The sequence below is a fragment of the Colius striatus genome, unplaced genomic scaffold, assembly GCF_028858725.1.
Source record: "Colius striatus isolate bColStr4 unplaced genomic scaffold, bColStr4.1.hap1 scaffold_54, whole genome shotgun sequence".
In the NCBI taxonomy this organism is placed as follows: domain Eukaryota; kingdom Metazoa; phylum Chordata; class Aves; order Coliiformes; family Coliidae; genus Colius; species Colius striatus.
The window spans coordinates 129,210-199,238 of record NW_026908530.1 but is presented as its reverse complement, the minus strand read 5'-3'; the positions used below and the strand labels follow the sequence as shown (position 1 = coordinate 199,238).

Below are 70,029 nucleotides of genomic sequence, written 5' to 3'. Positions count from 1 at the left end.
GTGTGCTGTGATATCCCCATGTAGTCTATCAGCCAGCACTGTGTCACATTTGCAGCTGCTTTCCTGAGGGAACTATCTCCATTCCCACTCACTGGGACTCCTCAGCTCCCATTGAAATAACACACGTTGTCGGTGAAGCTCTACCACTGAGTATGGGAGCTACAAGAAAGCAGGAAGGCAGACTCCACCTATAGTGGTAAATAGGTCCCATTGTAGTCTATCAGCCAGCACGCTGTCACATTTGCAGCTGCTTTCCTGTGGGACTTATCTCCAATCCCCTGCACTTGGGCTGCTCAGTTCCCATTGAAAACACACAGGCTGCCAGTAGAAGTTATGCCACTGCGTGTGGACACTACAAGAAAGCAGGTACACAGACCCCAACTACAGTGGTAAGTAGGTGTGGTAGTTTGAGCCTGGCTGGATGCCAGGTGCCCACACCACTCTATCCCCCACCTTCTCAGCAAGCCAGGGAAGGGGAGAAAATAAGATGGGAGTCTCATGGGTTGAGATAAAAGCAGTTTAATAAATAAGCAGGAAAGCCGCGCGCGGGAAGCAAAGCAGAAGCAGATAAAGCTGTTCCTCTCCACTTCCCATCAGCAGCGATGTCTGGCCACCTCCCGAGAAGCAGGGCTGCGGTACGCGTAGCGGTTGCTTTGGGAAGGCCAGAGATGAATCTCGCCTCCCCTTCCTGCTCCTCTCCCGCAGTTTATATTACTGAGCTGATGTCATAGGGTATGGAATATCTCCTTGGTCAGCCTGGGTCAGCTGTCCTGGCCATGGCCCGTGCCAAGATCATGCCCACCCACAGCTATTGGTGAAGGTGGGGGAAGGAATGCTGGAGGGACAGCCCTGATGCTGTGCGAGCGGTGGTCATAATATTGATATCAACAGTAAGCACAGCACTGCAGGAGCTGCTATGGAAAATCACTACCATCCCAGACCCACTACAGACAGTCACAGGAATGCAGACATATTACAAATACTATTGTTGCTGTGTTCAAACGAAACACACAGTCAGTAATATCAATCATGAAAACATCTCCTTAATTGTAGCATTCTTTTTTCATAAAGTGTATGCTCAAAAAACCTTGTAAACTCTTACAAGGGCTCCAAGTTTGCTGCATGTCCAATATGTTCATGTGGCTGCACAGCTTCTGAAGTTGTGTTCTATGTTCTGCATTGTCAGTTCCCAGACCTGTAGGCAAAACCTCAGATTGAACGTTGTATTCGCTAACTGACATCTTCAAGTCTGGAAGCCTGGTAACCCGGACCTTGGATGACAAAACACACCAAGTTGAAACCATAACTCATCAGTAGTCTAACTCTAAGCTACTCTAAGTGAAGCTTTAAACATGTACCCATTTATTGATACCTGTAAGTAATTGGTTTTCTCCCAATGTCCCAACAGGCACGTTCCCATGTTTAATTCTTCTCCAGATATTGCCATCTTTTTCATCATAATAGTGTCGTAAGGAACTTGTAGTCAACTCCATGTAACACAACCAAGAGAGCAACCAAGTAAACAATCCGAGCCCTGATTACACAGGTTACATCTGAAATACACACCACACAGAATAACTTCCCAGACCAAAATAGAAGAAGAAAACTGCTGGGGGGATACAGTTAGAAAAACTCTAAACAAGAACAAAAGCATGGCAATCAGAATGTGCCATATAGAAAAGATAATTACTGCTAAAGAGAATTACTTCCAGGAATTCCCCGTTTCCACTGTATTTTTCATCTGAAATGGACTGAATGCTCAGATGGAAAACAGCATCACACATTCCAAAACACTAACTAACTGTACTCTTGGACAGGACCAAGCAGCCACAAGAGGCACGTCATGATCCTGAGATGGAGGGGTGGACTTCTGATGAACTTGTCCAGACAATTAAAAAATAACCAGCTCTTTAAGCAAAACTCACCTCTAAGTCAATCTCCTACCCACAAGGTTTTGGGAGAATAGGAGAATGCTGAGAGGAAACACTCATTGCATGGAGGGCTGTTACCTTCTAGTCAGTCTTACCCAGAAGAATATTTGCCAGTGCCTTTATTACAGGCCAGGGAACTGACAGAACAATACAAACATGGCACTGACTAATATTTTCTTTTCAGGAAAACCTGAAGAGTTGACTCTGAGAAAACCAATAATTAAAACAATTTCATCCCATGCCTGAGATTATTGCCATGAGAAGTTATCTCAGTTTACCACAGAATGGCTGTGGCTGGAATGGCCCTCTGGAGATAATTTCATCCAAACTCCCTGCTCAAGCAGGGACACCTAGAATCATGTGCCCAGGACCACATGCTGGTTGCTTCTGCTTATTTCCAAGGACAGAGACTCTACAGTCTCTGAGAAACCTGTTCCAGGGGTCAGACGCCACCACAGTAAATTATCCAACAGTACTACCTGAATACCGTGTGGAATCAAATTGAACTTGGAACGGACAGAAGCAAAGAAAAGAACAGGTGCTCTTGGTAAAGGAGTTTAGATACAAATATTTTGTAATGCTGCAATTCTATACCTCCCATTGGGTCAATCCCAGTTGTGTTTCCCAAGGTCAGTACTACTTTCGCTTTGTGTAGTTCTCCTTTAACTTTTTGATGAATAGAATTAGTTACCTAAGGAAAAAAAGTCACTGCACTTGAGGTGAATTCCAACATAACTTTACAATAATTGTAATGAAACAAATCTTCCAAGCTAAAACATGACACGAGTATTAAACAAATAAAACCAGATTTTGTTACTCATTAAGGAAGGAGCTTCCTGAATGGGACAGTACTCAAACACAGTTTCATTTACAGAGGCTACCCTTCCCCTGTTCAATCCCCACAGATGCAAAAGCAGCAGTAACGTTTTCTGGAAGAAGATACTGAATTCAGAAGAATTGAAGAAAAAAAATCGCATAAATCTCACTTGATTTTGCAGGAAAACAAACCAAGAAAGCTGACTTCTCAGAATCTGGCCCAATAGTAGATATTTCTTGTTAATACTAATGAGGAGTTAAATTTGAAAACCAAGTTTGCAGTTCATTACTGCTTTCTTACAGAAAATAACACACAAAGAGAAATAAAAGAACATACCATTGAAAATCTGATAAATATTACCTTTGGGTTCCACTCCAGTTCATTACCAATGGGTGCCACTCTACAAATTCCCCAGCCTGAGGTGGCAGACACTGAAACTTGGCAGGTGAGTGAAGCAGCTGGTAACTTTGGACTTGACATGTTCTGCCTTCATCTATATAGTTAATTTTGACACTACAGAACATATTTTCCTTCTCTTTTGGGGAAATATCTAGCACCTGAGCCCTTCAGAGTTGGAGAAGAAACAAAGAATTATTATAGTTGTAAAGTTTCTTCACCTCCTTGTGTCTAAAAAAGATTAAACTTTCACAGCACAATGTTCAGTGGTGTGTATGTGGAGCCATTCTGGCTTCCCTTCAGTACAGGCAGCATGGGAGAGCTTTTTAAAAACAATTTGTACAGCAGAGATGTTTTTGCTAGTTTTCATGGTGGGTTAACTTTAACTTAGCAGTAAAAGTTCTAAACTACTTTGTATTAAAAAGTGCACATGAATAATTTAAACCAAAAAAAATCCACATTTTTACCTGTGAACAACTGTTTTCTGACATAAACCATGAAATGCCAGCTTCTCCACATTTTTAACAGCAATCTTATTACCAGGTTCCTTAAAATACCCATTAATTCCTTCAGCAAGAATTGTATATTGGTCCTTCTGCTGATCTACTATTTGACCAAAGTAGTTTGTTGCATTTACAACGTGGAGAGGCAGAATCTGAAAGCATAAAATACGTTATAAAAACAACTGAAAGTTAATGAGACGTTTTCATGTTGAAGGTGACCTACCTCTTTCCAGCCTAAAGAGATGACAAATACTGCTGTACACATGCATTTCAGAAGATGATGACCTCTTATTACTCCAAAGATTAGGAATAATCCTGAATGAATGGATCCTTATGAATGGTAACTGTCCATAGCCCAGTCCAGACTGGACACAAGTTTATAGAGCAAGATCTATTAGGTCTTGGTGGTATTCCACTTAAATGAACACTAGTGAACTACAGTATTACCTGTCAAGCTACTAACCACTAAGGCATTTCACATCATCCAAGCTTAATTGTAAGTGGTCTCCAACCTTACAATGAGATTTAGAAGAACTGACTGGGGAAGCGTGACGCCTTCCCTCTTTTTGCACGGAAAATGCTTGACATAAGCTATCAAGAACACCAATTCACAAAATGCTGGGTGCATTTCATTCAAAGGCTCATGCTAGGCACAAGTACTGAGATACAGCTGAGTGTATGAGGCCAGACAGAAAAGACCACCAGAAAGGTAATTTCCACTTACTAAAACCCTAAAACTCTCACAGTGCAACTAGAGATTCTTAAAGGAAAGCAACATGATACCGAGTTCTAAACAAAAGAGACAGTGAACACTTATCCAATTGACAACTGATTTGTAAGGCATATATCCAGGCTCTGCAGTCAGCAGAAGCAGGACTAGATGAGGAAAGAGGCCACAACTGCTGTCTTGAGTGCACAAAAGGGAAGTACAAGTTTATAACAGGAGTATTATGAAATCTGTCCAGGTTTCAAGCACTCAAACTATATCTATAGGTTATCAACGAGTTTGAACTACCAGCTGCCAACAAAAGCTTATTTATTAGGCAGAAATGGAGTAACACCAAGGAATCCGCCCCGTTTTTATTGTCTATTCTCACAACCTATGATTTTTGGGAATGGGGAACACCCATTGATTGCATGACTTGAGCACACCTGAATTCTAGCTAAAGACAGGACAGGAAGAAAGTGTAAGCAGCTCATCCAAAAAGGAAAGCACCCAGCAGTTCTCAGATCCAAGTACTAACCTTGAAAGGAAGCACCAGTGTCTACACACCTGCCCTCAGCAATCATTATCCAAGGTGGAGATGAGACAGACTCTACAGTACTGCTGTACAGGAAGACTATCTAGTAAAGTCGGGACTGAAAAGCCAAGTGAAGGGAGTTTTGATGTACAAACTGTTACTGAGATGTGAAGAGCCACTATAGCAAAGTCAAACCAGTAACCAGGAAGGTTTCATGACTATTTAACTACTAAAAATGGCAGTCTGAATGTAACAGGATTCTATCAAAACTGTTTTCAAAACCACAATGACACCTTAGTAGGAAGCAACTGCTCCATCTAGAAGAGAGAATTTATATCCCATGTCTATGGACAGTGCAAACAGAGAAAATATTTGGTTCAATTGACAAGGCCAGAATATACTCATTTTTCAGGAAGTCTGCATCAACGTGACAGAGAAGGAAAAATCCTCCCTTCAACTCTTGTTAAACAGGCATGATCTTCCACTGCAACGTTTCTTCACTCCAGAGGATTGTGTTTGCTCTACTACAAAAATAATGACATTTACAGGACCTTTAATCTTTGCCTATTTTGGTTTATGTTCTAAATAGATAGAGGAAAGGAATAAACAGAACAAATGCCCTCTTCCCATAGAACACAAGCCTCCAATGCAGGAGAAAACCTAAGGTAAACTCTGAACCACCTACAAAACAATTTTAGGTCAAGCTAAAGAGTAAGGGAAAATCTGACACACACTTAAGCAACGGAGAAACTAAAAAAGCTAAAATCTCCCAAATACCCAAGAGATGTGGGATATGTACTACATTAACATGAAGGTAATATGCTAAGGAGGTATTTAAGATGTGTTCTTGGTACACCAAACCAAGGGAAAAGCAATAACTGTAACTTACCATCAGATATCCAGGTGTTTGTGTCATTGTATCTGGGATATGCTGGGGCATGTCTGTTTGTAAATTAACTTGATGACGATCCAGACACACTGTTCTGTTTCTACATATTTAAAAACTGGTTTTAGAACAAAGCCCTTTTACTTATAAACTATTTTTGATGTGGCTTACAACATCTTTTCACACTAACATTTCATTAGCCCTCAGTATTCAATTTCTGTTTCAAGTAGCACCAATGACTGGAGATTAGACAGAAGTGCCCAAAAAGCTCTTGTTGTAAAAGTTTATACAATAAAACCAAAACCACCAGGAAACTAGTTTCAGAATAAAACAAAGACTAACACTGAATTTTGTGTTACTTGCAACAAGGGTCATCCACACTAGAAGGAATATCTGAGGGCTTCATCCAAGGCCCTGATAGAATCCAGTTAGACACAGCTCAGAGAAGTCATCTACTTAGCTAATCTGGAGGGACAGAAGACAACAGAGGAGAGAGCAAAGCATAAGCCTTGGGCAATTATGGGCTAGAATACTAATCAAAAAAGAGCCTGAAGTTCCCTCAAGAACACTTGGGCAGGAGTGATAATGAATTATGATATCCTGTCAGGCTACATGAGATTGGTCTCCAGAAAATGTTGGTATTTTGATTTTCGTAGCAGTATCTAAGAAGAGTGAAACTGATGCAAAAGTAACCACAAGAAAAAGTGTCATGAGCAAAAAGTGGTTTCATGAAAGTATCCAACAGGAAAATTGAGCAAGAAAACAGAAGCAGCCATGATTGAGGCATATACCACCTTCCTACACCAGTATGGGTGGTAAGAAAGCTTGGCAATTCCTTACCTGCAAGCCCCAAATGTTTTAAGATGGGTACACAGTGGCCTTGACAATTTCTGGTATTCTTCATCTTTTAGCACCTTGGCAGTCAAACCAGGCAGTTCTGGGGGAACTTCAGCTTCTGCCTGCTGCAAATAGCGGAGGATCCCAAGTGCATCACACTCGTTGTTTTCTCTTAACAGAACGACTGACTTTGCCTTTGTGTTCTCTTGGTCTACAGAAGAATCCTAAAACAAATACACACGTATTTTTAACAGCTTCTGTGTATCCACTACTTTGTGATCAAATGCACTATTAACCTGGCAACGGTTTGTCAAACCTTCGCATTACAGAAGTTGTCAGGCATGCTGTGTACACGATGAGCAAAGATTCTTGGAGAAGGAAAACTGAAATGTGTCACACAAGTGGCATCTGTAGCTTCCAAAGACTGCATGCATTCATCTGTTAAAGCTAAGCACACGGTTTATACACACTTGTAAGTGTACTACTCGAAGCATGTGAAGTGTGACATCACTTTAACAGTGTCTGTTTCCATCTCTCCATCCACTGATTTCAGAAGCAAGAAAAAAGGTCCTTCCCAAACCACTTTGTCATGGTTTGCCATGACAGCCTTTTCTGGTGACGGGGAACGGGCTGTAAAGATGACTCCTGGAAGAAGCTGCTCGCAGCTCTCCCCAGCTCTGAGCCAGACCCACTGCTGGGGCTGAGCCAATGAGCCTCCACCATCACTTTTTAAGAGAAGCCTGAAGAGGAGGTTTCTTCCTCCATTCTTCTTTCTTCTGCCCTTTCTTCTTCTGGCTGGTGGTGGTGCAAGGAGTAGGAACAGCGAGAGAAACAACCACGCGGACTCCAAGGTCAGTGAGGAAAGAGAGGAGGAGGTGTGCTGGAGCAGAGACTCCCCTGCATTCTATGGAGAGAACTGGGGAAGCTGAGGTTTGTTTGCATTTGCTCATTTACAGCAGCGGTAGAGGCTCATTTTGCTAAAGCTGGCCCCAGTCCAGGGGCAGCGATTCACTTCATTAATGGCCCCGAGCCAGGGGCAGTGATTTCCTTCTTTATCACTATGGCCAGAGCAGGCCGTGTCCCGAAGGAGGGACCAATATCCACAGCTGTAACTGTGGGGAGGAACCATATTGGGATTTATCAAAATGAGACAGAACATAGTTAAAAATGTCATCATGAATGCATTCTGTGTCAGACATTCCTGTCAGCCTTTCTTCTAGCTGGCAGAAGGGCAGGGTTTGGGCTATTTTTAGCAGAAGTAGTTAAATTACAAATTCCCAACCTCCTTTATTCTTAGAAGTCAAGATATTTTAGTTTGTTATATCTTAATAATTAAAAGCCCCACTTACCTGTGTAAAATGATGCTCACCCGATGAACCATTTCTGCCTCATCTCCTGAATTAGTGAATGTCAGCACCTTCTGAAGATGACTGTGGGTAAAAGCCAGTATTTTGAGTAACACAGCGGTTCTTTCACTGTCCATACAAGGCTGTACAACCTAAAGGTGGATACAAACCAGAGGGCTGGTAATTCATGTAATCTAGACATGCTTTACTGTGTATTTCTTCTTTTAAGAAGCACAAAGCATTGTTATATGCCAAAGAACATTGGTAAATCCTAAATCTTCTGTTAAACTTATAACGTACAATATACAACTCTCACAAAGGGTGTGAATTTCTGACAGCTTCCAGAAGCAAAATTAAAACCCATCACAATCAAAATCTCACATCGGTATTTTCTTATGCGTGTGATTTTTGATGATTTGTCAATGTTGAAGTTTCTCACTGAAGTACCACTGAAGAAGTTTCACACTCCATAAGCACAGTGCACTACCTCAGATAGTCTTAAAAAAAGCCCCAAAACATGGACATTTGCAGTGCTGCCAAATCACTAGACTTTTCACAAAAAGTGATGTTTTTCCAGTTTCATGTCATGCTCAGAATGTCTGGTCTTAGAGACTTCCCAACATTTTCAATCCCCAAATGATTATGTTTTGAGTCACAGAAGAATTCAGATCATACTTGTAACATTTTATACAATTCTTCAGCTCTATACCACACTGACTGGAAGTTCCATGAGAAGACACCTCAGGATATACAGTAGCTTTCTCAAAATATTAGGTCAAATTAATTTCTGCACTGTGTGGCACAGAGCAGTCAAACAAGCATTTTACTAGCTCTGTCTTTGGAAAACTTACTTGTAGTTCTGCCACTCAATCAACAACCACAAAAACATTCTGAACATTCTGGTCACAAACAACTAAGACAGCCTACATTGCATTCAAGTGTCATTCAGATGACAGAAGTATTCTTACTTCCTCAGTTTTTCACACTTTTAGCTGCTTCTTTGTTCTGCCCAAGTATTAACAACATTGGATGAAGCTGTCTGGAGCATCTCTGGTATGTTTTCAGTAGCTCAAAAACAAGTTGTGCCTTCTTCCACCCAGGACACAAGATAAGTGCTAGAGGCTAGGTGTGTATGTACAAAAGAGTTACAGTAGAGCATGAGACAACTGTTTAGAATCTTAGTCATTGTACTATTTCAGAATTTAGGGCAAAACTAAAATCTGCAAAACAGGCCTTTCAATGCTTCAAACAGAAGCTTTTAACACCATATCACCTCTTCAATGCAGATGGTACAGGCCCGAGGAACCGTGCACCAAGCTGGAGACAAATGGATGTGCAGCAACACACGGTGAAAGGTCCAAAAGTTTCATAGAAGCAGAAACATCTTGTCTTACTTGGAGCTGTGTGAGCCATTTTCAGTGGTCCCTTACAGCCTCAGTGAGTCTATGTTTCTGTGATCTAATGCAGTAGAAAATGAATGACAATGTTTTAAAAATCAAACCAGACATTTCCATTTCACTATGTAACAGCCCCTTAAAAATCAAGCTTCATCGAGTATCAAAGTGATATGACATTAACCACTTGTTAGATATGACTTGATAAATAAGTTACAGACTCCCACACTCATGCAGTCCATCTCTGTCAATGTCTAAGCAGATGGCCTAAATAACCTGGGAAGCATCATGAAGATACTCTAAGATGACATCAGATGCACCCATTCTCAACATGCACTACCTTTTGGATCATTCACTGACATTTGCACCTTAGAACACAAAACCTGCAGTACTCTAATATATACATCCTCCACTCCTGTTTCTCAAGGTTTGTAGCAACTGCTCGACTGCAAAAGTATAAGAATTAGCGGAATATACAAGAAAGGATTATTTCCCTGATATGAGATGGCAACTACATCACATCCTTGAGCTATTGGTGGCCAACAGTAAGATTCAGTGGAGTTAGGGCCTACAACTTTTTTCCAAGTAAGTTCCTACAGAAAGAGAAATAAAGAGTTCTACCTGAAAATCGTGTGCTTGAAACACCAACAAGGCAACACAAAGCACTGAGCAATTTAAAAGCCTTTGACCCACTGCATAATACATTTCCTTAACACACAATATGATAAGAGTTCTTCTGGGATGAGGAGTTAAATTCTTACATCTAATTCAAATGCCATCATTTGTAGCAGTGGTTGATAGATCAGATGAAACTGTACAATTCTACAGTCTCTCTGAAGCATAATTTACTCAACCGTATGAACAACCTCCTACACATTCCTCAATCAAAATTGGCTACTATAGTATTTAGTATCTGAAAGTTAAGGTATGATACTAGTCTTAAAAATACTAAATGTAATGTATTACATTAGCATTACCCTTTCCAGATCTTCAAGAAGTGGTGCTGTTTCCAGAATTGATGGTGGCTTCATTTTCTTGCCAAGAAAGACAAAGTTTCTTTCTTCAAGATTTTGAAAACTCTGAAACCATACGAAATAGATGACAAAGGCAATACTTAGTAAATGGGTTTGAGCTTACATCCAACTTAAAAACTATTTTTTTTGAGAAGAATTAGCCAAAGAAATGATAAACAGAAATGAAGTACAACTCACACACACGTCACACAGAACAGAGCTGAGACTCCTACTGTCCCCTGACTTGGCCATTGCCTCTGTTTCTTGCTTTTTTTCCTTTTGTCTCTTCCCCTGCATTTTTTTTTGCCCTTCATATTTTCACAGAGGCACCACCAACTTTGCTGGCTTGCTGACCTTTGGTCTGCTCTTGTTGCTGATGTGGCTGGATTCAGTCCCTGATGTCCCTCCACAGAGTCCCTCCACAAAGACCACTCTTGTAGCCTCAACACTACCCACACCTCCACATATATGACACACGTTTGCAGAGGTTTAAATGGAAGCTATATCCTGGAATTACCCGTTGCTCATTTTCAGTTCTATGTGTGTTCAAAGGATCAGAATTTAAGCACTGCTGAAGCCTGAGAAATATACAAATATTAAATTCAATGGAAATGCAAAAGGAAAGCGTAATCGATAAATATCACCAATATTTCTAAAATGGCACGAAACAGTTCACCTACAAAATATCTCTGATGTATTACCTGTGCCAACAAAAACCCTCAAATATGAAAGAAGAAATCAAAAAGGACCATTTTGGATGTAAAATTTACTATTAGGTTTTAGGTATCTGAAAATAACCCAAAGGTTTTTTTAACCAAGATAATTGGTGGGTTCCTCAACTTCAGAAGAAAATCAGATGGGACTGCAGGAAAAAAGTGTCTTAAAGTTGCAAAACCATGAAACAATGTATCTTTGCAACAGTTAAAACTTGAATTAAAAACACTCCTCAGGTTGTTTACATATGCAGCAAGTGATCTGCAGCATAACAAAAGCCTTGCACAAGTCAACTCAGTCAGATTTCATTCAGCTTGAAAACTTTATAAATCACACTAAGAATAAAAGAAGGCAACTGAATATGCTGAGTGTGCAGAAATGTACTGCCTCATCACAGCCTTGTTTTCAAGCTACTGTTTAGAAAGAATTGCTATTTTTACTGTGGTCTGGATAAGTATCAGCAGCTTCTAATTGCCTCCTTCCCCAATACCATGTGCACACATCTTGTCTTACCCTCTGCCCTTTTAGCTGTCTAAGAAGAGTAACTGGAAACATACTACAGCTCCTAATTATCTGACTACACAATTGGTTCAAATATGTAACATACTGTACCATACCTGTCTGTGTGAACTGCTGGATTTTCCTTGAAAGGCAATCCTGGGATTGTTTTGACAATCTATCAAGAAAAGACAAACCCTTTTCTGGCAGTAAAATACTGTTTAAGAGCAATATTTTAGAAAAAAATGATTACTGAGCTCAAGGTGGTTTTCTTACCTAACCGAATTTTCTTCATTAAGAATCAAGCATGCAACAAGAACATCAACCACACAGGAGAATCAGTTCATGTTCACAGCTCAAGCTATAGCTTCTGGCAGCTCTTTCTCTGAAGAATTCCCCCCTGTATTCCCCCAACAACTACCAAAAGCTGGCCACACAAAACCACTACACATCTTCACAGCACTAGAGCAAGTGAGTACAAAAGGAGACACAACCTGTTCAAAGTCCATCATTGCAATCTAAAAACCCAAAACCACCAGAACCACAAACTTGAAGGACAACGTTCTCTTTTAACTAGATCAAGAGTTAGTCCCAGATTTGTTACAGAAAAGGACGTGATAGCTGACTACAGTATTCCTAATCTGCCTTACAGATGCTGCACTTAATTCATTCTGACATTTGAATAGAAAATCTAACACTTACAGATGTGGTAGTTTCACTGTCATCTGTGTTGGAGCTTTGTCATGTCTTTTCAAGAACAGAACCAGATACAGCAAGATCTAGAAAGACGATTTTAAAAGATGCAGAAACACGTTTGGGATTATCTGAATCTATGAAAGGCCAGTGTTTTTACAGTTGGTTGCAACTGACTTCTTTCTCTGCTTGTCTCATTTTCTAATGGCAAAAAGAACAACCAAAAGACAGTTGTATTTACATAAAGATATGCAAATGAACCGAGTGAACAAGGACAGAGGATATTTATAGTGATTCAAGTCTGTTTTAAACAAGACAACTCACAGAAAACATTCAAGTTACCTCTGTGTAGAGAAATCCCTCTAAACTCAAATCAAACAGTAAGGTATCACTGATCAATGCTACAAGTTATTTCAACAGTATCTAATGCTTTTCAGCATATCAACAAATGACCCTGCAACTCACCCTTTGTCTTATCAAGTACAAAATGCTTTAGAATATTCCTGCATCTGCTGATTTGATTGCTCTTTGTAAAGTCTGATACATAGGCAGTGTTTGTTAGGATACCTTTTGTTCCACTTGTTGGATTCCAACTGATACAGTAGTTCAATACATCCAGTTAAAGACAAATGATGCACTGCATGAATGATTGCTGCCAACACACACGGTTCCCACTTGTTTCAGGATCTGTTGACACCTTCTGCTGGAGCAGCACTGTCCTCAAATCAAGTGCAGGATTAACAACTCTCATTGGAAGAGAGTCAAGATTTAATGATGTTTGGGTCTCCTGATAATCTGCTGAACTCACTGCATTCTCTTCAGCTTGCTCAAAATGAGCAAAGCTGCTTAAGACGAGATCATCATTAATGCATACCTAAAAAACCCAAGTATTTGACTGACCAGAATCAACAAGCAAGTCACCATCACATACTGCTTTAGAATTTACTTGAAGCTGGAGACAACAGGAAGACATATGCAGTATGTACAAATGCTTTCTGAAGAGTACTCATTCCAGGGCAGGAAAGTTGGTCATATCTTCCTCTATGTTCTCCAGACAGGTGTTACTTACCAGTTTCATGCTTTTGCCTAAAATTCTGTGCTCAGTTTTCTATGAGCTTTTAGAAAAACTATCTTAGTTTTATGTCCCTTTGATTCAGAGTGCATCCAAACCTGGCAGGAAAAAACAATATTCAACTTAAAAGTTCTTACTGGCTCAGAGAGAAGTGACACTTGCCAACTGTGATTCTGAACAGAGAAGGTATTCAAATTAAGATGTAATCCAAGTTATTGTCTACAGTGAAGACCACAGCTCTAATGTTAAAAGTCTTGGTAAAATACTCCAAATCGCAGCAGTTTTCAAACACATTTATTTTTGTCTACTACGCAGCTGCTTAAGTCTGACAGTAGCTGCAGCAGAGATTTAGCAGGAGTTACGCACTTTGGTAAGCGCAACGAGCTTTCTTCCTTTCTCCCAACTGTTTGGGAATTCAGCCTTATGCACATATGAACTTGTATTTATTTTCATAACACCATGCAACTGCCTTCTTGAAATATCTTTAAGTGTATCACAAAGAAGGACAAGAGTACAGTAAATTCACATAGTTGTTCATCTGAAGTACTTGGGGGACTTCATTTGCTTGTCAATACCTTCCAAAGCGGTTCACAAGTTTCCACCTCACAGAATTCATTCCAAAGTTCACAAACAACAGATTTAGAAAATAAATCTTCTAGTAAGTTAATGATTGCACTTCTACTGTATATGGCAAATTACAAAATTCACTTGCAAATAACACTTTTCGGTCTTAAATTTGTCACAAAGTTATAACTTCTATAGCAGAGTGCACAAAGAGGTTTATAGAGAGAAAAATATCTTACCTTTTCACCTTTTATTGTCACATAAAGGAAAACATCAGATGTGGTATCTTCTACAGCACATACTTTGGCTGTCGTCTGGGTAGTAGCAAAACTGAGTGATGGTGTTTCAATGACGCAGCTGCCTGTTCTTTCCTGCTCTCCTCCAGCCCAGTGTTTCCTCACTAACCCAGCATCTGGAAGAGCAAACAATGGGTGTTTTAAAAGTCTCCCTCTCACTGCAGTGGTGACAAGTTTCTGTTGATCTCCTGGGGACTTTACTTTGGGTTTGCTTTGACATTTTGGCCACCTGGACTTGAGAATTCTCCCTCCCTTTTCCACCCCCCTTTTCACATTTGTTGCCTGGGATTCTCCCTTTACAGTTCTTGCTGGACATTTATCCAGACTCTGTGCTCTGCACTTGAAACAACCAGCAGATGATTTCTGATGGAACCTGAGGCTCTCTGCACTGGCCTGATGCAAAGGCAATTTGCATCAAAACTCCTCCAAAATCCTTTTTTTTCTCTCTCAGAATTGCACCAAAACCTCATTTTATCCCTCACAACTCCCCCAAACCCCACTTTTTCCCCTCAAAACGCTTCCAAAACTCCACTTTTTCCCTCAAGATGGCACTTTTTGACCCAGCAGTTCCCAAAAATCCCACTTTTCCCCTCAGAATAGCACCCAAAACCCACTTTTCCTCGGAAAATACCCAAAACCTCACTTTTTCATTCAGAACTCCACCAAAACACCACTTTTTCCCCTCAAAACACCACCAAAACATTTGTTTTTCCACAAATCCACACAAACCCCACTTTTCCCCTCAAAACTCCACCCAAATCCCACCTTTTCCCCTCAGAATTGCACCAAAGCCTCATTTTATCCCACAACTCCACTGCTTTTGGCCCACAGAAATCTACTCCATCCCCACTTTTCCTCTCAAAACTCTTCCAAACTACACTTTTCCCTGCAAAGCTGCACCAAAACCCACTTTTTCTCCTAAAACTCCAACAAAACCTCCCTTTTGCTCTCAGAAATAAACAAAAACTCTACTTTTTCCTCAGAATTGCTCAAAAACACCGCTTTTCCTCTATCAAATTCCACCCAAATCCCAACTGTTTTCCTGTAAAATGCCACCCAAACCTCACTTTTCCCCTCAGATTTGCCCCCACACCTCATGTTATCCCTCACAACTCCCACAAACCCTCACTTTTCCCCTCTAAATCCCAACAGAAAACAATTTGCTCCTTAAAACCTCCACCCAAACCCCCACTTTGGACCTCAGATAGTTACCAAAACCTTCCTTTTTTTCTAACAACTCCATGCAGACCTCACACTTTCCCCTCAGGACTTCCCCAAAAGCTCACCTTTCCTCTCAAAACTCTACCAAATCAAACACCTTTCCCCACAGAAATACCCTCAAAACCCCATTTTTGCCGCCTCAGAAAACCACCAAAACCCCCACTTTTCCCCTCAGACATGCCCAAAAACCTCCTTTCATCCCTCACAACTCCACTGAAACCACACTTTTTCTCTCAGAATTGCACCAAAACCTTCCCCTGCAGCCTGAGGGCAGGGGGCAGAAGGGGCTGTGCTGGGAGGAGAGGACACTGTCCCACCCGCCACAGGCCACAGGACGCAGCGCTGGTGCTGCCCGAGGGCTTTTGGCACGGGGCACCCCTCTTTCTGCAGGGCACAAAGGCCTTGTGCAGTGTCTGTGTGTGCAGCTGGCTCTGCTGAAGGCAGTGGCTGCAGCCAGAGATCTCTCAGAGCTTGTGCTCCCATCCACCCGATCCTGCCCGTGTTCTCCTTTTGCTGCCACCACCACACGCTGCTCAGCTCTCAGAACCCCACCAGGTCTCTCTCAAAGCGAGCCAGTGCCCAGGGAAACAGCATTCACACGCTGCCTGCTGTGCACTTGCAGGCAAACCCTTTTTGCTCCATGGCATCTCTCCCCCGTGCACAGGCCATACCTTCAGAGGGAAGGGCTGAACGGCCTCTTTTGCCACGTCGTACGTGAGGGTCCCAAGCTGAGTTTCCTCTTTTCCCGACGCCTCCAGTCCCTCGGGGCAAAGCACAAGGAGAGCAGCTCAGATTCATGTCAACAAAGAGGCAACGTGCAGAATCACCGAACCAGAGCATCTCAAGGGTTGGGAGGGACCTGGAAAGCTCATCCAGTGCTACCCCCCTGCCAGAGCACGACTCCCTAGAGTAGGTCACACAGGAACTCGTCCAGCTGGGTTGGAATCTCTCCAGAGAAAGAGACTCCACAGCCCATCTGGGCAGCCCCTTGCAGTGCTCCCTCACCTCAACAGGGAACAAATTCCTCCTTCTGTCTCTTTGGAACCTCTTCCGTTCCAGTTTGTCCCTATTGCCCCTTGTCCCATCATTGGCCATCCCTGAGCACAGCCTGGCTCCATCCTCCTGACACCCACCCTTGATGCCTTTGTAACATGAATGAGGTCACCTCTCAGTCTCCCCTCCTCCAAGCTACAGTGCCCCAGCTCCCTCAGCCTTTCAGCACAAGAGAAATGCTCCACTCCATCATCTCTGTGGCCCTGTGCTGAACTCTCTCCAGCAGCTCCCTGTCCTTGCACTGAGGGGCCCACAACTGGACACACTGTTCCAGATGTGGTCTCACGAGGGCAGAGGAAAGGGGGAGCAGAAGCTCTCTCCACCTGCTCACCACAGTCCTTCTAATCCACCCCAGGATGCCATTGGTCTTCTGGGCCACGAAAGCACATTGCTGGCTCATGCTCATCCTGCTGCCCACCAAGACCCCCAGGTCCCTTTCCCCTACACTGCTCTCACAGTTCATTTCCCAACCTGTGCTGGTACATGGGGTTGTTCTTTCCCAGGTGCAAGACTCCACACTTGCCCTTGTTGAACTTCCTTAGAGTTCTCTCTGCCCATTCCCAGCCTGTCCACGTCTGGTTGGATGGCAGCACAGCCTCTGGGGTGGCAGCCACCGCCCAAGTTCAGTATCAGCAGCAAACTTGCTGGCAGTGCCTCTGTTCCCACAGCAAGGTCACTAATGAATAGACTGAACAGTACCGGGCCCAGCACCGACCCCTGAGAGACTCCACTAGACACAGGCCTCCAGCTGGACCCTGCCCCATTGGTCACCACTCTGCCTTCTGCCCTTCAGCCACTTTACACTCTACCTCATGGTCTGATCATCCAGCCCACACTGCCTCAGTTTTGCTGCCAGGATGCTGTGGGAGAAGGTGCCAGATGCTTGACCGAAACCCAGATAAACCACATCCGCTGCACTGCCACCATCTATCCACCTGCTTACATCTTCAGCAAAGGCTCTCAGGTTGGTCACACATGACTCCCCCTTGGTCAAGCCACGCTGATTGCTCCCAATGACCCTCTTGTCCTTTAACTGCCTGGAGACAGCGCCCAGGAGAAGTTGTTCCATCCTTCCCAGGGATGGAGCTGAGGCTGAGCGCTCTGGAGTTTCTCAGCTCCTCCTTCTTACCCTTGTTGCAGACTGGAGTGACATTTGCTCTCCTCCAGCCCTCAGGCACCTCTCCTGTCCTCCATGAATTACTGAAGAGGATGGAGGGTGGTTCAGCAATGACTGCCTCCAGCTCCCTCAGCACCCGCGGGTGCATCCCATCGGGGCCCATGGATTGATGCACATCCAGCCTGCTCAGCTGATCCTGATCCCAGTCCTCAGCAACCAAACACAATTCCTCCTTCAACCTGACTTCCTCTGGAGTCTGGGGCTCCTGAGGGCAGTCTCCAGCAATATACACAGAGGCAATGGAGGCACTCAGGAACTCTGCCTTCTCTGTCTCCTCTGTCACAAGGGCACTCACCTCGTTCAGCACTGGGCCTACATTGCCTCTGGTATTAATTCTACCTGCAGTGTATTTGAAGAAGCCCTTCTTGTTGTCCTTGTCCTCCCTTGCAAGGTACAACTCCAATGAGGCTTTAGCTTTCCTACTTGCCTCCCTACATCTTCTGACAACAGCCTTACATTTATCCCAAGTGGCCATCCCTTCCTTCCATCATCTCTAGACTCTCTCCTTCCACTTGAGTTTGCCCAACAGTTCCCTGCTGAACCATGTGGGTCTCCTGGCTCCCTTCCTGGACTTCCTACCTGCTGCATGCTCTGATCCTGAGCCTGGAAAAAGGGATCTTTGAATACAGACCAACTCTCTTGGGCCTCTTTGTCCTCTAATACCCTGTCCCACAAGATGTCCCCTAGCAATTGCTTGAAAAGGCCAAAGTTGGCCCTGCTAAAGCCCAGGGCTGTGGTCCTGCTTGGTATTCTGTTCCTACCACACCAGATCCTGAACTCCACCATCTCATGGCTGCTGCAGCCAAGGCTGCTCTTGACCTTCACCACTTCCACCAGACCCTGCTTGCTCATGAGCACAAGATCCACTAGTGCTCCTCTCCTAGTTGGCACATCCACCACCTGCGTCAAGAAGTGATCATCCATGCACTGAAGGCATCTCCTAGACTGTAAGTGGCAGCCATGTAGGTCTGCCAGCAGGTGTCTGGGTAGTAGGATGTGCTGCACCAGCCCTGGTACCCACCCGCCCTCTCCTGGCCAATAGCCACAGCCTACTGCTCCCTGGGGAGGAGCTCAGTCTCTGCCTTGAGCTTGGTCAAGCCCTGAGGGGCTTTGGTCAGAATAAGTCTTGAGAGGGGTGAAAGCTCTCGAGCCCCTGAAGCACCTGGCTAGGGCATTGCAGTGCTCAGCAGAGAGCAGGGCAGCAGCCTCAGAGGGGCACAAAAGCAAGCGAGTCCCTGCCACGTCCCCCCAGGGCCAGATGCAGCCAGAAGCACCCAGCACACACTTACAGAGACAGCCACGTCTCTGGGAGCACTGCTGACAGCCACGGACAAGGAGCCTTCCTCAGGGACGTGCTGCAGAGCCACGGCAGTCAGCTGGACTCGTGCTGGCAGCCTGATGACAACCTGGCCAGAATGCCCTGGGAAACACCAGCGCCTGCCCCGGGAGACATCCGTCTGCAAAGCAGCACAGGACAGCACTGAGACAGAAGCGAGTGCTGGGGCCAGCGCCGCTGCTCCTCTGGCCTGGAGCACAGGCGCCGTGTGCCTGGGGCTCTGCTCCAGCTGCAGGAGGAGGCACTGCCATGGCCTTGTGTGGAGCTGCTTTTTGCTTGGCAACAGGGGAAGGGAACTGCAGCTCTGTCCTTGTAAGCAGAGCAGCCCCACACGAGAGGCAGAGAGGAGCTGCAGCATTTGGAGCAAATGAGCATCGGAGCAGCCAGTGCAGGGCTGCCCTGTGTGTGAGGGACCCCAGGGGCTTGCAGGGAGGACGGGTGCAGAGCCCACCTGCCCTGAGGAGGGACAAAGGGCAGAAGCTATGGTGAAGAGACTGACTGAAACCCCCACTCACTGGCCCCCAACCCCCCCAAGCCATTCGGGGTGTGGAGGGGGTAAAGACACTGGGATCAGGGCTCTGAACCAGGGAAGAGGAGGGGAGGTGTGGCAAGAAGGTGTTCTTAAAAGGGCTGGTTGGACTCTTCATTGTTGTATTAATCTGAGTTGTTTTATTTTGGCTATGTTTTGGGTTTTGAGGTTATGTTTCAGTTGATGTGGCATTCAATTATTTTCTGTTTCCTTCCCCAAGCCCAGTAGCCTGCTCTGTTTTGTCCTGAACCTTAAGTTGCAATTAAGCTCTCCCTGCCCTTTGGCAGTTCTCAGCCTCTTCAGTACTTGAGGCTAATGGTGGTCTTTTATTCCCTGATGGGCCTAAACCGGGACAGTGACCCACAGTGCTCCCCCTCCCCTGGGATGGCCTCTGCAATCATTCCTGGCAATCATTTAGAACTTCAGCTTCACCTAAAGGCACAGCACTGTTCACACTGTCAGCAAAAGTCTAACACTGAGCAGGGCTGCACGGAGGAGGCAGCTGGGGTGCAAGAAACCCACTCCACAGTGGCTCCCTGGGACAGCAGCACGGAGGCTGGGACAGAGTGGAGACTGCGTGGGCAGCCCTGTGAGCTCTTGCAGAAGAAGGGATCTGCAGGGTACTGTGGAACTCACAAGCTGCATGTTTGTGATGCCAGGAAAGTGCCAATCAGGACTCAGTAGCCAATGTGACTATCAAGCAGGCCTTTCTGGCAGCGCTGGGCACACAGGGGATGGCTCCACCAAGTGTGTGCCCTGCTTAGAGCAAAACTTTCCACATGTCCCAGACCAGATCTGCATGTTCATTGCACCTTTTCATGAGTTCCCCCCATGGCCCTGCCTCAGCCCGCCCAGGTCACAGCTCCCTCACGCCTCCTTCGCTGAGCCACAGGGGCCTCTGAGGATGAAGATCTGAGTCTTCCTCACAGTGTATTTCTCACCTTTGGCTTCCTGGTGTTTGTCCAAACCACAGAACAGGCTTGAGCGGGTGCTGATTCATTTGTCTCACTCTGATGGGTCCAAGATAAGTTCTGCTCTTGCCAGATCACAACAGGAGTGAGATGTGCTGCAGTGACAGCTTCTTGTGACTCTAAGAGATCAGCCATGTCCTGAAGCTGGTACTGCCACAAGGGAACAAGTTCCTAAATGGCAATATTTCAAACGGTTACAGATGTGTGCTTGCAGTTTTCTGGCCAAATGCTGCTTCTGTAACATCTGCAATTCATTGGACACCCTGGGCCAAGAGTCTGTCACTTTTCTAGCAAGCGCTGGGCTTTGGGTGCACCTTGCTCATCAGACTCTCATTATCATGGGGCTGTTTAGTCTGCAAAAGAGGAGACTGAGGGGGTATCTGATGAATAGTGACAAATATCTCAATGCTGGGCGTCATGAGGCTGGGGCAACACTTTGTTGTGTCTAGCAACAGGACAAAGGGTGATGGGATGAAGCTGGAACACAACAAGTTCCACTTAAATAGAAGCAAAGACTCTTTCAGTGTGAGGGGAGGGAGCCCTGGCCCAGGCTGCCCAGGGAGGCTGTGGAGGCTCCTTCCTTGAAGGCCTTCAAGACCCGCCTGGGCATGTTCCTGTGTGACCTGCCCTAGCTTGACCTGCTCTGGAAGGGGCGTCGCACTGGATGATCTCTAAAGGTCCCTTCCAACTCCCACCAATCTGTGATTCTATGATTCTAATACCCAAACACAGCTCCATCCCAAAGCCCACCCACCTCCAAGCTGCCACCAGCCCTCACTGAGCGTGTGCTCTGCATTGTCCTTACCCCACACCTTTAAAAGCAAAGCGAGAGCATTTCCCAGCAATCCCGACGAAGGTCTGTGTGACCAGAGGCACTCCCACTTCCTCAAAGGGAAGAAAAGACTATAAAATGGCTTAAGAAAGGGGCTGTTGGGGAAGGCACCATCGTGAATCAGTCAGGGAAGGTTCCATCTCAGGCTGCCTCTGACTCCTGGGAGCAGCCAATGGCTGCAGCTCCCTCCCCCCACAGGGACACCTCTGGCTCAGAGCTGGTTGTGCCGAGGGCTGGCTGGGGAAGCTCAGAAATCCCTCTGCACAGTCGCTTCTCTCATCTCCTGCTGCACCATTCGCAGTCTCAGCTTCTGCCTGTGCTTTGGCACACGCTGTGTCCACCCCCAGCAGCCCACCAGCACCTGGGGAACCTGTTGCTGCCAGCAACTGCACCGTGGCTTCAGCTGGGTGTCAGAGTCTCAACGCAGCTGGGGAAGGGTCACGAGAACCGGTGTGATGAGGAGAGGCTCAGGGAGCTGGGGATGCTGAGCCTAGAGGAGAGGAGGCTGAGAGGACACAGGATCACTCTCTACAGCTGCCTGAAGGGGGTTGTAGTGACCTGGGGGTCGAGCTCTTCTCATTTTTAGCTAGCAAAGTGGTACCTTTTGGAAGAAATCCTCATTTTCACCATCCAAAGTGAGAGTTTTCTCTTCCAAACCCTCATTTGGGGGCCCATACCCTCCTTTTTAGCTTCCATTGCCTTCTTTGGAGGCCTGAGCCTCCATCTTAAGCTTTCAAACCTCACTTGGTGACCCAAACCCTAATTTTTGCTCCCAAAGCCCGATTTTCAGCTTCCAGACCTTGGGTTTAGATTTCAAATCATCCTTTTCTACATCCAAACCATCATCTTTACTTTCCAAAGTCTCATTTTTGTGTTAAAACCCCCATTTTATGCTTCCTAACCCTCATGTCTTAGCTTCCAAACACTCAATTTTAGCTTCCAAATGCTCGTTTTGTGGCCCAGATGCTCATTTTTAGCTTCCAAAGCCTCTTTTTTGCCTTTTTCAACCTTATTGCTTGGATCCCAGCCCTCAAGGTTTTGATTCCAAAGTCTCACTTTGTGGCCCAAGTTCTTATTTTGGGTTTAAACTGTTCCTTTTCAGCTTTCAATCCCTCATTCTCGGGTCTCAACCTCAGTTTTTAGCATCCAAGGCCTCGTTTTTAGCTTTCCAAAGCATCCTATTGGGTAGATTTAGACCCAAACCCAGGTGTTATACACCTAAAAGAAGGATTTAGACCCTAAAAACTAGGCTTTAGGCCCAAAAAGTCAGGATTAAGACCCTTAAATCGGGAGCTTAGACCCAAAAAAGATGATTTAGACCCTAAAAGCTTGGGGTTAGACCCAAAAATGGGTCTACAACTGGGGGTTTAGATCCCAAAAATGAGGCTTTAGATCCTAAAAGCTAGACTTTAGATCAAAAAAACGAGGGTTTAGACCCCAAAACTAGGGTTTTAGCAATAAAAAAGAGGGTCTAGACCCTAAAACTAGGAGTTTAGACACCAAAAATGCATATTTAGATCCTGAAACCAGGGATTTAGTCCTAAAAATAAGGATACAGACCCTAAAACTGGGAGCTTAGACCTGGAAAACAAGGATTTACACCCTAACAACAGGGTTTAGTCCTAAAACCAAGGATCTAGACCCTAAATCTGGGACTTTACACACCAAAAAAAGGGATTTAGACCCTAAAACTGTGGGTTTAGACTAAAAAATGGGGATTGAGACCCTAAAAGAGGGGGTTTAGGCCGAAAACAAGGATTTAGACCTTAAAAACAAGACTTTAGGCCCAAAAAATGAGGATTTAGACCCTAAAACTGTGGGTTTAGACCCAAAAAATGAGGATTTAGATCCTAAATGTTTGGGGTTAGACCCAAAAATGGGTATACAACTGGGGGTTTTTTAGGTTCAAAAAGACCTGCTCCTTTTTAGCTTCCAAACCCTCATGCTAGGGCCCAGGTTTCTTTTCTTGTCTTCCAAAGCCTTGTATCTAGGTCCAAACTTCTGTTTTTAGCATTGAAAGCCTCGTTTTCAGCTTTCCAAAGCATCCCATTGGGTCAAACCCCCTCCTTTTGAGCTGCCAAGGCCTCCCCTTGGAGGGCACAAGCAGGAGCTGGGCAGATGCTGCCCCTGTGTGTCTCTGTGCCCGTGCGGCCGCTGCGTGCCGCGTCCCCTCACACCCCAGGCTGCACATGGGCAGTGCCTGGGGGTACCCAGGGAGGGCCTTGGGTGGCCGCCCCTGTGTCAGCGTGTGCCCGGCACCCCGTGTCCCGTCCCTGCCCACCACACAGCACACACCGGCCCCAGCCTCTCGCCCCCCGCCCTGCAGGGAGCCCTCAGCGCTGAGAAGGGCCCCTGAGCTCAGCCTTCTCCTCTGCAGGGCCACAGCAGCTCTGGCTGGGATCTCTGTGCTGTGTCAGTGCCCCACAGAGAGCACAGACACACTGAGGCACAGACAGTGCTGCTGGGCGGGGAAATGAGCCCTCAGTGCCCTTGGCTGGCCGTGGGGGGCTGAGAGCTTGAGCAAGGGCGAGACACGGAGTGGTGTGAGGGGGATCCCTCTGCTCTCAGCAGGGGCTGGGGCTGTGCAGGCTCACAGGGGACGGGCACAAAGGGGCAGGAACAGGGCGCTGGGCACCAGGCAGGGGCACAGCCCGGCTGCCCTGGCTCTGGTCTCACCCACAGCCCATCCTCTGGCCTCACAGCCCTCGCTCAGTTCTCCCTGAGGGCAGCAGAAACGCTGAGGGCTCCTGTGCAAATCCATCCCTGCACAGACACTGCTCTCTCCTGCTACACTCAGTGCAACTGAACCCCCCTCAACGTCCCGTTTCTGCTCTGTCGCCGCTTCCTCTCAGAGATGCAGCGAGAGAACAGAGCAGGGCAGGAGCAAGTCCTCAGCTGTTTGGTCTCTGCTGCACAAGTACCACAAAGACAAAGCCTGGACTACACTCCTTCCTTGAACCATCAGCCATCAGCAAAGGAAGACAGCTTCAGCCAGTCGGTGCACCCCTGCTATTACATCTGGGCACCAGAGACAGGACTCCAGTTTGGCAGCAAGAAACAGCTGCATTAGCTTATGGCAAGACCCTCCCCAGAAACGTGACACAGAGATGTCAGGACACACGGCAGGCTACAGGAATGGCAGCCTTGGTGGTGACCTGCTGATCTGTGCTGATCCACCTGCTCATACACAGAGAGAAAGGGAACTGTCCTCAAGAAATAAAACCCCATCTGCCAGAGATCAATGCTGTAACCATGGCTCACAGAAATGCCACCATGAAGTACTCGGGTCACTGGGCCAGTTCAAGGAACGCAGCATTTGCTCTGGCACACCACGCTGGGGAGGGGGCTCAGGATGAGGAGGGAACCCCAAAACACCCCAAAAGTCTTCGACACCCCCCAAGAATCTTCAAGGACTCAAACAACCCCAAAAGGCCTAAAAATGTCACAACTCCCCTCTCCAAAGGCTCCCACATCCTCCCAGTTTATCCCTCAGTAGCCTCCTCTCAGTAGCTCCCAGAAGTCCCAAATCCCTCCCCAGGAACCCCCAGTTCACCCCTAGAGGTCCCCAGTAGCTCCCAGTGACTCCCAGTTCTCCTCACTGCAGCCCCTTGTGCCTCAATGAGCCGTCCAGTAATACCCCGTAGCTCCCAGTTCACACCCAGTAACTCCCAGTACTTCCCAGTGCCTCCCAGTAGCCACACAGTTCACCCCTCAGAAGTCCCAAACAGCTCCTCAGCAACTGCTCCAGCGTGGCTCCTTCCCACGGGCTGCAGCTCCTCACCAACTGCTCCAGCCTGGGGCCTGCCATGGGGGCAGCTCCTCACACCCTGCCCCAGCGGGGGTCACCCACCGCCACAACAGTCCCACGGGGACACACTGCTCCAGCCCGGGGCCCTCCCAGGCTCACAAGCGCTGACACAAACCTGCTCTGCACGGCCACCTCCCCACAGGCTCCCAGCTGCTGCCAGGAGCTCGCTCCACGATGAGCTTCCAGCACAGCCACAGCCTCCTGCAGCCCACGCCAGCGGGGCACGAGCAAGGGCTCCGCGCGGGGCACGCTGGGAAGCCGAGGCCCCGCCCCCTCCGCCGCACGCCGCCTCTCCCCGGGCGCCGCCCCACAACTACAGCTCCCGGCACGCACCGCGGCTCCCGCCCGCGGCTTTGGGCGGCAGCGACGCGCTGGGGGTGATGGGAAATGGAGGCTGCGGGGCGCCAACGAGCCTCCGCACCTCCCGCTTTTAGGGTCTTTATCCCAGTTCTGCAGATTAAACCCCTGGTTTTAGGGTCTAAATCCTTGTATTTGGGGTCTAAACACCCAGTGTTAGAGTCTAAGTCCTGGTTTTTGGTCTGAACTCCCTGTTTTAGGGTCTAAATCTCCTTTTTTTGGGTCTAAACCCACAGTTTTAGGGTCTAAATCCAGATTTTTGTGGCCTAAAGTCTAGTTTTTAGGGTCTGAATCCTTGTTTTGAGGTCTATACCACCTGGTTTTGGGTCTAAATCCTCGTATTTGCTGTCTAAACTCCCAGTTTTAGGATCTGGATCCTCTTTTATGGCTAAAACCCTAGTTTTAGGGTCTAAATCCTCATTTTTGGGGTCTAAACCCTCGGTTTTAGCACCTAAATCCCCTTATTTTGGTGTCTTAACTCCCAGTTTTAGGGTCTGGATCCTCGTTTTTAGGACTAACACCCTGGTTTTAGGGTCTAAATCCTTGTATTTTGGGTCTAAAGACCCAGCGTTAGGTCTAAGTCCTGGTTTTCAGTCTAAACTCCCTGGTTTAGGGTCTAAATCTCCTTTTTTGGGTCTAAACCCACAGTTTTAGGGTCTAAATCCTCATTTTTGGGGCCTAAAGTCTTGTTTTTAGGGTCTGAATCATTTTTTTGAGGTCTATACCACCTGGTTTTGGGTCTAAATCCTCATTTTTGCTGTCTAAACTCCCGGTTTTAGGGTCTGGATCCTCGTTTTTACAACTATATCCCTGCTTTTAGGGTCTAAATCCTTATTTTGGGCATCTAAACAACCAGTTTTAGCGTCTAAATCCTCTTTTTCAGTATAAATCCTACTGTTTAAGGGTCTAAAGCCTTATTTTAATGCCAAAACTCCTAGTTTTAGGGACTAAATTCTCTGTTTTGGTCAAACCCCCCTGTTTTAAGGTCTATCTATACCACCTAAATCCCTAGTTTCAGGGTCTAAATCCTTCTATTTGGGGATCTAAACCCACTGTTTTAGGGTCTAAACCCTCATTTTTGGAGTCTAAAGTCTAGATTTTAGGGTCTAAAGCCTTGTTTTGGGATCTAAACCCCCAGTTGTATACCCATTTTTGGATCTAACCCCAAACTTTTAGGATCTAAAGCCTCGTTTTTTGGGTCTAAACCCACAGTTTTAGGGTCTAAATCCTCATTTTTTGGGCCTAAAGTCTTGTTTTTAAGGGGTAAATCCTTGTTTTCGGTCTAGTCCCCCTCTTTTATGCTCTCAATCTCCATTTTTTAGTCTAAACTGACACTTTTGGGGTCTAAATCCTCTTTTTTGGTGCCCGTGCAGAGCAGGTTTGTGTCAGCGCTTGTGAGCCTGGGAGGGCCCCGGGCTGGAGCGGTCTGTCCCCGTGGGACTGTTGTGGCGGTGGGTGACCCCCACTGGGGCAGGGTGTGAAGAGCTGCCCCCATGGCAGGCCCCAGGCTGGAGCAGTCGGTGAGGAGCTGCAGCCCGTGGGAAGGAGCCACGCTGGAGCAGTTGGGGAGGGACTGTCTCCCGTGGGAGGGAGCCCACAGTGCAGCAGTGGGAAGCGTGAGGAGGCCTCTCCCTGAGCAGCAGCGGCGGCAAAGTCCATCTGCGATGAACTGAGCACAACCCCCATGGTCTGCGCTGCTGGGGGGAAGGAAGGGGAGTCGTGGGCAGAGGAGGGGTGGGGGGAGGGGTTTTCCAGGCGTTTTTATTTCTCATTTCCTTGCTCTTCTTTTGTAATAATCAAACCTTTTCTCCCCAAGTTGAGTCTGTTTTGCCTGTGACGCTCATTGCTGAGTGACCTCTCTGTCCTTAACTCACAAGTGCTTTGTTATATTTCCCTCTCTCTCCAGTTTAGGAGGGGGAGTGATTTAATGACTGGGTGGACATCAGGCTAAACCACCACAAGTAGAAGCACAATTAAAAATTTCCTGATGTTGGTAAAATTTAACAGCACTTGAAATGCTATTGAGAGTGGAATGTAAACCAGCTCATCTTATCTAAAACATGATGTTGTCTTTATGCAGTGTCGTGGTTTAGGCCCATCAGGGAACAAAGACCACGATTAGCCCCGAGTACCCAAGTGGCTGAGAATTGCTCAAGGGCAGGGAGAGCTTAATTGCCGCTTAAAGTTCAGGACAAAGCAGACCAGGCCACTCGGTTTGGGGAAGAAAACAGAGAAACAATTTAATGCAACATCAACTAAAACATACCCCCAAAAACCCAAAACATAACCAAAATGAAACAACACAGAGCAATACATCAATGAAGAGTCCAACCAGCCTTTTGAAGAACACCTTCTTGCCACCCCTCCCCTCTTCCCGGGCTCAGAGCCCTGATCCCGGGGCTTTTACCTTGTCCCCCCCTGAACGGTTCGGGGGGGCAGGCAGTGGGGGTTTCAGTCAGTCTGTTGCCGATAGCTTCTGCCGTTTGTCCCTCCTCAGGACGGGTGAACTCCACACCAGCCCTCCCTGCGAGTCCGTGGGGTAACTCACACGCATGGCAGCCCTGCACGGGCTGCTCCGATGCCCACTGACTCCAAAGGCTGCAGCTCGTCTCTGCCTCTCGTGTGGGGCTGCTCTGCGGCGTGCAGGCTCTCCAGCACGGGCTGGGCCATGGCCCCTCCCCACACAGTCCCTCTCCCGTCCGGGCTCACTCACACGGAGCTGCTGGGAACTCTCGGTCCTGCCATGGATCTCCATAGGCTGCAGGGGCACAGCTGCATTCTCGCCACGGCTTGCAGAGGGGTCTCTGGACTGTTGCTTCTCTTTCCTTCCTCCTTCTCTGGCTGAAGGGTCCACGTGGTCGCCTCCATCTCGTGTCACTCTTACACCTCCTGCCTCGCATTCCAAATTCCCGTCCCCTAAATAGTGCTGGCAGAGGCGCCAGATTGGCCCAGCCGGGCTGGAGGTGGGTGTGAACCCAGGAGCCGGGGGAGAGTCCGCAAACTCTTTCTCGGGTCTTCACTGCAACCCGCTCCCCCTGGTACTAAGCCAAAAGCTGCTCCTTGCTAAACCAGAACATGCAGTGTCCAGAAGAAGAGATTTTTCAGAAGTTAGCAAAGTAGTTTAGATTTTAACTTGAAATCTAGATGTCATCACCATTATAATGGACTATTATACAGGAAATCAAAGTAACTTTCTGAGCAGCTTGGCTATAGAAGTTACTCTACAGTTCAACTAAATCTAGCAGAGAAATAACCATGATGATATTTAGACAAAAATGAAAGTCTTTCAGACATAATAAAAAGTAAAACCCAAGTCTATACAACTAGTTGAAGCCTGCAACAAAATGACTTGAACTTGCAGAAAGCTGTCATGTCAGAATTTGATTAAGGATTGTAAATATTGCCATTTTGTGTCAATAAAGATGCTGATTGTGAAACTGGTTCCTTAAGCTCTCTCTTCAAAATGCTGTTGTATTGCAGTAGATGTACTAAGACACAGAAATACTCAGGAAAACTAAAGCAATTAAGCAAATAACTGTATTCTCCTCCACATACTTAGTGGGGAAAGGTGTATTATGTGCTCTCCCCACCTTGAACAACCTGACTGACACTGGAATGCTTTTAAGAGGTGAATTAGTCTACATGTTGGGCCAAGGAATCTCAAAAGCTTTTGCACTGGTTCTGATCCTGAACACCCTAAGGATGCCAGGATCTTGAACTTAGAAGCTGCTAAGAGCTTTATCTGCCACATTACAACAGACTTCTGGATATTTTAAGTTTGTCTCTCCTTTTCATGTCTTCCAAGATGCCAAACAAGATTTAGACCCTTCTTTGTCATTTGACATCCATGGCAGTCCTGCAACAGCAGCTGCAATGCTAAAAGCCCACGGTCCCCCTGAGATGCTGTGACTCACCTGCTGTATCATCTCTTTGCATCTCATTTGGACTCCTGAGAACTATCCAGGAAAATGTCATTCCATGGTTTTCATGGAGACACAGAAATGGTACTCCCAATCTGAGTCTTGCCTGAGAGATTGCAAAGTGTGGAGTGCAAGATAAAAAGGTTCAGGGTGACACCGCAAAATCATGATCAAAACAATCTGCTAGTGAATGGCTTCCCCTGATACACAGTATGGTTGTAGGATGAACTAAAGTATTATGCTGGTTTTGAGTTTGTCATGCACATTTCACTTCTCTTCATACAGTGAGGGTCATCTAGGTGTGTGTAGGGACTGACTAACCTGGAAAAGCTTAATTAAACTGACCTTGCTATGCACTCTGTAGAAGCTGTCTTAAAGCCATCAGTAGAACAGTCAAGATATGAAAAACCTTATTTCCCCTTCAGGATGTGGTTAACTTGTTTTTCAAACAAAGGGGGATTTAGTCTTGCCTGGTGTAACTTAGTCATAAGGTTGACCACAGCATCCTGTCTGTTGCTAGCGAGAGAAAATGAGTCGGGGGATGTGTATGTTGGGGTCTTTTGAATAATAACCAAGTTGCTATGGAAACTATTTTTCCATCACACCACCTTACATTAATTCCTCTTGGCCTGTTCCTAGTATCAATGAGTGGAAAAAAACAGGATGCTTTTTTTTTTCTGAAATGTGCATTTTCCTTCCTCATACTCATATCAAACTGTCTTTTAACTGATTGCTCTAGACATGTGCCTTTCTGTTACCATGCAAAAGAAAGATGCATCAGAAAGTCCAGACCTCATTTGAATTTCTATTCTGACTGATCATTAGGTCAGTTGTGTTTCAGCAATTTCCATCTCAAAGTCATAAGAAAAAGCACAGAACAAACCACAGCATTTAGGCTTAGTAAAGCTTTCTTTTGGTCACCACTTCTGTAGCCTAAACTGCTGTGTGCCACACATTTTGCAGAAGAAATGCAGGTTTAATAAAGAAACACTTCCTTGGCTGAACATTATCTGGTTGAATTGAATCACTTCACATCCAACACAGGTCTCATCTACACTATAAAATTGCTGATGCTAAAGCTATCTAAAAATCATTAAAGCTATAAATAGCATCTACTCTGCCTGAATTCTCTCAGCAGTAATACATCAATAACGCAACATGCCTGTAAATGCTGTTTTTAAAGGGTCATATATCTATGAGGACTGGATTTTTCAAAGCTATTGAAGTGATGCAGAGCTTTATACTAACATGTACTAATAAACCTTATACTAACTTATCGCAATAGTATCAAGCTTATTTTTTCAGACAAAATAAATTCACACAGGAGCTGTAAAAAGGTCGTGGTTATCTCCTCACACAACACCTCCCGGGTCCTCCAACTTCCTTGAGGGCAGAAACCGGTTCTGCAAGGGGCCAAGTGATATCTGAAGTTGCCCAAAGATCAGGGGTGAGAAAGCCTCAGGACTTATCAGCCTTCATCTCCCGAGGCCCCAAAGACCATCACCGGGAGACACCACGCAAAGGAAAGGAAGAAAAGACCTAATTTACATGCCAAATCGGGGACAGGTTGTGTCTTTGTCTAGGTGGATAATGTCATCATATGATTTTGTGACTTTGTAACAAATATAAGTCAAGCAAGTTGCCCAGTCGGGTGGGCAAGTTTATACACCCCCTGCCCGCACCGTGCCGAATAAACATCCTTCCTTATCACTCTTGGAGTGACAGAGTCTGTTTCCGCAAGTCAGAAGCAGGTTGGATGCTTCTGTGTAGAAGTGAGAACAGTGGCGTGATCAACTTCTACTTAGCAGGGGGTTAAGAAAAAATACAGTCTCCTCAGTCCACAGAGAAAAAGAAACAGCAAAAGCAGCTACAAGTCTTGAAATGAAATCCACTGGCCAGGCAGGACTCGGCAGTATGGAAGGTCTGAAGGGGAGGGTGCTCTGTTGTCTTCTGCGTGGTTGTTGTCAGTAGATTTGACGTTGGCCGTTTGACCCGTTGTGCTGCTGGGACAAGCTCTCCAGCTGCTCTTCACAGTGCTGCTGCCTTGTTTCCACATCGGCCCTTTAATGCAACCGGGGCTACATGCCATTGTCTGACAGCTGTGAGATCAAGACAGGTAGACACTCACAAAGCTTAACCTGGACTATCTTTTGTGTCTCTTTGTATACCTTAATTTAAAAAGCCTCCCCTCTCCTCTCTCTTCTCCCACTACTTCACATGTCAGTGTTTTCAGAGCCTTGCTTTTAACCCCTTATTTGTGTTCATTTTTCTCCAGGCTTTGTGCTCTACCACTTGAAATAGTCAGTGAGATCTCTCTCAGGCACTTCTGGTAATACCTGAGTTGTTCTGGCAAAGAAAGTTTGCTGCAAAGAAAATTTGGGTACCAGACAGCAAGAACTGAGCTTTGGATATGAAAGGGGCTGTTTTCTTGGTGGTTTGGGAGTGACAATGGGACGATTTTCAGGTGGATTTTTTTGGTTGTTGTTGGGGATGAGGTTTAGATAAGCATTGTGCTTTTTCCCAGAAACCTACAAGAGTTATTTAAAGGGAGCAGGAGCAGGTGAACAGGTGTAATGACAGAGAACTACAAAAAGACAAGGGGTCATTCCTGGCATGAGCTTCCAGTTTTTCTATAGATCAAGCTATGTGCTTCCTTACCTCAGAAAAGAAACAGCTTGATGCTCACGAGTGCATTGAAGGCAATACTTTTTGCCAGCAGGACTCTCAAGCCCAACACAGTCACAGAGAGCATGTTTGTTTTCTCCCCTTCAGCATCTGTTCAGTGATAAAGATGAGAGAGATCATGGTCTAGATTTGGATATTGTGACACTGTCAGAAAGTGGGAAAAAAACCAAACCCAAAGGTTATCGATTCAGGGGAAGATGATAGAGATACATGACAACAACATGGGAGGAGGATGTCTGTCTACACTGGGTTTTGCTTTATGATGCTTGTCTACTGCTAAACCAGCTGCCTTTTAAAGCAGCTGTATTTTGATTCCCCTACCCCTGAGAAAATAGATTTGCATGCATTTACCACCAACATTGTCATGTATCTTCACAATCTATTAGGTAACTAACCTCGCATAGAGATGTCTGTGGTGTTGCAAATGTTCCCTGTTACTGATTCTTCAGCCTCCTTTTCTGTAGCATGATAATAAAAAAATGTTACAAATGATAGTCACATTTTTAAAAGGATTAAACAAAATGTTCACATGACCCTTCCCATAGGAACACGTGGGCAGTACAGCCTGAGGCTCCGCTGCCCACTCACTAATTCTAAGATTAATGAAGAGGAGGAGATTTCTCCATGCATTTGCAGAAAACAGAAGAATTATTGAATTGCTTTGGGTTTAGTGTTTGAATGAGTAAAAAAATCAACCCCCTTTTTCAAGAAAAAGAAACAAAATCCCACCACTGTAACTTTTTGCTGTGTTTACAAAGGCTATTTCGGGCTGTGCCAAGATGTTTGCTTCCAGGGGAAACTATTTAGTCATAACTAAATGTGCATTTTTAAAAAAGATTGTGCCTTACTTTTCTCCCAAAAAAAGTAACTCCAAGTTGTTAAACAGTTCAGATTGTTTATGCTTTTAAACATCTGTCATCTCCACTTGCTCATGTACCAGATGTCTTCCCCATTTCTGCTGGTTACCCAGCACAGCACTCACTAGCAGGAGAAACAGCAAGCATCAGAAGATGCTGCCTCCAGAAATAAGTTGCAGCTGTACCACAAAACTGTACCTAGCAATGTTTCTTTGCCATCGTGTTTGGCTGTGCAAGCCACCTCTGTGCCTTTTGTTGCACTGACCACCTTAATGGTATCGTACAACCCTTCTGATGTCAAAACGGGTGTATTTTGCTCATATATGACTTCATTAGAGGACACCTCCAAGATGACATTCTTTGTATAGAACTTCCTTGCCAAACAAGCTACTTTCTCGGTGTTGCCATCTTCTTCCAGTTTCTTTGACTTCATCACAATGACTTGTGGGTCAGAACTCCTTATGTTGTCTGTAAAAAAAATAAAGCATTGTTTGGGCATGATTTGGTTTGATTGCCAACTTGTCTGAGGTGCTGTCACTTAAAGTTCATATATACTCCAGCTGTGACTAATTCCTGGCTTTATCAATGACTAACTGCCTTTTCTTCCTCATTATTTCTTACTGCTGCTTCTAAAAGATCAGATCAAAGGCAGAGAGTAGGGGTTTTTATGGGAGCTTTCAGTTCACAGGATTCTAAGCCTCCTTTTTTCCAAAGCTCATTCTTTATTTATAAGTAAAGGACTTGCAAACCAGAAGAGAACATTTATTTATTCCCTTCCAAGAGTCAAATTATACCGCTTTCTCAACAATTTAATTCCTAAAAATAACACTTTGATCAAGGACTGTCTTGCATATTCCAGAGACATAGGAGAATAACTGGTTTTCCTTAACTCTCCCTCCCCTCCCCCAAATCTTCTCCTGATGTGGCTAAAAGGTTTAACCACAGCAAGAGTAACAGGACAAAGAGATGTCAGTTTGTTGCTTCACTATTGTGCAAAGTTACCCCAATGAATGACATTGCAGAAATGAAGTGCTGCTGCTGGACTGGGGTCAAGGTTGATCTTTTCTAGAACAAATGCTCAGATGCAAGAACGACTTTTGTCTCTAAGATGGGGAAGTAGGAGAGAAGCAATCAGAAGTCTGTGAATTGTGGATCTCCACTTCTCCAGGAGTTCCTGACAAGGTCAAGAACTTTCAGCTATGGGGAAAGTTTTCCTCACTAGACATTGCACGTGCTGTGAGCTATTCCGACACATCAGGAGACAATGAAAAAGAGTAATACTGGTACTTGGTTCAACAAAAATTCTTTTGCTTGTTCTGAAAAGTGTGACCTTTCTCATCCATCTGCTGTGACATATTGTTTGTTCCACAGCTCCAGGGGCAGTTAGAAGTATAATGCAGAATTGGTATAATAAACTGATTTGAAGGGAAGAACAACCCGAGGCCAATGAACTTCTGATGTCCATGGACAAATCTTCTTACAAGCTTCCTTAAATTAGTGTAATAACCTTCAGAGGTAATGTTTTAGTGTTAAGAAACCAACAAACTTCAAGGCATGACAAATGTGCCCGAGCATTGGAGCTTTGAAAGAGCTTAAAAGATGCTGATAAGCTTTCAGAGGATTTGAAATCCCTGCTCTCTCATCTTTCCAAAGAGTTACTCTGAAACTTTTATATACTTTTCTTTTTCAGTTTCGAAGGCATTTTAGAGTTCAGTTCCCAATTCCAAGCAACACACACGAATGATAAAGGTTTCACAACTGCAGAAGCCTTAATTTCAACTACACAGCAGCAGCCTTCTCAAGGAATTTCTTATGACATACAAGTAATGAAACATGATTGCTTAAACTTGAAAGAGATGTCTTTTCAGGAAACAGTGGTCTCAAAATAATTCAGTAGCCAACAAATCATTGTGATTTCTTGAAAAATAAAATATCTTTGCCCTCAGATCATAGATGGAGAAACCAGGCTGGTTCCACATACAAATGTCAGGACAAGATTAGCAACATGAATTTTGATAAAATCAAGAAACTGAAGGGAATCATCCAGCGTGCTTCCTTGCCAGACAGAGCTCAGCTTATGAAGGCTGGTTAGACAGACAAGAAAAGATTTACATGTCCAGCTTGTCAGGAGCATGCTGATGGATCTCTTTGCTAAAAAGAGGTGCATTAGGCTTTGAATTTTGCATGGCATCTGCCTTGCAGGGTGGTCAAAAGATCTTTCAGGTGTAACATTTTTCTCAATACAGGACACTTTTTTAAGGTTTGATCAAGGGGCTCTGATTTTCTTCTTTTTCCACATTTTCTTCCAAAACTGGAAAGGGAAAAACAATAATGAAATAGTTCAATGATTTCAAAGTGAGGACAGAATTTCCAGCTTCTACCTTTCATCCACCTTTTAGAAACCCTTTGAGCTCTATTCCCAGGATAAACAGAAATATTAAAAGAATGTTGCATTTGCCTCCTTAATCATTTCAGTCACTCAGCTTCTTTTTTCCCCAAAATATGTTGCCTTTTTTCCTCCTCTAGGTTTTTGTACAGGACCCTATGCTGTTTATATCATTGTGGTAACCCAGCCACCACAGTGATAGATTTCATTGCAAAAAACTGTCACTTCCTGCTTCTTTACTACTCAGAATTTGGATTCTAGTCATGTGACTTCTTGAGTGGTTTCTGATGCAATACACCACATAAAGAAATGTGATATCAGTAAATAGTGAAGAAACATGAAAATCCAGCACTTTTAGTGCTATCTCAAAGCATTTATGACAATCTGCTTCACCTTGAACCTGGTTTCAGTTCTCAGGAGTTTATCTGAGCTCTTATCTGGGCTCTAAAAGTTGGTGTCTGAGGGTCATTTAGTGCCTTAGAAAGTCTTTATGCTGGTTTGAGACAAGGAAGCAGGCAAAATGATTGTTCATAAACACAGACTTATTGTGCACTGTTTGAGCTCAGGATCCAGAGAGGAGAAGACAATGCAGAAAAGCAGGACTGGAGCCCTCGACTTCAGGAAAGCAGAATCTGGGCTCTCCTGCTTAGAAAAATCCCATAGGTTATGGCCTTGGAACGAAGAGGGCCCTGGAACTGCTTGATTTTCAGAGATTAACTCCTCCAAGTTCAAGAATGTTTCATCTTGACGATGCAGCAAATGAAGAAACTTTCAAGAACATCTGTGGACCAGTTGCCCCAATCTTAACAATTTCTAACTACTTTCATTCTAAATTTCCTAACTCTTTCTGGACTTTCCAGTATTTATGGTCTCAAAACCTGTTTTCATGGGAAATGACAAACATCACATTTATGAATTGTTAAAACATTACTTTGGATTAGCTGACAGTGGTTTGATGGAATCTGCCTTGATGTGCTAAAGCTGCTTATGCACTCAGGTATCTGATTTTTACTATCTCTTGAGTTATTTTTATAAGGGTTTTGGAAGGATTTTCCCAATTACTCCAGCACCTTTTTTTGTTTCTCAGTTTCTTTGCTCTTGTGAGCTAGATTATTTGACCACAGTGTTGGCTATTCTGTGGGCTATTATTTATTTACCTAAGCCCTTGGCTGAGCTTGAAGGGGGAAATATCTAGTTATGACTGACCAAAGCTGGCTTTTTAATTGGATCATGGAGCAGTCTCTGCATCTTCACACCCAGTTCTAAGACACAAAACGAAACAGCATTACTTCATCCTATTCACAAATCAGTGACTCCCCACTGATACAGTGGTTCCCCACTGGATTACTCCGTGTTTATTTGCATTACTGTTGTAATTACTCTTTATTGTGTTTAAGTGTTTTCTCCTCCTTATTCCCTCATTCCTCCCAGGAAAATGTTGAGATGTCTGATGTGATACTTTCAGTCTTTTGAAATGTTGGCAGAAGAAAGAGAACAAGCTCTAAATGCCTCCTGTAACAGACCTGGGTACATCCAGGTGCCTCTCTCACAGCCTTTGCCTGCTGCCAAGTCTTCCCAGAGCAGTGAGAACACACACAGTTTTTCACTGGGCTCTCAGATGCAATTGAACAGCCTTTTCCCTTTGGGTGGCCACAGGAACACACTTGCCATCACAGCCTCCCACAAGTTGTTGCAGTACCTCTATGCCCCTTGCCAGGAAAGTCAGCTCAGAGAGGTGTAGCAAGTGCCTTGCCTTGAGGCCAGCAACAACCATCCATGATGGATTTAACCCCCCTCTTTCCAGGTCTGCTCTGGCCCTGCACTCTGCCCTTTTCAGCCCTCTGCTGCCCTGCAAGCACTCTGCCCTTTTCAGTCCTCTGCTGCTGCAGAAACAGGGTAGTGAAGTGACACCCTGTTTCCATGGGGCACCAGAAACCATGGTGTCTCTTTCCCCAAGATGTTGTTTGCTGATGACTCCATCAGCCTCCCACACAATCAGTTCCTTCATCTTGCTCAGAGGCCACCTGGCCAGTGTCTGTCTGCTTCAGTGAGGAGCAACAAACTGTGATCACTCCAAGGAGCAAAGACTGGAGTGATGCTGGTGTAGCATCAGACACTGGACTGGTAGGAGAACTAAATGGTTCTCTGTGAACTCAGCAGAAAAAGTTTAGCAGAGAAATAGAGCTGGCACCAGGAAGGAGGCAACACCTTCCCCTCTTCTGTGTCAGACAGGAGCTTTTTCTGATTTTCCCATTCAAAACAGTAAGTGCATCTGAAGGACAAAGCCCTTTCTTTCCCAAGCTGGGATGGTGAGGAATCCACTCTCCTGCCCCTGGAATGGCTCTGAATGAGCACAGCAAGGACAAGGACCTCTCACAGGCAAGTAGGGAACAACTACACTGCCCTCCTGAAACCTGTTTTTTTTAAGATGGGCTGCAGTGCCCCATGAGCAGTTTCCAGCCCCAGTTACACCACCAGCCCACAAGATGAGTGAGCAGCAGGTTGGTGCATCCCCATCCCACCTCTGCAGAGGCTGGTCAGATGTCCAACACTGCTGTGCCCTGCAGGGATGGCAGGAAGGGAGCCAGGGGCAGGTCAGGCTGCAGCAGCCAGCACAGCTCCACAGAGCCCTGCAGAGCACAGGGGCAAGCTCAGTTCCCAGGAAACATCAACCCTTTCACTTACCTGTGATGGAGAACATCACCACACACACGGCAGCACACGTGGCCAGAGCCGCTCGCTGTTGCCTCTCTGCCCGCAGATCAGCTCTGCCCACATCTTCCCTGCCTCAGCTTTGGTCACTGTACTCACCCCAGGCAGTGCTACAGGCTGGGACAGAGAGGCTGGAAAGCTGCTCAGAGGGAAAAGACATGAGTGTTAATTGGCAGCAGCTGAACATGAGCCAGCGGTGTGCCCAGGTGCCCAAAAACGCCAATAGATTCCAGGCTTGGGTCAGAAATAGTGTGGCCAGCAGAACCAGTGATGGAGGTAACGCCTCTGTGAAGAACAGATTTGAGAAGGGAGGTTGTTGGTCAGTTGCAAAACTGCAGCAGCCACAGGGAGGGAGAATGTGAAAACATCTGGGCAGACCCCAAGGTCAGTGGAGAAGGAGGGGGAGGAGGGTGCTTAGGCACTGGAAGAAAGACTCCTCTGTGATATGTGGTGAGGACCATGGTGAGGCAGCTGTGCCCCTGCAGTCCATGAGGTCCTCAGGGAGCAGAGACCCACTGGCAGCCCGTGGAGGAGCCCAGGCCGCAGCGGGTGGATGCCTGCAGGAGGCTGTGGCTGTGCTGGAAGCTCATCGTGGAGCGAGCTCCTGGCAGCAGCTGGGAGCCTGTGGGGGAGGTGCCCGTGCAGAGCAGGTTTGTGTCAGCGCTTGTGAGCCTGGGAGGGCCCCGGGCTGGAGCAGTGTGTCCCTATGGGACTGTTCTCCCGGTGGGTGACCCCCGCTGGGGCAGGGTGTGAGGAGCTGCCCCCATGGCAGGCCCCAGGCTGGAGCAGTTGGTGAGGAGCTGCAGCCCGTGGGAAGGAGCCACGCTGGAGCAGTTGGGGAGGGACTGTCTCCCGTGGGAGGGACCCCACAGTGCAGCAGTGGGAAGCGTGAGGAGGCCTCTCCCTGAGCAGCAGCAGCGGCAAAGTCCATCTGTGATGAACTGAGCACAAGCCCCATGGTCTGCGCTGCTGGGGGGAAGGAAGGGGAGTCCTGGGCAGAGGAGGGGTTGGGGGAGGGGGTTTTCAGACGGTTTTATTTCTCATCTCCCTGCTCCTCTTTTGTAATAATCAAACCTTTTTCTCCCCAAGTTGAGTCTGTTTTGCCCGTGACGCTCACTGCTGAGTGAGCTCTCTGTCCTTAACTCACAAGTGCTTTGTTATATTTCTCTCTCTTTCCTGTCCCATTTAGGAGGGGGAGTGATTTAATGACTTGGTGGACACTGGTCTAAACTACCACAACTCACCTGGCAGCAAAACCTCTCTGGGCAAATAGAGATGTGCTGTAGGGCCACCCCAAGTTTCCTCTGGAGCAGCACTGCACGCCGTTGCTGCTGGGATTCTGAAGATGGCCCCACAGCTCTCAAGTTGTCCCTTGCTCCTGTTACAGTCTCAGATCTGGGAAAAAAAAGCACAAATTCCCTATTCTGCTCCAAAGCTTCCAAATGACACTGTATTTCCCTCATTTTCTCTACCCAGTCCTCAGGCAGCTAAGTTGTGGGCTAGACTGAGTGAGCCTGAGCCATGCCCAAAACCACAGCAAGGCTATTTACAGACCCCACCAGCTGGGCCATGGCTGGGTGGGAACCAAAGCTAACAGCAAAAACTGTTTACAAAGGCAAAAAGGTTATGGAGTGTGACAGGGGTAAGGATCAGCCTGAGACATGGGGAGATGGCAATCAGAAGGGTCAGGACAGAAAGGGACAAAACCAACTGAAATGACCCTTTCAGAATCAACACTGGAAAACTGATGCTGTAACTACACAACTCTCCGGGGAGCAGCACTGAAAAAGTGTGGGAATAGTCCCCAGTTTTGAGGCCCAGAGTTGGGGCAGTGCCAGGAGGTTTCTGATAAAACTCATTTACATTTCCCGTCCCTGTGTGTGCGAACAGCACAGAAGTAGCGGGCAGAGTCCTGTGGGCTCAGGGCACTTAGAGACAGAGCTGTCCTAAACCGGGAATTGTCCCGGGACACAGAGGCTCGACCATTCACTGCCGGTGCACGTTGAATCAGTGATGAACTAGGAGAGATAAAGGACACCCACTCCAGCCTGCCTCCGGGTGCCTGACGGTACCATCTTATTGCGTATGTCCCGAAGTTGAAGCCGTGTCCGCGGCAGAAGAGGAGCACGGAGTCCCCGGGCGCTCGCTGCCCTCCGCCGGCCTCCACCAGCCTCAGCTGCGCCCACACGCCTGCGGACGGACGGACGGACGGACGGAGAGCGCGGGCACCGGGCACGGCGCGCCCACGGCCCGAGGACGGGCACCCGCCGGCCCAGCGCCCCCCGCCCGGCCCGGACACAGCCGCAACAGCGGGGCAAGCCCCGCACCCGAACCCTCCCGAACCCTCCTCTTCCCTCTCTCCTTCTCACTTTCCCTCGCCCTCTCCCAGCTTCTCCTTCTCTCTCCACCCGTCCCTCTCCCTGTTCTCCCCCTCCCTGTCCCCCTCCCTCCCGCTGCCGCTGCCCCCGCCCCGGGCTCGCCGCCCTCCCCGCCCGCCGCCTCTCACCTGCCGGCCCCAAGGCCAAGCCCAAGCCCAGCAGCCACGGTCCCGGCCCGGCCGCCATCGGCGGAACAAGGGCCCGGCGGGGCCGCACACGAGCCGAGCGGAGCCGAGCTCGGGCCCGCCGCTGCCCGCCCCGTCGCCTCGGCCCCTCGTCGCCACAGCGCCCGCGCCTCTGCCCGAAGCCCGCACAGCCGCCCCGGCCCGGCCCCCCGGCGACAGGGCCCCTCCGCGCAGGAGAAGGGGCGGCGCCACAGCACCGGCGCGGGCTGGCCCCCTGCTCGGCCCCAGCGCTCCTGCGCACACGCTCAGCCCCTGCCGAACGGTGCTGGCGAGCTTCAGAGCTGCAGGAAACGAGGGGACGGTGCCGCAGATGACCCGACGGCATCAAAAGGCTGCTCCGTTCGATCGGCGCTAAGAGCCGCGGCAGAGATGTGGCGGGGGGAGACGTGCGGGAACGGACAGCATTTGCCTTCAGCACATGTGCAGGTGACAGCGCTCTGCAACGAGCGGCTGATCCAGCGCAGGGTTGTGCTGCTGATAGCCTGAGGCACCTCAGCCGGCTGCAGCAGCGGGCTGCCAGCAGCCTCACAGAGCTCAACAAGCACTTAGGACACATTGCTGCACCGGGAGCAGAACAGCCCTAAGCACCAGGACAGTCCATGCTCACCCAGCTGGAAATAGCTCTGCAGAGAAACACCTCGGGGTTGTGGTGGACACCAAAGTTTCCGTGAGCCAGCAACGTGCCCTGGCGGCAAGGGCAGCCAGCGGCATCATGGGCTTCTCCTCTCTCTACTCCTCCCTCTCCTCCCCGCCTGCGCGCCACCAACAGCCCTGCGCAACGGACGGGCTGTCAGCCGGCAGCGGCAACTCGCAGGTGTCTCCCCGTGCCCCGCACCCCCAGCCCGCCCTGGCCCCGCTCCCATCCCCTGCCTGCAGGGATCGAGGCACGGTGCTTAAACGATCCTATACACTGCTGTTGCTCCTTGGCCTGTGCCAACCCTAAAGCTGAGGTGGGTAAAAAGAGAAAGTTGTTGCAATTGCCATGTGTAGTGGGTCTGGGATGATAGTGACTTTCCACAGCAGCTCCTGCAGTGCTGTGCTTACTGTTGATATCAATATTATGACTAACGCTCGCACAGCATCAGGGCTGTCCCTCCAGCATTCCTTCCCCCACCTTCACCAATAGCTGTGGGTGGGCATGATCTTGGGAGGGACTATGGCCAGGACAGCTGACCCAGGCTGACCAAGGAGATATTCCATACCATATGACGTCAGCTCAGTAATATAAACTGGGGGAGAGGAGCAGGAAGGGGAGGCGAGATTCATTTCTGGCCTTCCCAAAGCAACCGCTACGCGTACCGCAGCCCTGCTTCTCGGGAGGTGGCCGGACATCGCTGCTGATGGGAAGTAGAGAGGAACAGCTTTATCTGCTTCTGCTTTGCTTCCCGCGCGCGGCTTTGCTGCTTATTTATTAAACTGCTTTTATCTCAACCCACGAGACTCCCATCTTATTTCCTCCCCTTCCCTGGCTTGCTGAGGAGGTGGGGGATAAAGCGGTGTGGTGGGCACCTGGCATCCAGCCAGGCTCAAACTACCACAGCGCTGGGCCGGCGGCCCTCCAGGAGGCGCTGGGGGTGGCCCTCGGGAGCAGCGCTGCAGGGCACAAGGGATCACGGGGGCTTTTTCCTGCACGGGCCTTCCCTCCCTGCACCGATGGCAGCAGAAGCGAGGAGCTTCCAGCCTCTTTGGGAACCATCCTGTGTCCCCGGCGCATCGTCACATAAAGGATGTCTCTGCTGATCTGACTTGGTGTAGAGAAGTTTTTCTGCCCCAGCACATTTGCAACAACCTCACTCAATGGAGATGAGAGAGTCTGAGGCCCCCACACACACACTTGCTGCCAGTTCATGATGAAAACCCTGGAGATTTGTTCCCCATGCATTCACAAGGCCTGTTGCAATCTTCCCCCGCAGCTGCTGGGCTGTTCCTCCTGCCCCTGCCTACATTTCTGTACTCTAGTTCCATTGGCTCTTATCTCTTTGACAACTTCCATCTCTTCTATCAGTTTCTAACCATCCTTTGACCAATTCTGTCTGTCTCTTTAGGATCACCCCAATTCAAGCTAACTTGAGGCCAGGCTGATTTGTTCAGGCTATAGGGTTTATGGCACATTCCTGCCAAATCTCTTCTTCTCTCTGGACTGAACAACTCTCAATGGCATGTCACCATCAACTCAAGCTTTGACCTTGAACAAATATTGGAGAATGTTGACACACATTACCCACATTTTTCCTGACCCTGAACACTGATTTCCTCACACACATCACACCAGAGGGGCTTCAAACACCCTGGACACTGATTTCCTCACACACATCACACCAGAGGGGCTTCAAACACCCTGGACACTGATTTCCTCACACACATCACACCAGAGGGGCTTCAAACGCCCTGGACACTGATTTCCTCACACACATCACACCAGAGGGGCTTCAAACGCCCTGGACACTGATTTCCTCACACACATCACACCAGAGGGGCTTCAAACGCCCTGGACACTGACTCCCTCACACACATCACACCAGAGGGGCTTCAAACGCCCTGGACACTGATTCCCTCACACACATCACACCAGAGGGGCTTCAAACACCCTGGACACTGATTCCCTCACACACATCACACCAGAGGGGCTTCAAACCTTTTAGGTTCACACACTGGGCACAAATCATTTCCCACAGACACACACTGGCTGTAACAGAACAGTGGGGAGAGCAGCGGGGAGGGTGCTGCAGAGGCCGGCTCTGCAGGAGGCCTCAGTTTGATCCCTCACCAGTGACCTCTCCTCCTTCCTCTCCTTCCTTCCCCTGTTGCCATGTTGGGCTCCCTGGCCTCACCTTCCCTCTGTGCCCTGAGGCGAGGCCGCCTCTGATTGGCTGCGGGGCTGTCACTGCCCTGGCTGGGCCCGCCCTCCCTGAGGCAGCGTTTTCTCTGATTGGCTGAGGAGCTGTCACTCTCTCCCGGGCTGGGCCCGCCCTCCCTGAGGCGATGATGTCTCTGATTGGCTGCGGGGCTGCCACAGCCGTGGCTGGGCCCGCCCTCTCTGAGGCGCCGCCGCCTCCGATTGGCGCACACGTCAATCAGGGCTGTGCCCGCTTCCTGCGCTGCCATTGGCTGTGCGGGGCTCTGGCTCCCCTGTGGGCAGCCGCTGCCAGTTCACCAGCTCTGCCTCTGGGCTCGGCGCTGCCCGAGCCAGGCTGTAACAAAGACGCGATGGACACGGAGGGACAGGAGAAAGCCCCCAGCCCTTCAGGAAGGTCTCAGAGCAGCCTGTCAGGCAGCAAGGGCTGGGAGGGTGGAACTTGGCTGGCTGACATGGATCCTAGGACCTCTCTACAAGGGTAGGACACCCGGGGCTGAGGGCTTCCTTCTATCCCTCAGCGTCCTGGCGTTTGCAGGGTGGGCTGAGCAGACTCGCTGTGCACCATGAGGGACACCTCACACCGCAAAAGAGGGAAGTGAGGCAGAGCTTGGCTGGCTGAAAGGGTCCCCTGGCATCTCTCTGGAGGGGAAGGAAAGCTGCGACTGCCGGCGTTCCTCTGCCGCTCAGGCTCTGCCGCTGATTTCTTGTCTCCGAGCCCCTCCTTCTGGCAGAGCAGCCGTCCTGCATGCGACTGACACCCCTCCCGCAGCCAAAGGGACGAGCAAAGTCCCTCACAGCCGGCCAGACTCCACATCTTGTCCCACAACACTCCAGCAAAAGACACCTTTCCCCTCAAAAACCCACCTGAACCCCACTTTTCCCCTCAAAACCTCACCCAAACGCCACTTTTCCCCTCAGAATCAGGAATTGTTTGGTGGTTAAAGCCCCTGAAGCTGCTGCAGTCCCAGTGCTCCCCACACCCTGCCCAGCCCAGCACTGACCCACGGCCTCAGCACCTCAGCCCCACGGCTTTGGGGTCCCTCCAGGGCTGGGTACTCCCCCAGCTCCCTGGGCAGCCTGGCACAGGGGCTCACACCCCTCTCAGGGAAACGGTTCTGCCTCAGCTCCAGCCTCAACTCCCACCCAAACTGCACTTATTCCCCTCAAAACTCCACCAATAACTCCACTTTGCCCTCAAATCTCTACTAAACTCCCACTTTCTCCCTCAAAACTCCTTAAACCTTCCACTTTTCCCCTCAACTCTCCACTAAACTCCCACTTTCTCCCTCAAAACTCCACCAAAAACCCACTTTTTCCCCTCAAATCTCCACTAAACTCCCACTTTCTCCTCAAAACTCCTTCAAAACCCCCTTTTCCCCTCAATTCTCCACTAAACTCCCACTATCTCCTCAAAACTCCTTAAAACCCCACTTTTTTGCCTCAAATCTCCACTAAACTCCCACTTTCTCCTCAAAACTCCTTCAAGACCCCCTTTTCCCCTCAATTCTCCACTAAACTCCCACTTTCCCCTCAAAACTCCTTAAAAACCCCACTTTTCCCCTGAAATCTGCATTAAACTCCCACTTTCTCCTCAAAACTCCTTAAAAACCCCACTTTTCCCCTCAAATCTCCACTAAACTCCCACTTTCTCCTCAAAACTCCTTAAAAACCCCACTTTTCCCCTCAAATCTCCTCTAAACTCCCACTTTTGCCTCAAAACTTCACCAAACCTCACGTTTTGGCTCAAAACTCCCCCCAAACCCCCTTTTTTCCCCTCATTACCCCACTTTTGCCCCTCAAGACCCTCAAACACCCCATTGATCTCCTCAAAACTCCCCCAAAACCCCCCTTTTTCCCCCTCAAAACCTCTCTTATCCCTTAAGACCTCAAAACCTCCCCATTTTCTCCTCAAAACCCCCTTTATCCCCTCAACCCCCCCTTTTCGACTCAAACCCCTCTTTTATCCCTTAAGACCCCAAAACCCCCTTTTTCCCCTCAAAACCCCCCTTTTAACCCTTAAGACTCCAAAACTCTCCCTTTTTCCCCTCTAAAGTCTCCTTTTATCCCTTAAGACCCCGAAATCTCCCCTTTTTGCCCTCAAAACCCCTTTTCCCTTCAAAACCTACTTTTTCCCTCAAAACACCACCAAAACTCCACTTTTCCCCTCAAATCTCCACTAAACTCCCACTTTCTCCTCAAAACTCCTTAAAAACCCCACTTTTCCCCTCAAATCTCCACTAAACTCCCACTTTCTCCTCAAAACTCCTTAAAAACCCCACTTTTCCCCTCAAATCTCCACTAAACTCCCACTTTCTCCTCAAAACTCCTTAAAAACCCCACTTTTTCCCCACAAAACCCCCAAAGCCCCACTTTTCCTCTCAAAACTCTAACAAACACTTTTTCCTCTAAATTCCAATAAATCCTTTTTTTTCCCACAATACTCCAGCAAAATCCTACTTTTTCCCTCAAAACTCCTTCAAGACATGACTTTTTCCCTCCAAAACACCACAAAAACCCCACTTTTTCCTCAAAACTCCACTGAAACCCCTTTTTTCCTCAAAACTCCATCAAAAATCTCATTTTTTTACTCTGAAAGCCCCCCGAACCCCCAGTTTTTCCCTCCAAACTCTGCCAGAATCTCAATTTGCCTTCAAAATTGTACCACAACTCCATCAAAAACCCCCTTTTCCCCTCAAATCTCTACTACCACTTTTTCCCTCAAAACCCCTTCAAAACCCAACTTTTTCCCACAAAAGCACCCCTTTTCCTCTCAAAGGTCCACTGAACTCCACCTTCTCCCCTCAAAACTCCCCTTTTATCCCTTAAGACCCCAAAACCTCCCCTCTTTCCCCTCAAAACCTCCGTTTTTCCCCTCAAACCCCCCCTTTCCCCTCAAAAACCCCTCTTTTAACCCTTAAGACCCCAAAATCTCCCATTTTCCCCTCAAAACCGCAATTTTTCCCATCAAACTCCCTTTTCCCCTCAAAACCCCTCTTTTATCCCTTAAGACCCCAAAAACTCCCCATTTTCTCCCCCTAAACCCCCTTTTTGCCCTCAAAAGCCCCCTTTCATCCCTTAAGATCCCCAAATCTCTCCCTTTTCTCCTCAAAACCTCCCTTATTCCTTCTAAAACCCCCTTTTCATCTCAAAAATTCCTCTTTTAACCCTTAAGACCCCAAAACTTCCCCCTTTTCCCCTCTAAACCCCCCTTTTATTCCTTAAGACCCCCAAACCCCCCTTTATCCCCTCAAAATCTCCATTTTTCCGCTCAATGCCCCCTTTTTCCCTTCAAAACCTCTCTTTTATCCCTTAAGATCCCCAAACCTCCCTTTTTTCACCTCAAAACCACTTTTTATCCCTTAAGATCCTAAAACACCCCCTTTTTTGCCCTCAAATCTTGCCTTTTATCCCCTAAGACCCCAAACCTTCCTTTTTCCCCTCAAAACCACCTTTTATCCCTTAAGATCCCCAATCTCCCCCCCTTTCCCCTCAAAACCCCCCTTTTATCCTTTAAGACTCCACAACTCTCCCTTTTTCCCCCAAAAGTCTCCTTTTATCCCTTAAGACCACAAAATCTCCCCTTTTTCCCCTCAAAACCCTTTTTCCCCTCAAATCCTTCGTTTTTCCCCTCACCCCAGCCCTTTTTCCCTCAAACTCAACTTTTTCCCTCAAAACTCTACCAAAACTCCCCCTTTCCCCTCAAAACTCCTCTAAACTCCCACTTTTGCCTCAAAACTTCACCAAATCTCACGTTTTGGCTCAAAACTCCCCCCAAACCCTCCTTTTTCCCCTCATTACCCCACTTTTGCCCCTCAAGACCCTCAAACACCCCATTTATCTCCTCAAAACTCCCCCAAAACCCCCCTTTTTCCCCCTCAAAACCTCTCTTATCCCTTTGGGTGCTGGGGAGGGGGTTTGGGTACTGGGGGTGGGCTCTGGGTGCTGGGGAGGGGGTCTGGGCACTGGAGTGGGCTCTGGGTGCTGGGAGGGGAGTCAGGGTGCTGAGGGGGAGGGGGATTGGTGCTGGGGGGATAAAAACGGCCCCCAAAGGGGTCGTGAGATGGGGGGGTGGGGGGCTACGCGCGACCTTCTTAGTGAGGCACTTGGGGTCCCATCATGGGGGCGCATGGAGGGGTCAGCTGGATCCCTCCCATCGCCACGGGGTGAGTGGGGGATGTTGAGGGGTCCCTGTGTTAGCGGGGGGGTGCCCCGAGGCTCCCACCTGAGCGGCGCTCGGGGCACAGGGCGCAGTCCATGCCCCAGGCGTGTCCGTACAGGCAGCAGCACTCGCTGTACGTCGCCTGCCCGTCCCGCCGCGGCCGCCCGCACACCAGGTCCGGCCGCAGCTCCTGCCAGCACTCGGCCCGCGCCGCTGCTGCGCGGGGGGCTGCCGTCACGCGCCGCGACCACCCCCCGCACAGCGCCACACACCCCCAGATCCGCGCTGGCCCCGCCGAATGCGCTTGGGGACTCCACAGACTCCCCCAAAAACACCCCAAAACTCCCCCTTTTGTCCCTCGGAACTCCACCAAAACGCAACTTTTTCACTCAAAACTCCACCAAAACTCCCCTTTTCCCCTCAAATCTCCTCTAAACCCCCACTTTTGCCTCAAAGCTTCACCAAACCTCACTTTTTGCCCTCAAAAGTCCCCCCAAACCCCCCTTTTATCCCTTAAGACCTCAAAACTCCTCCTTTTCCCCTCAAAAGTCCTCTAAACTCCCACTTTTGCCTCAAAACTTCACCAAAACCTCCCTTTTTGGCTCAAAACTCCCCCCAAACCTCCCTTTTTCCCCTCAAAAGCCCCCTTTCATCCCTTAAGATCCCCAGATCTCTCCTTTCTCTCCTCAAAACCTTCCTTTTTCCTACTAAAACCCCCCTTTTATTCCTTAAGACCCCCAAACCCCCCTTTATCCCCTCAAAATCTCCGTTTTTCCCCTCAACGCCCCCTTTTTCCCTTCAAAACCTCTCCTTTATCCCTTAAGATCCCCAAACCTCCCTTTTTTCACCTCAAAACCCCTTTTTATCCCTTAAGATCCTAAAACTCCCTTTTTTCCCCTCAAAACCCCCTTTTTCCCCTCAAAACCCCTCTTTTATCCCTTTAGACCCCAAAACCTCCCATTTTCCCCTCAAAACCTCCATTTTTCCCCTCAAACCCCCCCTTTTCCTCTCAAAACCCCTCTTTTATCCCTTAAGACCCCAAAACCCCTTTTTCCCCTCAAAACCCCCTTTTTCCCGCCTTTAGACCCAAAGCCGCCCCTTTTCCCCTCAGCGCCAGGCCCCGCCCCTCCCCTCGGCCCGTCCATTTCTCACGGGGGGGGGTGCGAAACAAACCCCCCTCATTTTATACAAAACCTTTATTCTGTAACAGTGTGTGTTGGGGTGGGGGGTCCCCCAAACCTCCCCCCGCGACCCCCCAACACTGAGAGGGGGGAGCACAGCGGGTGCCAAGGGGGGACACACACATAGGTGCCCCCTCCCCCCGCCATCATCCCGAGGGCCACAATGCCGCCCCCCCCCCCCCCCGCCTTAAATCTCTTGATCTACACAATAAATACGGCGGGGGGCGGCTCAGGCGCGGGGGAGGCAGCGGCGGGGCCAGGCCGGGGGGGCACAGGCAGCGGAACGAGCCCGCGGTGTTGAGGCAGCGGCCGGGCTGGCAGCGGGGGGGGCCCGAACACTCGTCCACGTCTGGGGAGGGCGGCGGCACAGAAGGGGTTAATGGGGTATTGGGGGGGGGGGGATGGGATGGGGGGTGGGGATGGGGAGGGCTCAGGGTGCTGGGGAGGGGGTTTGGGTGCTGGGGAATGAGTTTTGGAGGGGGTTTGGGTGCTGAGGAGGGCCCTGGGAGCTAGGGAGGGGATTTGGGTGCTGGGGAGGGGATTTGGGTGCTCGGGAGGGGACCCGGGTGCTGGGGGAGGGGATCAGGGTGCTGGGGAGGGGGTTTGGGTGCTGAATGAGGGGGTTTGGGTGCTGGGTTGGGCTCTAGGGTGCTGGGGAGGGGGATAGGGAGGGGGTTTGGGTGCTGGGGAGGGGTTTTGGGTACTGGGGGAAGGGCTCAGGGTGCTGGGGAGGGGGTTTGGGTGCTGGGGAAGGAGTTTTGGAGGGGGGCTGGGTGCTGGGGAGGGCTCTGGGTGCTGAGGGAGGGGGTTTGGATGCTGGGGGAGGGGGTTTGGGTGCTGGGGAAGGAGCTAGGGAGGGGGTTGGGTGCTGAGGGAGGGGATCAGGGTGCTGGGGACGGGGAGTTGGGTGCTGGGGAGGGCTGGGTGCTGGGGAAGGAGTTTGGGAGGGTGTTTGGGTGCTGGGGGAGGGCTCAGGGTGCTGGGGAGGGGGATAGGGAGGGAATTTGGGTGCCGAGGAGGGAATTTGGGAGGGGGTTGGGTGCTGGGGCAGGGCTCTGGGTGCTGGGGCGGGCTCAGTCTTGAAAGGGGGCTCCTGGTGTTGGGGGGTGGTGAGGGTGCTGGGGGAGGGGTCAGTCTGGTTGGGGGGTTCAGACTGAAAGGGGGCTCAGGCTGATTTGAGGGAGTCAGGCTGGTTTGGGGGTGTCTGTTTTGGGGGGCTCAGGCTGGTGTGGGGGTGTCTGTGTTTTGGGGGGCTCAGGCTGGTTTGGGGGACTCAGTCTGGTTTGGGGGTGTCTGTTTTGGAGGGCTCAGGCTAGTTTTGGGGGGCTCAGGCTGGTGTGGGGGTGTCTGTGTTTTGGGGGGCTCAGGCTGGTTTGGGGGACTCAGTCTGGTTTTGGGGTGTCTGTTTTGGAGGGCTCAGGCTAGTTTTGGGGGGCTCAGGCTGGTATGGGGGTGTCTGTGTTTTGGGGGGCTCAATCTGGTGTGGGAGTGTCTGTTTTGGGGGCTCAGGCTGGTTTGGGGGTGTCTGTGTTTTGGAGGGCTCAGGCTAGTTTTCGGGGGCTCAGGCTGGTGTGGGGGTGTCTGTGTTTTGGAGGGCTCTGTGTTTTGGGGGGCTCAGTCTGGTTTGGGGGCTCGTGTTTTGGGGGGCTCAGTCTGGTTTGGGGGCTCATTGTGTTTTTGGGGGCTCAGTCTGGTTTGGGGGCTCATTGTGTTTTGGGGGGCTCAGTCTGGTCTGGGGGGCTCATTGTGTTTTGGGGGGCTCAGGCTGGTTTTGGAGGGCTCAGGCTAGTTTAGGGGCTCTGTGTTTTGGGGGGCTCAGTCTGGTCTGGGGGGCTCAGGCTAGTTTTGGGCGGCTCAGGCTGGTGTGGGGGTGTCTGTGTTTTGGGGGGCTCAGGCTGGTTTTGGGGGTGTCTGTGTTTTGGGGGGCTCAGGCTGGTGTGGGAGTGTCTCACCGACACAGTCGAGCTGCGCCGGGTCCAGCCGGTAGCCGGGGTCGCAGCTGCAGGTGAAGCCGTCGGGGAGCCGGACGCAGCGCCCGTGGCGGCACCCACGCCGGGTGGGTTGGGGAGAGGGGCTGAGTGCTGGGGAGGGGGTTGTGGGGGGGTCAGGGTGCTGAGGGAGGGAGTAGAGGAGGGAGTTTCGGTGCTGGGGAGGGGGTTGTGGGGGGTCAGGGTGCTGGGTAGGGATGCTGGGGGTGGGCTCAGTGTGCTGGGGAGGGGGTTGAGGTGGGGGTTTGGGTGCTGGCGAGGGGGTTGTGGGGTGGGGTTGGGTGCTGGGGAGGGAGTTTGGGTGCTGGGGGAGGGCTCAGGGTGCTGGGGAGGGGGTTGGGGAGGGAGTTTGAGTGCTGGGGGTGGTCTCAGGGGGTCTGGGTGCTGGGAGGGGGTTGGGGGGACAGGATGCTGGGGAGGGGGTTTGGGTACTGGGGGAGGGCTCTGGGTGCTAGGGAGGGGGTTGGGGAGGGGGTTTGGGTGCTGGGGGTGGGCTCAGGGTGCTGGGGAGGGGGTTTGGGTGCTGGGGGTGGGCTCTGGGTGCTGGGGAGGGGGTCTGGGCACTGGGGTGGGCTCTGGGTGCTGGGAGGGGAGTCAGGGTGCTGAGGGGGAGGGGGATTGTTGCTGGAGGGATAAAAACGGCCCCCAAAGGGGTCGTGAGATGGGGGGGTGGGGGCCTACGCGCGACCTTCTTAGTGAGGCACTTGGGGTCCCATCATGGGGGCGCATGGAGGGGTCAGCTGGATCCCTCCCATCGCCACGGGGTGAGTGGGGGATGTTGAGGGGTCCCTGTGTTAGCGGGGGGGTGCCCCGAGGCTCCCACCTGAGCGGCGCTCGGGGCACAGGGCGCAGTCCATGCCCCAGGCGTGTCCGTACAGGCAGCAGCACTCGCTGTACGTCGCCTGCCCGTCCCGCCGCGGCCGCCCGCACACCAGGTCCGGCCGCAGCTCCTGCCAGCACTCGGCCCGCGCCGCCGCTGCGCGGGGGGCTGCCGTCACGCGCCGCGACCACCCCCCGCACAGCGCCACACACCCCCAGATCCGCGCTGGCCCCGCCGAATGCGCTTGGGGACTCCACAGACTCCCCCAAAAACACCCAAAACCCCCCCTTTTGTCCCTCGGAACTCCACCAAAACGCAACTTTTTCACTCAGCACTCCACCAAAACTCCACTTTTCCCCTCAAATCTCCTCTAAACTCCCACTTTTGCCTCAAAGCTTCACCAAACCTCACTTTTTGCCCTCAAAAGTCCCCCCAAACCCCCTTTTATCCCTTAAGACCTCAAAACTCCTCCTTTTCCCCTCAAAAGTCCTCTAAACTCCCACTTTTGCCTCAAAACTTCACCAAAACCTCCCTTTTTGGCTCAAAACTCCCCCCAAACCTCCCTTTTTCCCCTCAAAAGCCCCCTTTCATCCCTTAAGATCCCCAGATCTCTCCTTTCTCTCCTCAAAACCTTCCTTTTTCCTACTAAAACCCCCCTTTTATTCCTTAAGACCCCCAAACCCCCCTTTATCCCCTCAAAATCTCCGTTTTTCCCCTCAACGCCCCCTTTTTCCCTTCCAAACCCCTCTTTTATCCCTTAAGATCCCCAAACCTCCCTTTTTTCACCTCAAAACCCCTTTTTATCCCTTAAGATCCTAAAGCTCCCTTTTTTCCCCTCAAAACCCCTTTTATCCCTTAAGATCCCCAAATCTCCTGTTTTTCCCCTCAAAACCCCCTTTTTCCCCTCAAAACCCCTCTTTTATCCCTTTAGACCCCAAAACCTCCCATTTTCCCCTCAAAACCTCCATTTTTCCCCTCAAACCCCCCCCTTTTCCTCTCAAAACCCTTCTTTTATCCCTTAAGACCCCAAAACCCCTTTTCCCCTCAAAACCCCCTTTTTCCCGCCTTTAGACCCAAAGCCGCCCCTTTTCCCCTCAGCGCCAGGCCCCGCCCCTCCCCTCGGCCCGTCCATTTCTCACGGGGGGGGGTGCGAAACAAACCCCCCTCATTTTATACAAAACCTTTATTCTGTAACAGTGTGTGTTGGGGTGGGGGGTCCCCCAAACCTCCCCCCGCGACCCCCCAACACTGAGAGGGGGGAGCACAGCGGGTGCCAAGGGGGGACACACACATAGGTGCCCCCTCCCCCCGCCATCATCCCGAGGGCCACAATGCCGCCCCCCCCCCCCCCGCCTTAAATCTCTTGATCTACACAATAAATACGGCGGGGGGCGGCTCAGGCGCGGGGGAGGCAGCGGCGGGGCCAGGCCGGGGGGGCACAGGCAGCGGAACGAGCCCGCGGTGTTGAGGCAGCGGCCGGGCTGGCAGCGGGGGGGGCCCGAACACTCGTCCACGTCTGGGGAGGGCGGCGGCACAGAAGGGGTTAATGGGGTATTGGGGGGGGGATGGGATGGGGGGTGGGGATGGGGAGGGCTCAGGGTGCTGGGGAGGGGGTTTGGGTGCTGGGGAAGGAGTTTTGGAGGGGGGCTGGGGAGGGGGTTTATGTGCTGGGGGAGGAGTTTTGGAGGGGGTTTGGGTGCTGAGGAGGGCTCTGGGAGCTAGGGAGGGGATTTGGGTGCTGGGGAGGGGATTTGGGTGCTGCGGAGGGGGTTTGGGAGGGGGCCTGGCTGCTGAGGGAGGGGGTTTGGGTGCTTGGGAGGGGGATAGGGAGGGGGTTTGGATGCTGAGGGAGGGAATTTGGGAGGGGGCCTGGGTGCTGAGGGAGTGGGTTTGGGTGCTGAATGAGGGGGTTTGGGTGCTGGGTTGGGCTCAGGGTGCTGGGGAGGGAGATAGGGAGGGGGTTTGGGTGCTGGGGAAGGAGTTCGGGAGGGGGTTTGGGTGCTGGGGAGGGGTTTTGGGTACTGGGGGAAGGGCTCAGGGTGCTGGGGAGGGGGATAGGGAGGGAATTTGGGTGCCGAGGAGGGAATCTGGGAGGGGGTTGGGTGCTGGGGCAGGGCTCTGGGTGCTGGGGCGGGCTCAGTCTTGAAAGGGGGCTCCTGGTGTTGGGGGGTGGTCAGGGTGCTGGGGGAGGGGTCAGTCTGGTTGGGGGGGGTCAGTCTGAAAGGGGGCTCAGGCTGATTTGAGGGAGTCAGGCTGGTTTTGGGGGGCTCAGGCTGGTGTGGGGGTGTCTGTTTTGGGGGACTCAATCTGGTGTGGGGGTGTCTGTTTTGGGGGGCTCAGGCTGGTTTGGGGGGCTCAGTCTGGTTTGGGGGTGTCTGTGTTTTGGAGGGCTCAGGCTAGTTTTGGGGGGCTGAGGCTGGTGTGGGGGTGTCTGTGTTTTGGGGGCTCAGACTGGTTTGGGGGGCTCAGGCTGGTTTGGGGGTGTCTGTGTTTTGGAGGGCTCAGTCTGGTTTTGGGGTCTCAGGCTGGTGTGGGGGTGTCTGTGTTTTGGGGGGCTCAGGCTGGTTTTGAGGGGCTCAGGCTGGTTTGGGAGTGTCTGTGTTTTGGAGGGCTCAGGCTAGTTTTGGGGTCTCAGGCTGGTGTGGGGGTGTCTGTGTTTTGGAGGGCTCAGTGTGTTTTGGGTGGGTCAGTCTGGTTTGGGGGCTCATTGTGTTTTGGGGGGCTCAGTATGGTCTGGGGGGCTCAGTGTGTTTTGGGGGGCTCAGGCTGGTGTGGGGGTGTCTGTGTTTTGGGGGGCTCAGGCTGGTTTGGGGGTGTCTGTTTTGGGGGGCTCAGGCTGGTGTGGGGGTGTCTGTGTCTTGGGGGCTCAGGCTGGTGTGGGGGTGTCTGTGTTTTGGGGGGCTCAGGCTGGTGTGAGGGTGTCTCACCGACACAGTCGAGCTGCGCCGGGTCCAGCCGGTAGCCAGGGTCGCAGCTGCAGGTGAAGCCGTCAGGGAGCCGGACGCAGCGCCCGTGGCGGCACCCACTGAGCACTCCACACTCCTCCCCTGGGGCTGGGGGGGTCAGGCTGGGTGTCAGCACCCCAAAATCCACCCCCCCTCCACCCCACCCCTTCCCCAAACTCACCCTCCTCCTCTTCCTTCTCCTCTTCCTCCTCCACCAAGGCTCCGTGGGCTTGGTAGGACCAGGCGTGGGGGTCGGGGTGGTGGTCAGGGTGGGGGTCGGGGGGTTCATAACGGGGTCCCCGAGGTCGGTGAGGGATGAAAGGTAAAGGGGGGGCCTCAAAATTATCCCCCTCGTACCGGGGGGGGGGGTGCATACAGAGGATCGTGAGCGCCGATGCCGCTAAGCCCCGCCCCGAAGGAGTAAGGGTCGTATTCGGAACGGGGGGGCAGAGTGGGGGGGGCGAGGTGGGACCCCCCCGAAATAGTCGGGGCTGTAAGGGGGGGCGTAAGGGGGGGGGGAGTGCTCGAAGGGGGGGGCGGCGTAGCCCGGGGGGTGCAGAACGTTGCACAGGAACTCGAAGTGGTCTGGGGAGGAGGGAGGGGAGAGGAGAGGAGAGAGGGGGGTTATGGGGGACCCCCACACACAGTAAACGGGAATGGGAGGGGGTTGGGGGGCTGGGGAGGGGGTTGGGGTGGGGGTTTGAGTGCTGGGGAGAGGGTTGGGGAGAGGGGCTGAGTGCTGGGGAGGGGGTTGTGGGGGGTCAGGGTGCTGGGCAGGGATGCTGGGGGTGGGCTCAGTGTGCTGGGGAGGGGGTTTGGGGGGGCTTTGGGTGCTGTGGAGGGGGTTGTGGGGTGGGGTTGGGTGCTGGGGAGGGAGTGTGGGTGCTGGAGGTGGGCTCAGGGTGCTGGGGAGGGGGTTTGGGTGCTGGGGGAGGGCTCTGGGTGCTGGGGAGGGGGTTGGGGAGGGAGTTTGGGTGCTGGGGAGGGGGTTTAGGTGTTGGGGGTGGGCTCAGTGTGCTGGGGAGGGGGTTTGGGGGGGCTTTGGGTGCTGGGGAGGGGGTTGTGGGGTGGGGTTGGGTGCTGGGGAGGGAGTGTGGGTGCTGGAGGTGGGCTCAGGGTGCTGGGGAGGGGGTTTGGGTGCTGGGGGAGGGCTCTGGGTGCTGGGGAGGGGGTTGGGGAGGGAGTTTGGGTGCTGGGGAGGGGGTTTAGGTGTTGGGGGTGGGCTCAGGGTGCTGGGGAGGAGGTTGGGGAGGGGGTTTGGGTGCTGGGGGTGGGCTCAGGGGGTCTGGGTGTTGGGAGGGGGTTGGGGGGGACAGGGTGCTGGGGAGGGGGTTTGGGTACTGGGGGAGGGCTCTGGGTGCTAGGGAGGGGGTTGGGGAGGGGGTTTGGGTGCTGGGGAGGGGGCTTGAGTGCTGGGGGTGGGCTCTGGGTGCTGGGGAGGGGGTCTGGGCACTGGAGTGGGCTCTGGGTGCTGGGAGGGGAGTCAGGGTGCTGAGGGGGAGGTGCTGGGGGGATAAAAACGCCCCCCAAAGGGGTCCTGAGATGGGGGGGTGGGGGCCTACGCGCGACCTTCTTAGTGAGGCACTTGGGGTCCCATCATGGGGGTGCATGGAGGGGTCAGCTGGATCCCTCCCATCGCCACGGGGTGAGTGGGGGATGTTGAGGGGTCCCTGTGTTAGCGGGGGGGTGCCCCGAGGCTCCCACCTGAGCGGCGCTCGGGGCACAGGGCGCAGTCCATGCCCCAGGCGTGTCCGTACAGGCAGCAGCACTCGCTGTACGGCACCTGCCCGTCCCGCCGCGGCCGCCCGCACACCAGGTCCGGCCGCAGCTCCTGCCAGCACTCGGCCCGCGCCGCCGCTGCGCGGGGGGCTGCCGTCACGCGCCGCGACCACCCCCCGCACAGCGCCACACACCCCCAGATCCGCGCTGGCCCCGCCGAATGCGCTTGGGGACTCCACAGACTCCCCCAAAAACACCCCAAAACTCCCCCTTTTGTCCCTCGGAACTCCACCAAAACGCAACTTTTTCACTCAAAACTCCACCAAAACTCCCCTTTTCCCCTCAAATCTCCTCTAAACCCCCACTTTTGCCTCAAAGCTTCACCAAACCTCACTTTTTGCCCTCAAAAGTCCCCCCAAACCCCCCTTTTATCCCTTAAGACCTCAAAACTCCTCCTTTTCCCCTCAAAAGTCCTCTAAACTCCCACTTTTGCCTCAAAACTTCACCAAAACCTCCCTTTTTGGCTCAAAACTCCCCCCAAACCCCCCTTTTTCCCCTCAAAAGCCCCCTTTCATCCCTTAAGATCCCTAAATCTCTCCTTTCTCTCCTCAAAACCTTCCTTTTTCCTACTAAAACCCCCCTTTTATTCCTTAAGACCCCCAAACCCCCCTTTATCCCCTCAAAATCTCCGTTTTTCCCCTCAACGCCCCCTTTTTCCCTTCAAAACCTCTCCTTTATCCCTTAAGATCCCCAAACCTCCCTTTTTTCACCTCAAAACCCCTTTTTATCCCTTAAGATCCTAAAACTCCCTTTTTTCCCCTCAAAACCCCCTTTTTCCCCTCAAAACCCCTCTTTTATCCCTTTAGACCCCAAAACCTCCCATTTTCCCCTCAAAACCTCCATTTTTCCCCTCAAACCCCCCCTTTTCCTCTCAAAACCCCTCTTTTATCCCTTAAGACCCCAAAACCCCTTTTTCCCCTCAAAACCCCCTTTTTCCCGCCTTTAGACCCAAAGCCGCCCCTTTTCCCCTCAGCGCCAGGCCCCACCCCTCCCCTCGGCCCGTCCATTTCTCACGGGGGGGGGTGCGAAACAAACCCCCCTCATTTTATACAAAACCTTTATTCTGTAACAGTGTGTGTTGGGGTGGGGGGGTCCCCCAAACCTCCCCCCGCGGCCCCCCCAACACTGAGAGGGGGGAGCACAGCGGGTGCCAAGGGGGGACACACACATAGGTGCCCCCTCCCCCCGCCATCATCCCGAGGGCCACAATGCCGCCCCCCCCCCCCCCCCCGCCTTAAATCTCTTGATCTACACAATAAATACGGCGGGGGGCGGCTCAGGCGCGGGGGAGGCAGCGGCGGGGCCAGGCCGGGGGGGCACAGGCAGCGGAACGAGCCCGCGGTGTTGAGGCAGCGGCCGGGCTGGCAGCGGGGGGGGGCCCGAACACTCGTCCACGTCTGGGGAGGGCGGCGGCACAGAAGGGGTTAATGGGGTATTGGGGGGGGGGGATGGGATGGGGGGTGGGGATGGGGAGGGCTCAGGGTGCTGGGGAGGGGGTTTGGGTGCTGGGGAATGAGTTTTGGAGGAGGTTTGGGTGCTGAGGAGGGGGTTTGGGTGCTGGGTTGGGCTCTAGGGTGCTGGGGAGGGGTTTTGGGTACTGGGGGAAGGGCTCAGGGTGCTGGGGAGGGGGTTTGGGTGCTGGGGAAGGAGTTTTGGAGGGGGGCTGGGTGCTGGGGAGGGCTCTGGGTGCTGAGGGAGGGGGTTTGGATGCTGGGGGAGGGGGTTTGGGTGCTGGGGAAGGAGCTAGGGAGGGGGTTGGGTGCTGAGGGAGGGGATCAGGGTGCTGGGGACGGGGAGTTGGGTGCTGGGGAGGGCTGGGTGCTGGGGAAGGAGTTTGGGAGGGTGTTTGGGTGCTGGGGGAGGGCTCAGGGTGCTGGGGAGGGGGATAGGGAGGGAATTTGGGTGCCGAGGAGGGAATTTGGGAGGGGGTTGGGTGCTGGGGCAGGGCTCTGGGTGCTGGGGCGGGCTCAGTCTTGAAAGGGGGCTCCTGGTGTTGGGGGGTGGTGAGGGTGCTGGGGGAGGGGTCAGTCTGGTTGGGGGGTTCAGACTGAAAGGGGGCTCAGGCTGATTTGAGGGAGTCAGGCTGGTTTGGGGGTGTCTGTTTTGGGGGGCTCAGGCTGGTGTGGGGGTGTCTGTGTTTTGGGGGGCTCAGGCTGGTTTGGGGGACTCAGTCTGGTTTGGGGGTGTCTGTTTTGGAGGGCTCAGGCTAGTTTTGGGGGGCTCAGGCTGGTGTGGGGGTGTCTGTGTTTTGGGGGGCTCAGGCTGGTTTGGGGGACTCAGTCTGGTTTTGGGGTGTCTGTTTTGGAGGGCTCAGGCTAGTTTTGGGGGGCTCAGGCTGGTATGGGGGTGTCTGTGTTTTGGGGGGCTCAATCTGGTGTGGGAGTGTCTGTTTTGGGGGCTCAGGCTGGTTTGGGGGTGTCTGTGTTTTGGAGGGCTCAGGCTAGTTTTCGGGGGCTCAGGCTGGTGTGGGGGTGTCTGTGTTTTGGAGGGCTCTGTGTTTTGGGGGGCTCAGTCTGGTTTGGGGGCTCGTGTTTTGGGGGGCTCAGTCTGGTTTGGGGGCTCATTGTGTTTTTGGGGGCTCAGTCTGGTTTGGGGGCTCATTGTGTTTTGGGGGGCTCAGTCTGGGGGGCTCATTGTGTTTTGGGGGGCTCAGGCTGGTTTTGGAGGGCTCAGGCTAGTTTAGGGGCTCTGTGTTTTGGGGGGCTCAGTCTGGTCTGGGGGGCTCAGTCTGGTCTGGGGGGCTCAGGCTAGTTTTGGGCGGCTCAGGCTGGTGTGGGGGTGTCTGTGTTTTGGGGGGCTCAGGCTGGTTTTGGGGGTGTCTGTGTTTTGGGGGGCTCAGGCTGGTGTGGGAGTGTCTCACCGACACAGTCGAGCTGCGCCGGGTCCAGCCGGTAGCCGGGGTCGCAGCTGCAGGTGAAGCCGTCGGGGAGCCGGACGCAGCGCCCGTGGCGGCACCCACGCCGGGTGGGTTGGGGAGAGGGGCTGAGTGCTGGGGAGGGGGTTGTGGGGGGGTCAGGGTGCTGAGGGAGGGAGTAGAGGAGGGAGTTTCGGTGCTGGGGAGGGGGTTGTGGGGGGTCAGGGTGCTGGGTAGGGATGCTGGGGGTGGGCTCAGTGTGCTGGGGAGGGGGTTGAGGTGGGGGTTTGGGTGCTGGCGAGGGGGTTGTGGGGTGGGGTTGGGTGCTGGGGAGGGAGTTTGGGTGCTGGGGGAGGGCTCAGGGTGCTGGGGAGGGGGTTGGGGAGGGAGTTTGAGTGCTGGGGGTGGGCTCAGGGGGTCTGGGTGCTGGGAGGGGGTTGGGGGGACAGGATGCTGGGGAGGGGGTTTGGGTACTGGGGGAGGGCTCTGGGTGCTAGGGAGGGGGGTTGGGGAGGGGGTTTGGGTGCTGGGGGTGGGCTCTGGGTGCTGGGGAGGGGGTCTGGGCACTGGGGTGGGCTCTGGGTGCTGGGAGGGGAGTCAGGGTGCTGAGGGGGAGGGGGATTGTTGCTGGAGGGATAAAAACGGCCCCCAAAGGGGTCGTGAGATGGGGGGGGTGGGGGCCTACGCGCGACCTTCTTAGTGAGGCACTTGGGGTCCCATCATGGGGGCGCATGGAGGGGTCAGCTGGATCCCTCCCATCGCCACGGGCTGAGTGGGGGATGTTGAGGGGTCCCTGTGTTAGCGGGGGGGTGCCCCGAGGCTCCCACCTGAGCGGCGCTCGGGGCACAGGGCGCAGTCCATGCCCCAGGCGTGTCCGTACAGGCAGCAGCACTCGCTGTACGTCGCCTGCCCGTCCCGCCGCGGCCGCCCGCACACCAGGTCCGGCCGCAGCTCCTGCCAGCACTCGGCCCGCGCCGCCGCTGCGCGGGGGGCTGCCGTCACGCGCCGCGACCACCCCCCGCACAGCGCCACACACCCCCAGATCCGCGCTGGCCCCGCCGAATGCGCTTGGGGACTCCACAGACTCCCCCAAAAACACCCAAAACCCCCCCTTTTGTCCCTCGGAACTCCACCAAAACGCAACTTTTTCACTCAGAACTCCACCAAAACTCCACTTTTCCCCTCAAATCTCCTCTAAACTCCCACTTTTGCCTCAAAGCTTCACCAAACCTCACTTTTTGCCCTCAAAAGTCCCCCCAAACCCCCTTTTATCCCTTAAGACCTCAAAACTCCTCCTTTTCCCCTCAAAAGTCCTCTAAACTCCCACTTTTGCCTCAAAACTTCACCAAAACCTCCCTTTTTGGCTCAAAACTCCCCCCAAACCTCCCTTTTTCCCCTCAAAAGCCCCCTTTCATCCCTTAAGATCCCCAGATCTCTCCTTTCTCTCCTCAAAACCTTCCTTTTTCCTACTAAAACCCCCCTTTTATTCCTTAAGACCCCCAAACCCCCCTTTATCCCCTCAAAATCTCCGTTTTTCCCCTCAACGCCCCCTTTTTCCCTTCCAAACCCCTCTTTTATCCCTTAAGATCCCCAAACCTCCCTTTTTTCACCTCAAAACCCCTTTTTATCCCTTAAGATCCTAAAGCTCCCTTTTTTCCCCTCAAAACCCCTTTTATCCCTTAAGATCCCCAAATCTCCTGTTTTTCCCCTCAAAACCCCCTTTTTCCCCTCAAAACCCCTCTTTTATCCCTTTAGACCCCAAAACCTCCCATTTTCCCCTCAAAACCTCCATTTTTCCCCTCAAACCCCCCCCTTTTCCTCTCAAAACCCCTCTTTTATCCCTTAAGACCCCAAAACCCCTTTTCCCCTCAAAACCCCCTTTTTCCCGCCTTTAGACCCAAAGCCGCCCCTTTTCCCCTCAGCGCCAGGCCCCGCCCCTCCCCTCGGCCCGTCCATTTCTCACGGGGGGGGGGGTGCGAAACAAACCCCCCTCATTTTATACAAAACCTTTATTCTGTAACAGTGTGTGTTGGGGTGGGGGGTCCCCCAAACCTCCCCCCGCGACCCCCCAACACTGAGAGGGGGGAGCACAGCGGGTGCCAAGGGGGGACACACACATAGGTGCCCCCTCCCCCCGCCATCATCCCGAGGGCCACAATGCCGCCCCCCCCCCGCCTTAAATCTCTTGATCTACACAATAAATACGGCGGGGGGCGGCTCAGGCGCGGGGGAGGCAGCGGCGGGGCCAGGCCGGGGGGGCACAGGCAGCGGAACGAGCCCGCGGTGTTGAGGCAGCGGCCGGGCTGGCAGCGGGGGGTCCCGAACACTCATCCACGTCTGGGGAGGGCGGCGGCACAGAAGGGGTTAATGGGGTATTGGGGGGGGGATGGGATGGGGGGGTGGGGATGGGGAGGGCTCAGGGTGCTGGGGAGGGGGTTTGGGTGCTGGGGAAGGAGTTTTGGAGGGAGCTGGGTGCTGGGGTGGGCTGGGTGCTGGGGAGGGGGTTTAGGTGCTGGGGGAGGAGTTTTGGAGGGGGTTTGGGTGCTGAGGAGGGCTCTGGGAGCTAGGGAGGGGATTTGGGTGCTGGGGAGGGGATTTGGGTGCTGCGGAGGGGGTTTGGGAGGGGGCCTGGCTGCTGAGGGAGGGGGTTTGGGTGCTTGGGAGGGGGATAGGGAGGGGGTTTGGATGCTGAGGGAGGGAATTTGGGAGGGGGCCTGGGTGCTGAGGGAGTGGGTTTGGGTGCTGAATGAGGGGGTTTGGGTGCTGGGTTGGGCTCAGGGTGCTGGGGAGGGAGATAGGGAGGGGGTTTGGGTGCTGGGGAAGGAGTTCGGGAGGGGGTTTGGGTGCTGGGGAGGGGTTTTGGGTACTGGGGGAAGGGCTCAGGGTGCTGGGGAGGGGGATAGGGAGGGAATTTGGGTGCCGAGGAGGGAATCTGGGAGGGGGTTGGGTGCTGGGGCAGGGCTCTGGGTGCTGGGGCGGGCTCAGTCTTGAAAGGGGGCTCCTGGTGTTGGGGGGTGGTCAGGGTGCTGGGGGAGGGGTCAGTCTGGTTGGGGGGGGTCAGTCTGAAAGGGGGCTCAGGCTGATTTGAGGGAGTCAGGCTGGTTTTGGGGGGCTCAGGCTGGTGTGGGGGTGTCTGTTTTGGGGGACTCAATCTGGTGTGGGGGTGTCTGTTTTGGGGGGCTCAGGCTGGTTTGGGGGGCTCAGTCTGGTTTGGGGGTGTCTGTGTTTTGGAGGGCTCAGGCTAGTTTTTGGGGGGCTGAGGCTGGTGTGGGGGTGTCTGTGTTTTGGGGGCTCAGACTGGTTTGGGGGGCTCAGGCTGGTTTGGGGGTGTCTGTGTTTTGGAGGGCTCAGTCTGGTTTTGGGGTCTCAGGCTGGTGTGGGGGTGTCTGTGTTTTGGGGGGCTCAGGCTGGTTTTGAGGGGCTCAGGCTGGTTTGGGAGTGTCTGTGTTTTGGAGGGCTCAGGCTAGTTTTGGGGTCTCAGGCTGGTGTGGGGGTGTCTGTGTTTTGGAGGGCTCAGTGTGTTTTGGGTGGGTCAGTCTGGTTTGGGGGCTCATTGTGTTTTGGGGGGCTCAGTATGGTCTGGGGGGCTCAGTGTGTTTTGGGGGGCTCAGGCTGGTGTGGGGGGTGTCTGTGTTTTGGGGGGCTCAGGCTGGTTTGGGGGTGTCTGTTTTGGGGGGCTCAGGCTGGTGTGGGGGTGTCTGTGTCTTGGGGGCTCAGGCTGGTGTGGGGGTGTCTGTGTTTTGGGGGGCTCAGGCTGGGTGTGAGGGTGTCTCACCGACACAGTCGAGCTGCGCGCCGGGTCCAGCCGGTAGCCAGGGTCGCAGCTGCAGGTGAAGCCGTCAGGGAGCCGGACGCAGCGCCCGTGGCGGCACCCACTGAGCACTCCACACTCCTCCCCTGGGGGCTGGGGGGGGTCAGGCTGGGTGTCAGCACCCCAAAATCCACCCCCCCTCCACCCCACCCCTTCCCCAAACTCACCCTCCTCCTCTTCCTTCTCCTCTTCCTCCTCCACCAAGGCTCCGTGGGCTTGGTAGGACCAGGCGTGGGGGTCGGGGGTGGTGGTCAGGGTGGGGGTCGGGGGGTTCATAACGGGGTCCCCGAGGTCGGTGAGGGATGAAAGGTAAAGGGGGGGCCTCAAAATTATCCCCCTCGTACCGGGGGGGGGGGGTGCATACAGAGGATCGTGAGCGCCGATGCCGCTAAGCCCCGCCCCGAAGGAGTAAGGGTCGTATTCGGAACGGGGGGGCAGAGTGGGGGGGGGGCGAGGTGGGACCCCCCCGAAATAGTCGGGGCTGTAAGGGGGGGCGTAAGGGGGGGGGGAGTGCTCGAAGGGGGGGGCGGCGTAGCCCGGGGGGTGCAGAACGTTGCACAGGAACTCGAAGTGGTCTGGGGAGGAGGGAGGGGAGAGGAGAGGAGAGAGGGGGGTTATGGGGGACCCCCACACACAGTAAACGGGAATGGGAGGGGGGTTGGGGGGCTGGGGAGGGGGTTGGGGTGGGGGTTTGAGTGCTGGGGAGAGGGTTGGGGAGAGGGGCTGAGTGCTGGGGAGGGGGTTGTGGGGGGTCAGGGTGCTGGGCAGGGATGCTGGGGGTGGGCTCAGTGTGCTGGGGGAGGGGGTTTGGGGGGGCTTTGGGTGCTGTGGAGGGGGTTGTGGGGTGGGGTTGGGTGCTGGGGAGGGAGTGTGGGTGCTGGAGGTGGGCTCAGGGTGCTGGGGAGGGGGTTTGGGTGCTGGGGGAGAGCTCTGGGTGCTGGGGAGGGGGTTGGGGAGGGAGTTTGGGTGCTGGGGAGGGGGTTTAGGTGTTGGGGGTGGGCTCAGTGTGCTGGGGAGGGGGTTTGGGGGGGCTTTGGGTGCTGGGGAGGGGGTTGTGGGGTGGGGTTGGGTGCTGGGGAGGGAGTGTGGGTGCTGGAGGTGGGCTCAGGGTGCTGGGGAGGGGGTTTGGGTGCTGGGGGAGGGCTCTGGGTGCTGGGGGAGGGGGTTGGGGAGGGAGTTTGGGTGCTGGGGAGGGGGTTTAGGTGTTGGGGGGTGGGCTCAGGGTGCTGGGGAGGAGGTTGGGGAGGGGGTTTGGGTGCTGGGGGTGGGCTCAGGGGGTCTGGGTGTTGGGAGGGGGTTGGGGGGGACAGGGTGCTGGGGAGGGGGTTTGGGTACTGGGGGAGGGCTCTGGGTGCTAGGGAGGGGGTTGGGGAGGGGGTTTGGGTGCTGGGGAGGGGGCTTGAGTGCTGGGGGTGGGCTCTGGGTGCTGGGGAGGGGGTCTGGGCACTGGAGTGGGCTCTGGGTGCTGGGAGGGGAGTCAGGGTGCTGAGGGGGAGGTGCTGGGGGGATAAAAACGCCCCCCCAAAGGGGTCCTGAGATGGGGGGGTGGGGGCCTACGCGCGACCTTCTTAGTGAGGCACTTGGGGTCCCATCATGGGGGTGCATGAAGGGGTCAGCTGGATCCCTCCCATCACCATGGGCTGAGTGGGGGATGTTGAGGGGTCCCTGTGTTAGCGGGGGGGTGCCCCGAGGCTCCCACCTGAGCGGCGCTCGGGGCACAGGGCGCAGTCCATGCCCCAGGCGTGTCGGTACAGGCAGCAGCACTCGCTGTACGGCACCTGCCCGTCCCGCCGCGGCCGCCCGCACACCAGGTCCGGCCGCAGCTCCTGCCAGCACTCGGCCCGCGCCGCCGCTGCGCGGGGGGCTGCCGTCACGCGCCGCGACCACCCCCCGCACAGCGCCACACACCCCCAGATCCGCGCTGGCCCCGCCGAATGCGCTTGGGGACTCCACAGACTCCCCCAAAAACACCCCAAAACTCCCCCTTTTGTCCCTCGGAACTCCACCAAAACGCAACTTTTTCACTCAAAACTCCACCAAAACTCCCCTTTTCCCCTCAAATCTCCTCTAAACCCCCACTTTTGCCTCAAAGCTTCACCAAACCTCACTTTTTGCCCTCAAAAGTCCCCCCAAACCCCCCTTTTATCCCTTAAGACCTCAAAACTCCTCCTTTTCCCCTCAAAAGTCCTCTAAACTCCCACTTTTGCCTCAAAACTTCACCAAAACCTCCCTTTTTGGCTCAAAACTCCCCCCAAACCCCCCTTTTTCCCCTCAAAAGCCCCCTTTCATCCCTTAAGATCCCCAAATCTCTCCTTTCTCTCCTCAAAACAACTAAAACCCCCCTTTTATTCCTTAAGACCCCCAAACCCCCCTTTATCCCCTCAAAATCTCCGTTTTTCCCCTCAACGCCCCCTTTTTCCCTTCAAAACCTCTCCTTTATCCCTTAAGATCCCCAAACCTCCCTTTTTTCACCTCAAAACCCCTTTTTATCCCTTAAGATCCTAAAACTCCCTTTTTTCCCCTCAAAACCCCCTTTTTCCCCTCAAAACCCCTCTTTTATCCCTTTAGACCCCAAAACCTCCCATTTTCCCCTCAAAACCTCCATTTTTCCCCTCAAACCCCCCCTTTTCCTCTCAAAACCCCTCTTTTATCCCTTAAGACCCCAAAACCCCTTTTTCCCCTCAAAACCCCCTTTTTCCCGCCTTTAGACCCAAAGCCGCCCCTTTTCCCCTCAGCGCCAGGCCCCGCCCCTACCCCTCGGCCCGTCCATTTCTCACGGGGGGGGGTGCGAAACAAACCCCCCTCATTTTATACAAAACCTTTATTCTGTAACAGTGTGTGTTGGGGTGGGGGGGTCCCCCAAACCTCCCCCCGCGGCCCCCCCAACACTGAGAGGGGGGAGCACAGCGGGTGCCAAGGGGGGACACACACATAGGTGCCCCCTCCCCCCGCCATCATCCCGAGGGCCACAATGCCGCCCCCCCCCCCCCCCCCGCCCTTAAATCTCTTGATCTACACAATAAATACGGCGGGGGGCGGCTCAGGCGCGGGGGAGGCAGCGGCGGGGCCAGGCCGGGGGGGCACAGGCAGCGGAACGAGCCCGCGGTGTTGAGGCAGCGGCCGGGCTGGCAGCGGGGGGGGGCCCGAACACTCGTCCACGTCTGGGGAGGGCGGCGGCACAGAAGGGGTTAATGGGGTATTGGGGGGGGGGGATGGGATGGGGGGTGGGGATGGGGAGGGCTCAGGGTGCTGGGGAGGGGGTTTGGGTGCTGGGGAATGAGTTTTGGAGGAGGTTTGGGTGCTGAGGAGGGGGTTTGGGTGCTGGGTTGGGCTCTAGGGTGCTGGGGAGGGGTTTTGGGTACTGGGGGAAGGGCTCAGGGTGCTGGGGAGGGGGTTTGGGTGCTGGGGAAGGAGTTTTGGAGGGGGGCTGGGTGCTGGGGAGGGCTCTGGGTGCTGAGGGAGGGGGTTTGGATGCTGGGGGAGGGGGTTTGGGTGCTGGGGAAGGAGCTAGGGAGGGGGTTGGGTGCTGAGGGAGGGGATCAGGGTGCTGGGGACGGGGAGTTGGGTGCTGGGGAGGGCTGGGTGCTGGGGAAGGAGTTTGGGAGGGTGTTTGGGTGCTGGGGGAGGGCTCAGGGTGCTGGGGAGGGGGATAGGGAGGGAATTTGGGTGCCGAGGAGGGAATTTGGGAGGGGGTTGGGTGCTGGGGCAGGGCTCTGGGTGCTGGGGCGGGCTCAGTCTTGAAAGGGGGCTCCTGGTGTTGGGGGGTGGTGAGGGTGCTGGGGGAGGGGTCAGTCTGGTTGGGGGGTTCAGACTGAAAGGGGGCTCAGGCTGATTTGAGGGAGTCAGGCTGGTTTGGGGGTGTCTGTTTTGGGGGGCTCAGGCTGGTGTGGGGGTGTCTGTGTTTTGGGGGGCTCAGGCTGGTTTGGGGGACTCAGTCTGGTTTGGGGGTGTCTGTTTTGGAGGGCTCAGGCTAGTTTTGGGGGGCTCAGGCTGGTGTGGGGGTGTCTGTGTTTTGGGGGGCTCAGGCTGGTTTGGGGGACTCAGTCTGGTTTTGGGGTGTCTGTTTTGGAGGGCTCAGGCTAGTTTTGGGGGGCTCAGGCTGGTATGGGGGTGTCTGTGTTTTGGGGGGCTCAATCTGGTGTGGGAGTGTCTGTTTTGGGGGCTCAGGCTGGTTTGGGGGTGTCTGTGTTTTGGAGGGCTCAGGCTAGTTTTCGGGGGCTCAGGCTGGTGTGGGGGTGTCTGTGTTTTGGAGGGCTCTGTGTTTTGGGGGGCTCAGTCTGGTTTGGGGGCTCGTGTTTTGGGGGGCTCAGTCTGGTTTGGGGGCTCAGTCTGGTTTGGGGGCTCATTGTGTTTTGGGGGGCTCAGTCTGGGGGGCTCATTGTGTTTTGGGGGGCTCAGGCTGGTTTTGGAGGGCTCAGGCTAGTTTAGGGGCTCTGTGTTTTGGGGGGCTCAGTCTGGTCTGGGGGGCTCAGTCTGGTCTGGGGGGCTCAGGCTAGTTTTGGGCGGCTCAGGCTGGTGTGGGGGTGTCTGTGTTTTGGGGGGCTCAGGCTGGTTTTGGGGGTGTCTGTGTTTTGGGGGGCTCAGGCTGGTGTGGGAGTGTCTCACCGACACAGTCGAGCTGTGCCGGGTCCAGCCGGTAGCCGGGGTCGCAGCTGCAGGTGAAGCCGTCGGGGAGCCGGACGCAGCGCCCGTGGCGGCACCCACGCCGGGTGGGTTGGGGAGAGGGGCTGAGTGCTGGGGAGGGGGGTTGTGGGGGGGTCAGGGTGCTGAGGGAGGGAGTAGAGGAGGGAGTTTCGGTGCTGGGGAGGGGGTTGTGGGGGGTCAGGGTGCTGGGTAGGGATGCTGGGGGTGGGCTCAGTGTGCTGGGGAGGGGGTTGAGGTGGGGGTTTGGGTGCTGGCGAGGGGGTTGTGGGGTGGGGTTGGGTGCTGGGGAGGGAGTTTGGGTGCTGGGGGAGGGCTCAGGGTGCTGGGGAGGGGGTTGGGGAGGGAGTTTGAGTGCTGGGGGTGGGCTCAGGGGGTCTGGGTGCTGGGAGGGGGTTGGGGGGACAGGATGCTGGGGAGGGGGTTTGGGTACTGGGGGAGGGCTCTGGGTGCTAGGGAGGGGGTTGGGGAGGGGGTTTGGGTGCTGGGGGTGGGCTCTGGGTGCTGGGGAGGGGGTCTGGGCACTGGGGTGGGCTCTGGGTGCTGGGAGGGGAGTCAGGGTGCTGAGGGGGAGGGGGATTGTTGCTGGAGGGATAAAAACGGCCCCCAAAGGGGTCGTGAGATGGGGGGGTGGGGGCCTACGCGCGACCTTCTTAGTGAGGCACTTGGGGTCCCATCATGGGGGCGCATGGAGGGGTCAGCTGGATCCCTCCCATCGCCACGGGGTGAGTGGGGGATGTTGAGGGGTCCCTGTGTTAGCGGGGGGGTGCCCCGAGGCTCCCACCTGAGCGGCGCTCGGGGCACAGGGCGCAGTCCATGCCCCAGGCATGTCCGTACAGGCAGCAGCACTCGCTGTACGTCGCCTGCCCGTCCCGCCGCGCCCCCCGCACACCAGGTCCGGCCGCAGCTCCTGCCAGCACTCGGCCCGCGCCGCCGCTGCGCGGGGGGCTGCCGTCACGCGCCGCGACCACCCCCCGCACAGCGCCACACACCCCCAGATCCGCGCTGGCCCCGCCGAATGCGCTTGGGGACTCCACAGACTCCCCCAAAAACACCCAAAACCCCCCCTTTTGTCCCTCGGAACTCCACCAAAACGCAACTTTTTCACTCAAAACTCCACCAAAACTCCCCTTTTCCCCTCAAATCTCCTCTAAACCCCCACTTTTGCCTCAAAGCTTCACCAAACCTCACTTTTTGCCCTCAAAAGTCCCCCCAAACCCCCTTTTATCCCTTAAGACCTCAAAACTCCTCCTTTTCCCCTCAAAAGTCCTCTAAACTCCCACTTTTGCCTCAAAACTTCACCAAAACCTCCCTTTTTGGCTCAAAACTCCCCCCAAACCTCCCTTTTTCCCCTCAAAAGCCCCCTTTCATCCCTTAAGATCCCCAAATCTCTCCTTTCTCTCCTCAAAACCTTCCTTTTTCCTACTAAAACCCCCCTTTTATTCCTTAAGACCTCCAAACCCCCCTTTATCCCCTCAAAATCTCCGTTTTTCCCCTTAAAGCCCCCTTTTTCCCCTCAAAACCTCTCCTTTATCCCTTAAGATCCCCAAACCTCCCTTTTTTCACCTCAAAACCCCTTTTTATCCCTTAAGATCCTAAAGCTCCCTTTCTTCCCTTCAAAACCCCTCTTTTATCCCTTAAGATCCCCAAATCTCCTGTTTTTCCCCTCAAAACCCCCTTTTTCCCCTCAAAACCCCTCTTTTATCCCTTTAGACCCCAAAACCTCCCATTTTCCCCTCAAAACCTCCATTTTTCCCCTCAAAACCTCCATTTTTCCCCTCAAACCCCCCCTTTTCCTCTCAAAACCTCTCTTTTGTCCCTTAAGACCCCAAAACCCCTTTTTCCCCTCAAAACCCCCTTTTTCCCGCCTTTAGACCCAAAGCCGCCCCTTTTCCCCTCAGCGCCAGGCCCCGCCCCTCCCCTCGGCCCGTCCATTTCTCACGGGGGGGGGTGCGAAACAAACCCCCCTCATTTTATACAAAACCTTTATTCTGTAACAGTGTGTGTTGGGGTGGGGGGGTCCCCCAAACCTCCCCCCGCGGCCCCCCCAACACTGAGAGGGGGGAGCACAGCGGGTGCCAAGGGGGGACACACACATAGGTGCCCCCTCCCCCCGCCATCATCCCGAGGGCCACAATGCCGCCCCCCCCCCCCCCGCCTTAAATCTCTTGATCTACACAATAAATACGGCGGGGGGGCGGCTCAGGCGCGGGGGAGGCAGCGGCGGGGCCAGGCCGGGGGGGCACAGGCAGCGGAACGAGCCCGCGGTGTTGAGGCAGCGGCCGGGCTGGCAGCGGGGGGGGCCCGAACACTCGTCCACGTCTGGGGAGGGCGGCGGCACAGAAGGGGTTAATGGGGTATTGGGGGGGGGGGGATGGGATGGGGG

At 52.4% G+C, this 70,029-nt stretch overlaps 1 protein-coding gene across 1 annotated transcript; it reads right to left on the bottom strand.

Annotated features, from left to right (window-relative positions):
• Positions 1–31,336: 31,336 nt before the first annotated feature.
• LOC133629513 (immunoglobulin gamma-1 heavy chain-like) lies at positions 31,337–40,609 on the bottom strand. The gene is made up of 9 exons (XM_062020168.1): positions 40,552–40,609; positions 39,909–40,235; positions 39,748–39,766; positions 38,055–38,069; positions 34,235–34,251; positions 33,146–33,415; positions 32,486–32,548; positions 32,064–32,180; positions 31,337–31,504 (listed from the first exon to the last, which is right to left on the bottom strand). Exons 1-8 carry the CDS (start codon positions 40,607–40,609, stop codon positions 32,065–32,067), a joined length of 885 nt encoding a protein of 294 aa, XP_061876152.1. The 3' UTR covers positions 31,337–31,504; position 32,064.
• Between the last annotated feature and the right edge of the window lie 29,420 nt (positions 40,610–70,029).

Bases quoted from the DNA above. Each gene is read 5' to 3' on its own strand.
- LOC133629513 (XM_062020168.1), bottom strand. From the start codon at position 40,609: ATGGCGGCCGGGCCGGGACCGTGGCTGCTGGGCTTGGGCTTGGCCTTG. The intron at 40,236-40,551 runs GTGAGAGGCGGC...GTCCGTCCGCAG, and splicing joins CTTGGCCTTGGGGCCGGCAG to GCGTGTGGGCGCAGCTGAGG. The intron at 32,549-33,145 runs GTACAGTTTTGT...ATCATGCTACAG, and splicing joins TGGCAAAGAAACATTGCTAG to AAAAGGAGGCTGAAGAATCA.